Source organism: Dromiciops gliroides, chromosome 3, assembly GCF_019393635.1.
Source record: "Dromiciops gliroides isolate mDroGli1 chromosome 3, mDroGli1.pri, whole genome shotgun sequence".
Taxonomy (NCBI): domain Eukaryota; kingdom Metazoa; phylum Chordata; class Mammalia; order Microbiotheria; family Microbiotheriidae; genus Dromiciops; species Dromiciops gliroides.
The window spans coordinates 546937223-547009311 of NC_057863.1; the positions used below are offsets into that span (position 1 = coordinate 546937223).

Consider the following 72089-nt stretch of genomic DNA (forward strand, 5'->3'; position numbering starts at 1 on the left):
AATTTTCCAAGACTGTTCTCAAAAAAGCCAGGAGTCATTCAGGTAGATTTCCTATGTTGCTCCATGGGCAGGTTCTACTCAAGAGGTGAGAATACACCAACCCTCTGACCAAGATTCTCCTTCAGATGACACTTCTATTCACCAGGCACTAGAATGTCTCAATGGCAAGCTCCTTTGGATCCACTCTTGAGTTATCAGGCTCTGACTGGCTTTGCCCAGTGTTGGGAATGTATTCCCCACCTCCCTGCTTCCTTCAAAGCTGGAGCATCACCTCTCTCATGAAGCCAATTCCCTTCCCTTTCTCCCAGATATGAGCCCCTCCCACCCCCCAACCCCCGAAAGGATTTGGCTATTGATTTTTTGTTACTCATGTTTCTGGATATTAAACTCTAACTTCCTGTGAAGAACTTTGGAAACCTTAAAGGGCTTTATAAATATTTGCTGCTGCTGCTGCTGCTGCTACTACTATAATGATTTCTGCTACAGTATCTAATGGCACAGTGATCGAGTGCTAGCCCTGGAGTCAGAAAGACCTAAATTCAAATTCAACCTTTGCTTGCCTGTTTCCTCAACTGTAAAATGGGAATAATTATAGCACCTACCTCTCAGGGTTGTTGTAAGGATAAAATGAGAAAATATTTGTAAAGAGTCTTGAAAACTTTCAAGTGTTCTATAAATCCTAGTTATTGACATTTTAAAAAATTGTTATTACTAGAAGCAGCTACATGGCACAGTGGATAGAATACTGGACCTGGAGTCAGGAAGACCTGAGTTCAAATCTTCCCTTAGACTAGTTAGTACAAGTTATTAGTACTAGCTATATGAAACTGGATAAGTCACTTATAGTCTTTCTACCTCAGTTTCCTCTTCTGTAAAATGAGGATAATAATGAAATTAACCTTCCAAGGTTATTGTGAGGATAAAATGAGAAAATAATTGTAAAGCACTTTGAAAACCTTAAGGCACTATATTGTTACTTTGAATAGGCTAGATTTGGCTCCAATCAATGCTGCCACTCCAGAGATATTTGCCAGGCCTAAACATACCAGAAGCTTGATCTCCATCTTCTCACTATGCTTGAGACTTCCCTAGGGGATTCTATGGAAGGCAACTCAATGGTCTAGAAAATAGAGTGCTAGTCCTGGAGATAGAAAGATCTAAGTTCAAATCAGGCCTCAGACACTTAGTAGTTGTGTGACCCTGGGCAAATCATTTTTCCTCTGTCTCAGTTTCCTCAACTAGAAAATGGGGATGACATAGCACTCATCTCCCAGGTTGTTATGAGAATCAAATGGAGATAACATTTGTAAAGCTCTTAGCAAGGTGTTTGGCACATAGTGAGCACTTTATAAATGCCTATTGCATTCCACCATCCATTGTATAAAACAAGTATGTCTATCCCTTCTCAGTTGATCTGTAGAGACCCAGCTTCAACATAGCTCATACAAGCATATGCTGCTAAAGACAATCGACAAATAGGTATTAGGCACCTACTATGTGCTGGGCACTGGGATGTAAGTACAAAGAATGAAACAACCCCTAATTTCAAAGAGTTTCTTCCAATGGGGGAGACAATAAGTATTCATATAAATGTATGTAGGATAACTATAAAGGGCATACACATACAAATGCACGCAAAGTAGTGAAATACAAGGTACCATGCTAAGAGGGCACTGGCAGTTGGTGGGGAGGGAAGGTGGTACTTGAACTGCTTCCTAAAGGAAGAGAAGGCTTCTATGAGAGAGTAGTGAGAAGGACAGTTTTTCATTCCTTGCGGGAAGGTCAGTGAAAATTCAAAGAGATAGGAGATGGACAGCTGTGTGTGAGAAACAGAGAGAAAGCCAATTGGGTTGGATTGCAGAGTATCATAGGAGAATGGTGTCTAATGAGACTGGAAAGATTGGAGTTGAGTCATTTAAGGAGTTTATTGTAGAGGATAAATAATGGCAGCTGTCACTATAGTGGATAGGGAACTGGGCATGAAATCAGAAAGACCTGAGTTCAAATCCAGCTTCAGATATTTACTAGCTGAGTGACTCTGGACAAATCATTTAGCCTCTGTTTGCCTCTGTTTCCTCTCCTGTAAAATGGGGATGATAATAGCACCTACCTTCCAGGGTTGTTATGAAAATCAAATGAGATTACAATTGCAAGGTGCTTAGTAAAATGCCTAGCACATAGTAATCGTCATCACAACAATTATTAAATGCAATAGGAAGCCAAAGGATTTGTTTAGGGGACAAAGATTTGTAGTCATATCTGCCTTTAAGGAAAATTTCTTTGGCAGCCTGTGTAGGACAGTCAGGAAATGGGCAGATATTTGAGGCAGGGATTACAATTAGGAGGCGATTGCAGTGATCTAAGTAAAAGGTGATGAACACTTGAACTAAGGTGGTAACAATGAGTGCAGAGGGGACTGCAGTTGTGAGAGACAGTGGGAGGTAGAAACAGCAATATTTGGCAAGCCATTGGGTATGTGGAAGGAGAGAGGGTGAGGATCTGGGATAGGGCTGAATTTACCAATCTGGGAGACTGAAATGATGGAAGTGCCTTCAACAGGAATAAGTAAATTTGGGAGAGGGGAGGGTTTAGGGCATGGTCAGGCTGGTAAATGGTTAACAACACTGGGGCTGGATGCATATGCATGTTGCACTTTTAAATTGAATCTGTTGGGGGCACTTAGGTGGTGCAGTGGATATTTATATAGCACTGGCCCTGGAGTTCAAATCTGGCCTCAGACATTTGACACTTCTTAGCCGTGTGACCCCATGCAAGTCACATATCCCGATTGCCTCATGGGGGTGAAAGGAAGAAAAATGGATTTGTGTGGTTAGCATTTTCTCCATCACTTTTTAAAGTTTAGATAACCAACAAAACAATAAATCAATAAATCAAGCACTGGTTTGTAGCATTTGCTGATTTCTGAGGTGCAAATGAATGCTCACCCTGAAAAATGAACCACCTTCTGTCTCCTAACATCCCCCAGCATGCCCCTAGTTTATAGGGAAAGATGTTGAGTTTTATATGTCTCTGGTATATAGAATTTGACATGTCTAAGAGGCATCTGGTGATATAGGACTGAATCTGAGAGAGACAAGCTGGGCATATGGATCTGAGTCATCTACATAGAGATGATAGTTAAAGTCACAGGAGCTGCTGAAGCTACCTAGATGGTGTAGAAGAAGAAAGTCTAGGATAGAACCTTGTGGAACAGTCACAGAGAGGGGGTTTGATTTGGATGGCGAATCAGTAAAGACTGAGAGTGATCAGGCACTTTGTGCAGAGCTAGAACAGATATAAGAAGGATCCAGGAAGAGATGTCAGACCCAATTTTTGAACACAGTGTCAGTTCCAGAAGATGGGTTGAAAGAAAAGAGGATTGAGAAAAGGTCACCAGATTGAGATCTCTGGTAACTTTGGAGAGACAAGTTTCAGTTGAGTGATGAGGTCAGAAGCCAGATTGCAAAGGGCTGAGAAATGAGTGAAAGGAGAAGAAGTGAAGCAGCAAGTGTAGACATAGAGAAACTTTCAAATATGAAAAACTGACAGGTATTTGGGAAAGGCATGGGTCCAGGGGGGAAAAAAAGAATTTATTTTGGTGGGTGAGAGAATGTTTTCTAGTCTTTCAAATTTCAGCTAAGAAAGTGAGGAGAGATATATGATAGTCTGAGGGAATGGTAGGATCTACCAAGAGTTTTTTAAGGGTGGGAAGACTTGGGCATGTTTGAAGATGACCAATCAACCCACATGATTTTATTGTGTCTATTGTGTCAGGTACAAAGAAAAAAACCAATGAAACCCAGAGCAAGGATTATTAAAGATGCCATCTAGGGGCAGCTAGGTGGTGCAGTGGATAAAGCACCGGCCCTGGATTCAGGAGTACCTGAGTTCAAATCCGGCCTCAGACACTTGACACTTACTAGCTGTGTGACCCTGGGCAAGTCACTTAACCCCCATTTCCCCGCAAAAAAAAAAAAAAAGATGCCATCTGCTAGAAAAGACTGGAGGGCTTGGAATCAAGTGCACTAGGAGTTGGCTTTGACAATGAGAAGGGCAGTTTCTTCATCATAGCCTGGGGGAAAAGAAGAAAGAGTGGGAGATGAAGAGAATGGGAGAAAAGGGAGTTTGTTACATGACCTCAATATTCACAGTAAAGTAAGAGGCAAACTCCTCACCTGGGGCAGGAATGAGTGGGAGGAGTGAGGTGCTTGAGGAGAGAAGAGAAAGTTGGAATAATTTCTATGAGAACTAAAACTGGGAATGAATTAGAAAAGAATAAAAGGACCACCTAGGGGAAGTGAGGGCCCTGTTAAGATTGGCTAACATTATTTTATTATGTATACAGTGAACCAGTTGGAAGATTTCTTCTAGTTTCTTTCAGTGACTCGTAAGTATGAGCAGAAGAGGCAGATGTTGCTAGCAATTCAGGGCTGAGGTTTGATAAAGAATGATCTGGGACTAGCCAAGGCAGCAAGTCTTTGGGTGCCAAGTTGAAATGGCTCCCTATGGGATTGAGATAGGAGAGGGAGGAAAGTGAGAAAAACAGAAAAATAGAGAGACCTCTAATCTCTCTACTTAGAAGTCTCCATGAAGGGGAAGAAGAAGGGGTTTAAGAGAGATGAGACATAGAGAGAAGTAGAATGATACAAGATTATAGTCATATGTCAGAGTTTCTGTTTAGGGAAGTGGAACACTTATGGGAAATGGTGAGATCTGAATGGTCACTTGGGATCTTTTATCCAGTAAGAAAGGCTATATCTTATTTCCTCAATGTCACTGCTTCATAAGATCTCATACATCTAATGGAAAGGATCCAGGAAAGGTTGGTGAGGCATAATTTAAGGTCATAGAAGACCTGAGGCAAGCCCCATCCCTGATCCCATCTGAGAGGGGTTGCTCATGTCAGCACAGTGGACTTCAGCTCCTGACATACTAATCCTGGATCTATCCCTTGAGTGCCTACAGTATGCATGTACTCTTCTTGATTACAATTGTAGGAAAGTAAAGCTCAACTTCTCTGGCCATTTTCTTCTATCAATTTCCCTAAATTAGACCACCAAGCCCTTTGGTCCTTACCTCCTTTGCCCTCAGGAGGGGTAATTTTGCTCACCTACCCATCTTCCAGCAGTGTTGGCCCAAGCTTCTGAATGAGACTGGTCAAATTCTTCTGGTATTTGTGGCAGAGTACAACAACATCCAGGGCAGCACAGCTGGGTCTAAAGCACTAAGTATTCCCTGGACATGGCAGGGGCAGAGCCAAGATGGTGGAGAAAAGCTAGGAACTTGCCTGTGCTCTTCCATATTTCCCCCCAAAACAACATTAAATCAAGCTTCTAAACAGATTCTGGAACTACAAAACCTACAAAAAGAGAGACACAATCCTGCTACTTGAGATACTTCAGAAGACTTCAGGAAAGGTCTGTCTCACCTGGGTGAAAGGGGAGGGTGGCTCAACACTACTCATGTCAACTGGCAGCTCACCTAAGCAAAGCTTGGCTCAGTGGGCAACTTGACACTGGTACAACTTGACACAGCTGAGAGTGGGGAAGCTGAGAGCAGTAAGAAGCTTGCAACAGTGAACCCTGTGTCCTAGGAGCAGACCTCAACTTTATAAATTTAAAAATAGCCTATAACATGAGCAAGAAACAAAAAAAGACCCTTACCATCAACAACTTCTATGGTGAAAGGGAAGACCAAAACTCAAATTCAGATGAGTTGGTCAAAATGCCTACAAGTGAAGACTCAAGTGGGAAGATGATCTTGTCTCAAGACCAAAAAGCCTTCTTTGAAGAGCAAAAAAGGCTTTTAAAAACCAAATAAGAGAGGTAGAAGAAAAAAATGGAAAAAGAAATGAGAGAAATGAGAGTTACACTGCAAAAAGAAGCACAAAAATTGACTGAGGAAAACAATTGCTTAAAAAATACAATTGGCCAAATGGAAAAAGAAATGCAAAAGCTTACTGTGGAAAATAAGGCCTTAAAAATTAAAATTGAGCAGATGGAAGCTGATAACTCCATGAGACAACAAGAATCTGCTGAGCAGAATCAAAAGACTGAAAAAATTGAAGAAAATGTGAAATACCTCATTGGAAAAACAACTGACCTGGAAAATAGATCCAGGAGAGATAATCTGAGAATTATTGGACTACCTGAAAGCCATCAAGAAAAGAGCTTAGACACCATATTCCAGGAAATTATTAAGGAGAACTGCCCTGAAATTGTAGAATCAGAGGGAAAAATCATCATTGAAATCATCATTGAAAGAATCCGCTGATCACCTCCTGAAAGATACCCCAAAAGGAACACTTCAAGGAATATTGTAGCCAAACTCCAGAAATATCAGGTTAAGGAGAAAATGTTCCAAGCAGCCAGAAAGAAACCATTTAAATATCATGGAGCCACAGCCAGGTTTGCACAAAACCTGGCAGCTTCAACATTAAAGGATTGCAGGGCTTGGAATATGATATTCAGGAAAGCAAAGGAGGTTGGATTACAACCCATGATCAACTACCCAGAAAAACTGTTATTCTCTTTCAGAGGAAAAGATGGACATTCAATGAATTAGGGGACTTCAAAAGCTTCCTGAGAAAAAGACCAGAACTGAACAGAAAATTTGATCTCCAAATACAAGACTCTAGAGAAATATAAAGAGGTAAACAAGGGGCGGGGGAGAGGTTGTTTAATGATGTTAAACTGCTTGCATACCTATGAGGGAGGATAATACTTTTAACTCTTGGGATCTGTATCTCTGTTAAGGTATTGTTATTAAATCAACTTTGATGTGATGATATAAAGTAACTTAAGGGGCAGAATAAAAGACTAGGGGGAAGAAAAGAAGGGGGAGGTGGAATGGGGTTAATTATGTCATATGAAGAGGCACAAAAAGAACCCATTACAATAGAGGGAAAGAAGGGAGGGGTGGGCATTGTTGCAACCTTACTCTCATCAGATTTGGTTCAGGGAGAGAATAAAATACACTCCCATTTGTATAAATAAACTTAGCTTACTCTTTAAGGAAACAAAAGGGGAAGGGGGAAAAGGGTGGTATTGATAGAAGGGAGGACACAAGTGGGGGAAAAAGGAGGCAAGAAAAAAAAGGGCAGCTGATAAAAGGGAGGACAGTTTGAGGGAGACAGTAGTCAGAAGCAAAATACTGGTCAAGTGGAATAGGGAGAAAGAAGGTAAAAAAAGTATAAACAAAGGGGAAAAGAAGATGGAGGGAAATAAACAGTTAATAATTTTAACTGTGAATGTGAATGGGATGAACTCTCCCATAAAACAGAAGTGAATAGCAGAGTGGATTAAAAATCAGAATCCTACAATATGTTGTTTACAAGAAACACATTTGAAGCAGAGAGATACACACAAAATAAAGGTAAAAGGTTGGAGCAAAATATATTATGCTTCAGCTGACATAAAAAAAGCAGGGGTAGCAATTCTTATCTCAGACAAAGCAAAAGCAAAAATAGATCTAATTAAAAGAGATGAAGGAAACTACATCTTGCTAAACATACTATAGATAATGAAACAATATCAATACTAAACATGTATGCACCAAGTGGTATAGCATCCAAATTCTTAGGGGAGAAGTTAAATGAGTTACGAGAGGAAATAGACAGCAAAACTATACTAGTGGGGGATCTGAATCTTCCCCTCTCAAAATTAGATAAATCTAACTGCAAAATACATGAGAAAGAAGTTAAAGAGGTGAATAGAATATTAGAAAAGCTGGATATGATAGACATCTGGAGAAAACCGAATGGGGATAGAAAGGAATATACCTTCTCAGCAGTACATGGCACATACTCAAAAACTGACCATGTATTAGGGCACAAAAACCTCATAGTCAAATGTAGAAAGGCAGAAATAGTAAATGCATCCTTATCTGATCATGATACAATAAAAATTACATGTAATAAAGAGCCATGGAAAGGTAGACTGAAAATTAATTGGAAACTAAAAAACCTCATCCTAAAGAATGAGTGGGTCAAACAACAAATCATAGAAACAATCACTTCATCCAAGAGAATGACAATAATGAGATAACATACCAAAATCTATGGGATGCAGCCAAAGCAATGGTCAGGGGAAATTTTATATCTCTAAATGCTTACATCAACAAAAAAGAGAAAGAGGAGATCGATGAATTGAGCATACAACTAAAAAAGCTAGAAAAAGAACAAATTAAAAATCTCCAACTAAATACTAAGTTAGAAATCCTGAAAATCAAAGGAGAAATTAATAAAATTGAAAGCAAGAAAACTATAGAACTAGTCAATAAAACTAAGATTTGGTTCTATGAAAAAACCAATAAAGTAGATAAGCCTTTGGTTAATTTGATTTAAAAAAAGAAAGAAGAAAACCAAATTACCAGTATCAAAAATGAAAGGGGTTATTTCACCACCAATGAAGTGGAAATTAAAGCAATAATTATGAGCTATTTTGCCCAACTGTATGCCAATAAATTTGACAATGTAAATGAAATGGATGAATATTTACAAAAATACAAATTGCCCAAGTTAACTGAAGAGGAAATAAAATCCTTAAATAGGCCCATTTCAGAAAAAGAAATTGAACAAGTCAGTAATGAACTCCCTAAGAAAAAAATCTCCAGGGCCAGATGGATTTACAAATGAATTCTACAAAACATTTAAAGAACAATTAATTCTAATACTATACAAGCTATTTGGAAAAATAGATGAAGGAGTTCTACCAAACTCCTTTTATGACACAAATATGGTGTTGATACCTAAACCAGGCAGAGTCAAAACAGAGAAAGAAAATTACAGACCAATTTCCCTAATGAATATCGATGCAAAAATCATAAATAAAATTTTAGCAAGGAGATTGCAGGAGGTGATCACCAGGATAATACACTATGACCAGGTGGGATTTATACCAGGAATGCAAGGCTGGTTCAACATTAGAAAAACTATTAATATAATCAATGACATCAATAACAAAACTAACCCAAATAATATGATTATCTCAATAGATGCAGAGAAAGCATTTGACAAAAGTTTTCCCTGGACATGGATGTAACCAGGATTGCTTTTCCCAGAAGCCCCCAAAGAAGGTGTAAGGCCAGAAAAACTTCTGACTCCCAGGACAGGTAGAGAGCTGGGGCTCAACAGTCCATGGAGCAGTGAGAGTCTCCCAGATGACCAGTGGGGTAAAGATGGTGAAGAAAAAGACAGAACTACAACTCCCAGCAGGCTCAGGGAAAAGGATAATTCATCAAAATGTAGAAAGACAATGAAATGAAACATTGATTTAACCCAGAAATCTATATAGAAAGCAATAAATAAAAATCTGGAAATCTAGCTACATAAGATGGAAATTGATTGTGAAAATGAGAAATTCATCAAGAAAGCTTCCAATCAGCTAGGAAGGTAGAAGCCACCAGAAAGTTACAAATGTATCTCAGCCCTCCATCACTTACATCCAATTCAGTGCAAGTCATGACATCACCTCAATCTCATGGTCCTCTTCAAGAATGAAGGAACAACAACAACAAATATATCTAGGAAGCAACAAATGGAAAACACCTGAGGAGCTGTCCTGGTGCCTTGTAGTACTGATTTTTTTTTTTACTTTTAATATCTCAATAAATCAATATTTATTAAATTTTCTACTATGTGCCATGCACTGTCTATCTCTGTTCATCGTCTTTATCTCTATTTTCCAGACCAGGTATAAATCCAAGTAACTGGGGATTTTTCTTGCTGCCCACTCATTGAGACATATAACCAAATCCTAGGTCACTTGGGTCTGTCTAACATTGTCCATCCGCACCATAGATATTGTCCCTTTTGTGAATAGCCTCTAAAACAGCTTCTTTGAGCAAAACACAAAGTCAGAAGCCTTTCTCCCTCCTGTTATTGGATATTGGAAGATTTGGAAGAGAGCCAGGCACAGAAGAAAATGGCCTCTGCTGTCAACTACCGTTTGTTAAGATGCATAATGAGAAGAAGTAACCAGATGAACTTGGAATATCCATCTAATCAGTGCCATCAATGAATATTTGGAAATGTGCTCTTTTTGTTTTTCTATGAAAAAGTTGTCATCTTGAACATTTCCATAATAACTAATGACCTAACTGTTCTCTCTGAGTGATGCTTTTTTCCTTTTGTGTTGCTATACTATGTGATGTCAGAGTCACCAAACTGACAATTCATCATCCATCCATCTGCAAACTTTATGCTCAGCAAATCTAGCTACTTGATGATCCTTAAACTTGGCATACAGTCTCCCCATTCCATGCCTTTACCCAAGGTACCTTTCCCAAAGTTCCCTCTCTTCTTACCTTCAACTCCCAGTTTCCTCTCTGACTCAATTTAGGGGCTGTGTCTTTCCCTGATCCCCCTGGGTGCTGGTGCTCCATCCACCCTCAAAATTATCTTGTATTTACTTATATGTGTACTGTTGTATCCTTCTGGATAGATTCCAGGGACTCTATAAATTTGGATGAGAAAAAAAATTACATTTATTTTCACTAACCTTTGGCTTCCTTTGTAATCCTATGTATTTTGTTTCATGTAGATAAATAGATGAAATATATAAATATATTGACATGAGTATGTGGGGGTGGGGAGCCCTGTGATGTACTGACCATATGGGTACTTGTGTCCATGTCAGTCTGGCTAGATGTGATTCAAAGGGAGGCAAGAATAGATCCCATCGTTTTCCAAGGGAGACTTTCATTCCTGCCAGAAAGGGAAGCAGGAAGTTGGGGCTACAGGCTGACCATTCTGCTCTCCTCAGAGAAAGGGGATACCAGACTAAAATTAGAATTATCTGATCTCTTCAATGTTGTAAGTCTGTGGGAAGTAATTTTTAGGTTCAAGCTGTTCTACTGATCAGTATCCCTTAATGAGGAAGGAGTTGCTCAAGCCATGTATACACAAGGCTTGACTCCCTTCCTAACAAATGCCAGTTCTACAATGAATACAAATGGTAAATAATGTAATGAGTAATGTAATTTATTCAAGTTGATAGAAAAATGGAAATTAGAAGTAAATGTAGAATATATGCCAGGCAATACAGAATAGATGGTGTTTCCCACTGGCAGCTAAGTGATAGGGTGGATGGAGTTCTGGGACTGGAGTCAGGAAGACCTGAGTTTTACTGAAATTTACTAGCTGTGTGACCCTGGACACTTGACCCTGTTGGCCTCAGTTTCCTCATCTGTAAAATGAGTTGGAGAAGGAAATAGCAAATCACTCTAGTATCTTTGCCAAGAAGATACCAAATGGGGTCACAGAGAGTTGGAAATGACTGAACAACAACAATGATAAATTGCGAGTAAGATAACTCAACTCAACCCAGAGTCTTAAATCTCACCTAATGGGATATTTCCTGAAATCTCCAGTGCAGCAATCTGGGAATAGGAACAGGACTGAAGTGCTGGCTCCTCTACATGTCAATGACTTACCAGAATCTTTCTCTCCCTTCAAGAGACCTGAAGTGAGGTTGGTACCAAACATCTTCTTTCTCAAAGCTGAAAGCCAGAAGATCAATATCCCTTTTCTCCATCTCTCATAAATTCTACCCCTTATAAGGCATGGAATATTTTACTTAAATCAATCTCTACCAGTGAAGGACATCTTATGCAATTGGCTTTTTTATCTAAAGGATGTGTGTATGTGTGTGTATACACACATATTCTTGTTCTATAGTTAGATATAGACATAGAGATAGAGAGATAGAGATGGAGATAGAGATAGAGGTATATAATTCTGAGAAAGGGTCTACAAGCTTCACTAGATTGCCAAAGAGATCCATGGCACAGAAAAGTTGAGAATTTCTGTTCTAATGGAATATAAGTTCCTTAAAGACTAGAACATTTTATCTCTGTATCCCTAGCACCCAACACACAATAAGGGCTTAATAATGCTTGTTGGATTGGATTAAATTGAACTGATGATACTGAAGAAGTGGAATTTGAAGGGATTGAATTAGAGCAAAAGAATGGGACTAAAGAGGTGGAGTATTCAGTTTAAGGGACAGATACTAAGGAGGTAGGGTATGGGGACAAGAAGATTGGGGGTGTTAGTTCACCTCTTATCACCTTCTGCCTGGATTACTGTGTTGGGGCTTCCTAATTGATCTCTCTGCCTCTTCTTGGCACTGGAGTAGTTTGCCATTTCCTTTTCTAGGTTGTTTTACCGATGTGGAAACTCGGGGCAGCTAGGTGGCACAGTGGATAAAGCACCAGACCTGGATTCAGGAGAACCTGAGTTCAAATCCAGCCTCAGACACTTGACACTTACTAGCTGTGTGACCCTGGGCAAGTCACTTAACCCCCATTGCCCCACCAAAAGAAAAAAAAAGAAAGAGAGAGAGAGAGAGAGAGAGAGAGAGAGGTACAAATGAGGAAACTGAGGCAAACAGGGTTAAAGTGACTTACCCAGGGTCACACAACTAGTAAGTGTCTGAAGCCAGATTTGAATCCAGGAAGTCGAATCTTCCTGCCTCCAAGTCCTGCACTCTATTCACTGTGTGACTTAGCTGTGCACTATTGTGATAACCTCCTAAATAGTTTTCCTGTCTTTTCTCTCTATCCCAATAAACTGTTGCCAGAGCAGTCTTGTTTTATATTTTTAAATTTTCTCAATTGCATGTCAAAACCATTTTTAACATTCATTTAAAAAAAATTCTGAGTCCCAAATTCTCTCCCTTCCTCCCTTCCCTCCTCCTTTGCTGAGACAGTAAGTAATTTGATATAGGTTATACACCTCCTATCACACAAAACCTATCACCTTCCTGATATCATTGGTCTTCTTTGAGAACAAAAGACAACAACCATTTCCACAGTAGTTATGTTGTGAAAGAAAGCACAGAACAATAACAACAAAAAACAAAAGAAAAAGAAAAAGGAAGAAGAAAAAAAGTGAAAATTAGTATGTTTTGATCTGCATTCAGTTCTTTCTCTGGAGATGGGTATAGCATTTTTCATCATGAGTCCTTTGAAATTGTCTTGGATCATTGTATTGCTGAGAATAGCACAATTGATCATCCTACAATATTGCTGTTATCATGTACAATGTTCTTCTGGTTCTGCTCACTTCACTTTGCATCAGTTTATGTAAGTCTTTCTAGGTCTGAGAAAATAATTATTAATAATGGATTTCTTGGGGGGACCCAGAAATCAGTTTCATTCCTTTCTCTCCCCACTTCCCCCCCACCAGAGTCCAGTTCTTTTTTTTTTTTTTTAGTGAGGCAATTGGGGTTAAGTGACTTGCCCAGGGTCACACAGCTAGTTAGTGTTAAGTGTCTGAGGCCAGATTTGAACTCAGGTACTCCTGACTCCAGGGCCGGTGCTCTATCCACTGTGCCACCTAGCTGCCCCCAGAGTCCAGTTCTCGAGGAACTTCAGAAAATCTTGTCTGGGAGAAACCCAAGGGAACAAAAGAAATGGAGATAGATTCTTTTGTCTAGCTCAGTGGACTGAAGGGATCAAACCACACTGGGATAATCGACTTTGCCTTAAAGGAACTTGAGTCTTCTCCTCAGATATCAACTGTAGAGTTTATTTTAATTTAAACCATGTCAACCAATGGAATTGAATGATGCTAACCAAGTAGCTTTGATCAATGCATAATAACTCGCCTCTATCAAAAGAGGATAAAACCCTTGGCCAGGGTCGGGTCGGGGGCTTGTCTCTTGGTGTTTCCTCTTCCTCTTAGGACAATGCTGGTTTTGTAGGTCTTCGGAACTCTTCTTGAGTTCATGTGCATCTCTCTGAGAAACAGTATGGTTTCGTCTGGGGCTTTTCTCCTGCTCATGTTAACTGCCACTCAGTCAATTCTTTACTGATTTTAAACACACACACACACACACACACACACACACACACACACACACACACATATATAGTATATGTATATGTATGTATTTGTGTATGTGTATATGGCATTAAGCATTTATTGTTAATATATTCAATTCTTTATTGCTATGTATATGTATGTATATATATATCAGTGTGTGTGTATATATACATATATATACACATATATACACCAGTAAAGAATTGAATATATAATATTAATTAATGATAAATGCTTACTGCCAAAACTGGTGCAATAGCAATTTAATTTATAAAACATAGCCATAGCAAATAATAGCAATTTAATTTAATTTTTTTTTTTTGGTGAGGCAATTGGGGTTAAGTGACTTGCCCAGGGTCACACAGCTAGTGAGTCTCAAGTGTCTGAGGTCAGATTTGAACTCAGGTCCTCCTGACTCCAGGGCCAGTGCTCTATCCACGCACCACCTAGCTACCCCAATTTAATTTTAAAAATACAGTAGTAGCCTAATAATTTTTAAAATAGGTTTTCTGAAGTGATTCTGCTCATCATTTCTTATAGCACAATAGTATTCCATTACAATCACATACCACAACTTGTTTTGTTCCCGAATTGATGGTTATCCCCTCAATTTCCAGTTCTTTGCCACCACAAAAGGAGCTGTTATAAATATTTTTGTACAAATAGCCCCCCCCCCTTTAAAATATCTTTGGGATACCGACCTAGTAGTGGTATTGTCAGATCAAAGGATGATGTGTGGTTTTCTAGCCCTTTGGGTATAATTGCAAATTGCTCCAAATACTTCCAGAATGGTTGGCTCTGTTACAACTCCACCAACAGTGCATTAGTATTCCAATTCTCCCACATCCCCTCCAACATTTATCATTTTCCTTTTCTGTCATATTAGCCAAACTGATAGTGGTGAGGTGGTATTTCAGAGTTGTTTTAATTTGCATCTCTCTAATCAGTGGTGATTTAGAGTCATATGTGCTGTGTGTGTGTGTGTGTGTGTGTGAGTGTATTACTATAGATAGCTTTGATTTCTTTGTCTGAAAATTGCCTGTTCATATCCTTTTGACCATTTATCAATTGGGGAATCAGAGCAGCCTTTCTAATACACTGCTATTATCGAAATACTTGTCTACAAAAAAAAAAAAGCAGCGGATCCCCGTTGCTGTCTGGAAAAAGTATAAATTCTTATAGTAGGCAGTCAAGGACGCCCATGGTCTAGCATCACTTTTCACTTTTCTTTTTCCGACCAGTTGGCTCTCAAACACACTGTTTTGAAGCTCACTTGCCGCGTGACCTCAGGTAAATCACTGCCCTTCTCTGAGTCTCTTACAAACAACCTTTGAATGCTCAGGGAGGTCTTTTCACCTCCTTCCCTTGGTTTGAGTGACAACTGAAAGCAGCATGGGGGGGAGGGCGGGGCGGAGCAGGAGCGCAGCCCAAAGCAAAGGTTGACCAGCTCAGCCCCTGGGAAAGCCAAAGTCCCGCCCCCAAGAATGAGCTCCTGGCAGGGCGAGGCCAAATTGTGGGAGTCTTCCAGCCTCGGAGGCTGCTCCCGGAGTGCCGCGTCCCGGTCAGACAACCCAAGGGAGCCCCCGCGTAACCCCTTCCCCCGGGACCGCTGGCTGAGACAGCCAGGTCGCTGGAGCCACGATGATTTCCTTCGCGCCTCTCTCGGTGCCGCTGCAGCGGCGGCTGCAGACTCTAGCGGCGGTTCAGTGGATTTTCAGTTTCCTGGTTCTGGGTAAGGAATGAAGGTAGTCCTGGATGTGACTGTCCTTCCTTGGGAGTCTTCCAAGCTCCCCTTGTCCTTTCCGTTTTCTGGGCCCCTCGGGAGAAGAAAGGGAACGGAGAGAAAGGAGGAGGAGCAAAGAAGGGACCAAACAATCTGAGGGGCCTTCAGCCTAGTGCCCCTCTCCCCCGACCCCTCCTCCCCCAGGGTCCTGGTGATGGATGGGAAGGGAGGGAGAGGAAGAAAGCCCGAGGTGGCGAAAGGCGCAATTCGGAGGTGGAGGATTTGGGTTCTAATTCTAGCGCTGTCATTGACTACCTATGTGATCTTGGGGAAAGCCCATATCCCTCTGGGCTTCCGTTTCTTCATCTGTAAAATCCAGCAGTTATACTAGGAAAGACGATCTGGAAATGGGAGGGAGTTGGAGGGGAAAGGGGTTTGTAGGTTGATCATGGAAGAGATGTGGGAAGGACAGTCTAGGCAGGCAGCCTGGGAAATTTTCAGCCTCATCTGCTTTTCCACGAGGTGTGGTGGGGATAAAGGGGAGGGGGATGGAAAGGAAAGTAGAGGATAAAAGAAAAATCCATCCAGTACAGTGCTGGGGCGGGGTGGGGGTGGGGGTGTTGTTCTTTACCCCGCCGTGGGGTTCACCATTTTTCTCCATGCCTTGGATAGAGGCAATGGTGGCGTGCTTGTCCACTGTCTTGGGCAGAAAGCTAGAAGATAACGCGTTGGCTGGCCGCATCTAAGAGAGTGGCTTGAATCTTTTAAATGTCCCTTCCACTGCTTACTTGCCAGGAAACGGTCAAGTTTTGCAAGCTTCAGTTTCCTCCTGCAAAAATAGAACAGATACAGGGTTGCCTAAAAGTCATCGGGCCGTTTTAAGATTTGTGAACTTCAAAAAGGGGTACTGAGACTTTGGGGACGTCTTGTATTTCCCCAGTGTTCTGCATAGCCATGTTCTACACTTTGTAGGCTCAATCCATACCCTCAAAGTGAAAAATATTCAACAAACATGTACTAAGCACCGACTGTGTACGGAGCACTCTTACTCAACCAAGTAAGATTTACCAGCTACTCCGAACCAAAGCATTACATCATACCTTCTCCGTAATGTAACCTTAGAGTTGACTTCCAGAGTGGGTATAACATCCACACACGGGTGAGCCATATGTAAAGTAGAGGTGTCAGCTGAGGCTATATCCAAAGAAATAATTCAAGGAAAAGTTGAAAAAGGAGGAAGCGCTTTGTATGGGAGGGATCTGAGGGTTTGTCTAAATAAGCCTGAGCGTTTACCTTCTGCCTAGCCATAAAGGAAAAGTTCTGAGTACCCAGGAGGGGGCAGGGAGCATTGGGGATGCCTGGGCCTCAGTAAGCCTACTTCGGACAGGAAAGGATTGCATGATCTGGCATTGCTCAGGCAACTAGTAGATTCCATTAAATTCCACTACCATTTATTATGTGTCTAATTAATATGGTATTAATATTTATTATGTTATTAATATATAATTAATAACCTAGCAGTATGCTAGTGGTGGGGACACAAAGTGAAAAACTGTTAATGTCCCCTTAGAGATTTTATTCTACTCAGGGAGACACATGAGTAAACAACTAAATAAATGCACAGTAATTTCTAGGGGGAGAGAGCTCTGACTACTCAGGGACTCAGCACTGGTTTGCTGGTAGGTGTGCCACATAAGCTGTGTCCGGAAGGAAACTAGAGATCTTAACAAATGGAAGTGAATAGGAAAGGCATTTGAGCAATGGGGGAGGGGGCGGGACCACCTGAGCCAAGCCAAGATGGAATGTTGATTTCAGAGCTGTCATTCAAATGTATGTCACCTGACTCCACATCTCTTGTTCTTTCCTCTCAGTCCATACTAGAAGAGTAGGGCTATAGGTTTAGGTTAGAGATTTAGAGCTATGAGCCTATTGTACCAATCTGAAAGGTCATTGAGTCCAACCCCCTAAGAAACAGGCATGGATTTAAGTTAAGTGACTTTCTAAGATACACCTTTAATCAAAGTCCTGAAATAGTGGTGTTCAACTCAGAAACACAAGCTACATAAGGATACCTGCTAGCCACATATTGACTTAGTCCAATATGCTGTGTTTTTGAACACCTCTGCTCTAGAATTAAAATCAAGCAAAATGTTTCCTGTGCTAGAAATGTTCCAAGATCCTCTGGGGGGCCCGGAGGACTTAGATATTAGACTGCCTGGTATCGAGGACAGAGGATTTAGAATCTGAAGACTTGGTTCAAATCTTGGTTCTGCTATTGATTACCTGTGTGATTTTGGAAAATAAATTAAACTCTTGGACAATGCATTAAACAAATAAGAGCCTTCTGCGTCTAACCGTGAGTTGGAGTGTCTGTAAGTTGAAGAGCGAATGGATGGAAGTGGAAACCTTGAGGGTGAGCTCTTTTTTTTGGAGCTTCTCCGTGAGAGGAAGGATAAGAGATGAGAGTTTACAGGGATGGCAAGGTTAAAGGAAGTCTTGATCAAGGACAGGGAGAACCCCAACATATTTATAGGCATGGAGAAGAAACCAGTAGATAGGGAGAGATTGAAGATTAGAGAGAAGGGATTGTGGAAGTAAATAGAAAGGTTAGCCTTAGCACAGAGAAGGACTATCTGATCCTCTGAGCCTGGAGTAGAGGAGGGGATAGTTAAAGAAGTCCAGAGCTTTTGAGATGTGGAGAAGATGAAATGAGGGATCTCATAACAGGCAGGAAGGAAGGAAAGAAAGAAGAAAGGAAGCAAGGAAAGAAGGAAAGATGGATGGAAGGAAGGGAAGGAATTTTACATCATCATAGTTTTCCACAGTATCCTTTCCTCTCCCCTTCTCAAAGAGCCATCCAATCTGACATATAGCATTTTTTAAGCATTTATTAAGCACATACTATATGCCAGTTCTTTACGAATACCATCTCATTTGATCCTGGCAGCCCTGGGAGGAGGTGCTATTATTATCTCCCTTTTGAAGATGAGAAAACTGAGGCAGAATTTTGTTCTGAGTAAAATAGGAATGGTAAAATACTGAATGAGGTGGGAAGATCAAGGGAGGAAAGCAGTGGGGGTTTCAAAAGAGAGGAGATTTTGCACAGATTTTGTGGGGGAGTTGATAAGGAAGCAATCATTGATGGATAAAAGTGTAGAAATGAGAGCTTAGTTGAAGTTAGAGAACATGAATGTGCAAAGACTTAGCCACATGATTTCAACAAGTATCATTCAAAGGCTCCTGACCAGGAATGGAAAAGACAGATGCTAGAGGGACCCAGTTTGTGGATTGGTGAGAAGAATCAAGTCTATCACAGTTGATCAATACATAATATTGATGATACTGTGTACAATGTTCTTCTGGTTCTGCTCATCTCACTCATCATCAGTTCATGCAAGTCCTTCCAGGTTTCTCTGAAATCTGCCTGCTCATTGTTTCTTACAGCACAATAGAATTCCATTACATTCATATACCACAACTTGTTCAGCCATTCCCCAATTGATGGGTAGCCCCTCAATTTCCAATTCCTTGCCACCACAAACAGAGCAGCTATAAATATTGTACATGTGGGTCCTTTTCCCTTTTTTTTTTTTGTGAGGCAATTGGGGTTAAGTGACTTGCCCAGGGTCACACAGCTAGTAAGTGGTAAGTGTCTGAGGCCAGATTTGAACTCAGGTTCTCCTGACTCCAGGGCTGGTGCTCTATCCACTGCACCACCTAGCTGCCCCCCCCCCTTTTTTTTTCAGCAACAAACATTTTATTTTCCATTTACATGTAAGGGTAGTTTTCAACATTCATTTTCATAAGATTTAGAGTTCCAAATTTTTCTCCCTCCCTCCCTCCCTTTTCTCCCCCCTCCACAAGATCGAAATCAGGTTATATATGTACAATCCACAAGTGTTCTTTTTATCAGTTTTTTCTATAGAGGTGCATAGTAAACTTCCTCATTAGTTCCTTGGGATTGTCTTGGATCATTGCACTGCTGAGAGTAATTAAGTCATTCACAATTGCTCATTGAACAATACAGGAAGGCATGGAATATGATATTCCAAAGGGCAAAGGAAATGGGATTATAACCAAGAATCACCTGCCCAGCAAAACTCAGCATTATCTTTTCAGAGGAAAAAAATGGGACTTTAGTGAAAAAGAAGACTTTCAGATATTTGTGATGAAAAGACCTGAACTGAATGGCAAATTTGACTTTCAAATACAAGACCCTAGAGAACCATAAAAAACTGGAGCTGGGGGACATACCTGGGGTCATACAGTGGGCAACTGTCTTGTGTCTGAGGCCGGGTTTTGGCTGGGATCCCCCTGGGTCCAGGGGTGATGATTTGTCCACTGTGTCACTTAGCTAGATGATAACATCTTTAGGGTTAAACTGAGGGGTGAAGGGAATTCATGGGGGGGGGGGAAGGGCAGAAGTGAAATCTTACATGAAAGTAACAGGAAAAGGCTTATGGAGTTGGGAAAGAGATGGGAGAGGAGCAGGGCAGTAAATGAATTTTACACTCATCAGAAAAGGCTCAAAGACCTTAAACTCATCAGAGCTGCTTCAAGGAGGGACTAACAGACACACCCAACTGGGTGGAGTAATCTATTTAATCTGGGCAGTAATGAGCCTAACACATCAAAATTGGCTCAAAGACCTCAATCTCATTAGAATTGGCTCAAGGAGGGAATAATGTACACACTCAATTGGGTGGAGTAATGTCTCTAACCCTGCAGGAAAATAGGAGGGGAAGGGGATAAAGAGAGAGGGGCAAAAGAAGGAAGGGCAGAGTGGGGGGAGGGGACAGACAGAAGCAAATCCCTTTTGAAGAGTGATAGGATGAAAGAAGATGGATAATAGAATAAATATCATGGGGAAGGGAATAGGATGGAAGGGAAACAGTTAACAATAGTAATCATGAAAAAGAGAAAAGGGGGGAAAATTGTACAAAAAATATTTATAGCAACTCTTGGTGGAGGCTAAGAATTGAGAACCAAGGGAATGTCCATCAATTGAGGAATGATGGAAAAAGGTGTGTTATATGATTGTAGTGGAATGGTCTTGTGCTACAGGAAATGACAAACAGGATGATCCCTGAAAAACCTTTTCCCTTTTTTAATGATCTCTTTGGGAAAAAGTCCTAATAGTGGTATTGCTGGGTCAAAGGGTATGCACAGATTTATAGCCCTTTGGGTATAATTCCAAATTGCTCTCCAGAATGGTTGGATCAGTTCACAGCTCCACCAACAATGCATTAGTGTTCCAATTTTTCCACAGCTTCTCCAACATTTATCATTTTCCTTTTTTGCCATATTAGTTAGTCTGATAGGTGTCAGGTGGTACCTCAGAATTGTTTTAATTTGCATTTCTCTAATCAATAGTGATTTAGAGCATTTTTTCATGTGGCAATAGATAGCTTTGATTTCTTCATCAGAAAATTGCCTGTTCATATCCTTTGACCATTTCTCAGTTGGGGAATAAAAATGTTTTAAAATAAAATTGTATTGATGTCTTTTCCTTTTACATCATCATAATTTTCCCCAGTATCCCTCCCTCTTCCCTTTTCAAAGAGCCATCTCAGCTGACAAATAGCATTTTTTAAAGACAATATATTTTTTAAAAAAGTAAAAGAGAACAAATTCAGCACAACTGACCAAGACAATGGGAAAAAAATTGAAAAAATGCAATGGGCAACATTTGTGGGTCTTCTACCTCCAGCAAACTCATCCCAAACATCTTCTCATTCTTCATTCAGGTCATGCTTGATCTTCAAAATTTTGCAACATTCACTTATACTTTCTTTGTGGCTGGTCTTTCTATTTACCTTGTTGTAGTCATTGTGTACACTATTTTCTTGGCCCTGCTGACTTCACTTTGTGTGAGTTCATGTAGCTCTCTCTTTCCATGCTTCTCTGTATTCATCACATTTAGCATTTCTTAGAGCACAATTAAAAAAAAAATTAATGAGCATCTATTTTAGAGATTATAAGCTGGAGATAGGGAGGGAGTGACTTTCTGGCTTTGGGGAAGACCAATGTCAGGGACAGGAGGAGAAAGTCAAGTTTGGCTGATCTCAAAGGAGTTGCGTCCACTAATTAGATATTGTGTCCACTATTAGGATAGATCAGGACCAGGTTGTGCAGGGCTTCAAAAACCAAAAAGAAGAGTTTCTAGTTTATCTTAGAGGCAGCAGGAAGCCACTGGGGTTAATTGAATAGGGAAATCACAGTCATGTCTGCCCTTAAATACGATATCTTTTACAGCTGTGTATAGGATAGACAGGAGAGAGGAGTGACTTGAGGAAGAAAAAGTAATAAGGAAGCTGTAGATAGAATTTAGGTGAGAGGTAAAAAGGGCCTGAACTGGGAGTTGTATGAGCAAAGAAATTGAGTCAGATGAGAGAGATGTTGTAAAGGTAGAAGTGTGGCAACTTATTGAGTATGTGGGGTGAGAGGAATCCAAGATAATGCTGAGGTTACTAACCTGGGAGGCAGGCAGTATGGTGGTGTCTTCAGGAGAAGTAGGGAGGTTTGAAAGAAGGGAATGTTTTGGGGAAGAGTCAATGAGTTCAGTTTTGGACAGGTTGGGTTTGAGATGTTGTCAGGACACCTAATTTGATATGACCAATAGGTAATTGATGATGTGAGAATGAAGACTGAGACTGAATATACACAAACACAAACATGCATATGCATGTACATATATCTGTATATGCATACAGACATAGACATATATAGTATATCTATATATATCATATCTTTATATATATATATATAAAATATACAATCTATAAAGATATGATATTTTAACTCATAGGAACTAATGAGGTTACCAAGATAGAGAACATAGAAGGAGAAGAGAAGGGGACTTAGGAGAGAACCTTGGGTAACAGTCACAATTAGGAGGCATGTTCTGGATAATGAGGCAGAAAAGCTACTGGGAAAGGGTGGCCAGACTTGACGATTGAACAAGGAGAGAGTAGTTTCACAAAGGCTCAGAGAGGAAAGGAGTGTCTAGGAGGAGGAGAGGGAAGTCAGTGTCAAATGTAGCAGGATTAGGACTAAGGAAAAAAAAACCCATAAAATTTGGCAATTAAGAGACAAGGGATAACTTTGAAAGAGCAATTTTAACTGAGTGATGAAGTCAAAAGGTAGATTGCAAAGAGCTGAAGAGTGAGTGAGAGAACAAATGAAGAGGATGCATGTCTACAACTTTTCCTAGAAGTTGGGCTGAAAAAGAGAGGAAAGATAGAGAATGATAGCTTGAGGGGATGGTAGAATCTAGTGAAGGTTTGGGTTTTTGTTTTTCTTTTTTAAGATGGAGGCAACTTGGGACATATTTGTTGGCAGTAGGGAAGGAACCTGTTGATAAGGAGAGGTTGAAGGCCCATGAGATGGAGGTGGAATGATTAAAGATTCATTGTATTAGAGAAGATGGGAGGGGATAGAATCAAGTGCACATGTAGGGAAGTTGGCCTTGGCAAGGAGAAAAGCCACCTCTTTGTCAGAAATTGGAAGAAATAAGGAGAGGAAGAGATGGTGTCAAAGACTTTTGAGATGAGGAGAGTGAAAAAGGAGGGAGCTCATAATGTCAAATGGCCTCAAATGGAGAAAATATGAGAGGGGGATGGTAAGTCAAAGGAAAGAGTCAAGTATGACAAATTTGGATGACTGGAAGGAAGGTAGTGCCTTTGAAAGGAACAAGGAAGTTCAAAAGAGGAGAGAGTCTGTGGGAAAGATAATTAGTTCTGTTTTGTATGTATTGAGTTTGAAATGCCTGTGGGATGTCAGTTCAAACTTTCCAATTTTCAATAGGGGACTGTAGACAAGAAACTTTCAGACAAAGGCTGGGTATATAGGTTTGGGAGTCACTGGAAAGAGATGATAATTGAATCCATGGTTGCTGAAGAGATCACAAAATAAAGAAAAGAGAGCATCAAGGAAAACTCACTTACGGCATGAGGTATGGATGAAAAGCTAGCAGAGGAGACTAAGGAGGAGTAGTCAGCCAAGTTAGGATGAAAACCAAGAGAGAAGTGCCATGAAAATCCAGATTGGAGAGGGTATTCAAGAGGAAAAGGAAAGGGGCTAGAAGTATTGAATGCAGAAAGGTTAAGAAGACTGAGGCCAGAGAAAACACAATTAGATTTGACAGCTAAAAGGTCACTGATAGCTTTGGGGAAATCTAACTTAGTTGGGTAATGAGGTAAGGAACCAGACTGCAAAAAACTGAGAAGTGAGTAAAAGTAAAGGAGTGGAGACTGTGAGGGTAGATAGCAGTTTGGCTGAGAAGGGGAAGTTACATATAGGATGTTAGTTTGAGGGGATGATAGGACCTAGTAAAGGGTTTACTTTTTTTTAGGTAGGGAGACTTGGGTCTATTTGTGCACAGCTAGGAAACAGTAAATAGGGATCAATTGAAGATTATAGGCAAGGGTGGGATTACAGTGGGGAAAGATGTTAGAAGATATATGAGGGGCAGCTAGATGGCGCAGTAGTTAAAGCACCGGTCCTGGATTCAGGAGTACCTGAGTTCAAATGCGGCCTCAGACACTTGACACTTACTAGCTGTGTAACCATGGGCAAGTCACTTAACCCCCATTGCCTAAAAAAAAAAAAAAAAAAAAAAAAAAAAAAAAGATATATGAGAGGATCAAACTATTATTATTATTAATATCATCATTATTTCATCCTACTTTTTTTTGGTGGGGTAATGAGAGTTAAGCAATTTGCCCAGGGTCACACAGCTAGTAAGTGTTAAGTGTCTGAGACCGGATTTGAACTCAGGTCCTTCTGAATCCAGGGCTGGTGCTTTACCCACTGTGTCACCTAGATGCCCCCATTTCATCCTACTTTTAAAATACTTGAAACATAACTTAACCTTTCCTAGGTTCTCTGCCTAATTAGACTTCTGTGACCCTGGTTCTGAGGGGACACATGTATCACCACCCTATATCAGAATGTAAACAGTTTATGTTTTCATTCTTTATTATTGTTTATTCCGCGTTTACCTTTTTATGTTTTTCTTGACTCCTGTGTTTATATTTCAAAGTTTTCTCATTTTTTTCCTAGCACTGATTTCATTTATTGAATCATTTTAACTCTTTTAAAAAAAGACAGACTTCTTGTGTCATCTCTTCCAGGAATTCTAGTTGAACTTAGGCCCAAACTGTGTTTTTTCTTTGAGGCTTTGTTTGTAGATGTTTTGAAGTTTTCTCCAAAAATCCTTCTGGGTTTGTGTCTTTGGAACCATTGTCACCATAATAGCTCTTTATGGTGGGATTCTGTTTTGTTTGTTTGTTCATTCATTCCTGACTTTGAACATTATGTTAGGACCAGGCTCTGCACACTTCTGGAGAGAATGTCTAAACCATGCTTCTGTTCTCTTGAGACCTGCTATTACATTCTTAGGGATATTGATTGTTGTATTATTATTTTTTTTTTTTTGGTGAGGCAATTGGGGTTAAGTGACTTGCCCAGGGTCACACAGCTAGTAAGTGTTAAGTGTCTGAGGCTGGATTTGAACTCAGGTACTCCTGAATCCAGGGCCAGTGCTTTATCCACTGTGCCACCTAGCTGCCCCGATTGTTGTATTATTAAAGGATCTAAGGCTAAGGGCCAAAAAGTTTTCAGTGCTCCCAAATTTGTCTGGTCCAGGCCACTTCCCTCCTGGTCTGAGTTCTGCAAGTTCCTAATAGGTTGGGATTGAGCAATATACCTGTGGGCATGTCACTGGTTGGATGTTCCAGTAGACTGCTGCTAGACTCAGCCACTGTAAGCCAGCTGGAATACTCTCTGAGCTCAGAGTTGGGAAAACTTCAGGCTTCCCTTCCTTGCCTTGGTTCTTCCACTGCAGTATTCAGATTGGACAGGAGGCTGGGAATTAGACACTGATCTGCTTCTGGGATCAGAGTTATACAGCTGCTACTTGTTTCTGGATTTGCACCTTGCTCAACACACAACCTGGGGCCTCCTTTTACTTTTCACCCTGGAATGTCATCCCTAGGCAGAGGTGACCTAAGTTTGTACTTGATCTGTGACCTGGAATTGGGTAGTAAATGAGTGAGCTGCCAATTGGTGCCTATTCCTGCAGCATGTACATTTTGTAGAAGCTCCATGCTAGATCTGGAACCACATCTGACTCTAGGGCACATCCTTAGTCCTTTTTCAGTTGCTGAACTGGAATGTTCCATGTGGTTTTCTTGGCTATAGCCCATCCCCATTGTCTGTAGACTTCTCTGTCTCTATGCTAACCTGGGTTGGAAAAAATGATTCACTGTGACTTTTTTCCCCTTGGATTTCTCAATCAGGATCCAGGTTAGTGTGTGTTCTAGATCTATAGGGAGGAATTGTGGGTCTGAACTTAGAGGTACTCTTTTCTGCTACTCTAAAATCTCAGCTCCACCTATACACTGATCTCTTAATTGCAAAGTCTATTGGTCTTTGCTTTTTTTAAATTTAAATTTAAATTAAAATTTTTTTTTTTTTAGTGAGGCAATTGGAGTTAAGTGACTTGCCCAGGGTCACATAGCTAGTAAGTGTTAAGTGTCTGAGGCCGGATTTGAACTCAGGTACTCCTGACTCCAGGGCCGGTGCTCTATCCACTGCGCCACCTAGCTGCCCCTATTGGTCTTTTCTTAATCCTCATCCTTTTGAAGCCCTCTGTATCTATTTGATGTTGTTAATCACTCTTTCCTCCTTGACATTCTCTCTTATCTAGATTTTCATGATGCTGCTCTCTCCTGCTCTCTCCTGGCTCTCTGTCTGTCTGACTCCTCTTTTTCAATTTCATTTGCTGATCTTCTTCCAAGTCATGCCCACTGTTTTTTGGTTGATATTGTTTGTTTGTTTTTTTGCGGGGCAATGGGGGTTAAGTGACTTGCCCAGGGTCACACAGCTAGTAAGTGTCAAGTGTCTGAGGCCGGATTTGAACTCAGGTACTCCTGAATCCACTGTGCCACCTAGCTGCCCCTATGCCCACTGTTTTTTAAGGAGTTATTTTTTCAGTATTTTTGTTCCTTTTATTAACCAAGCCATTAACTGTCTTTTTATAATTTTCTTGCATCACTCTCATTTCTTTCCCCAAATTTTCCTCTACCACTCTTATTCGATTTCTTTTCTTCTTATTTGATTTTTAAAATATTTTTTCATCTCTTCCAGGAATTCTCATTGAGCTTATGTCAAATTCACATTTTTTTTTTTCCTTTGTGGCTTTGCTGGTAGCTGTTTGACATCATTGTCTTCTGAATTTGTGTCGATCTTCCCTATCACCATAGTAGCTTTTTGTGGTTGGGTTGTTGTTGTTATTTGATCACTTTTCTGGCCTATTTCTTGACTTTGAGCTTTATGTTAAAGTTGGGCTTTGTTCTCAGAGTGAGGATGGGGGACCAGGCCCTTCACAAGCATCAGGTATTTTTGCAATGCTGTTTTCAGAGCTAGTTTTAGGGGGTTGGAAGTTTTTAGTGTTTCCAAGGTGGTGTGATCTGGAGAGAGGTATGGGCACTCCTCCCTTGCAACCAGAAGTGATACCATTCCTCAGGGCCTCTGTTCCCTTACCACTACAAGCACTCCTCTCCACCCTGGAACTGTGACCTGGAAGTGAGTGTAGGCAATAGAGTTGTCAAATAGCACCTTGTCCTGAACCTAGTACTGGCTTGGGGGTCCCCTGTAATCTCTTTCTAACCAGTTGCCTGATCCCCTTACCATCCATCTCTTCAGAGATCCTGAAGCTGCTGCTGCTGTTGTTATTGCCACCTTGAAGGCCCATTGCTGGTGTTACTGCCAAATGAGCTCCAGGCCAGTCCCTTCCCCAGTGTCACAGACCTCTCCTTCCAACCTCCTAAGTTGTCTTGGGCTGGTAAAATATCTCACACCAATCTTGTGTTGGCTCTCCTGCTCCAGAATTTGATTTGAAACATTATTTTAAAGTTGCTTGGAGAGGAATATTGGGAGAGTTCAAGTGCTTCCTCTACTCTGCCATCTTGGCTCTGCTCCCAAAAGTCCCCATACCCACTTACTGTTGATGAAAGCCAAGGCTCTCAAGTCCTGGGCCCTCATCTTTTCTTACTCTCTACTATCTTGCTTCCTGATCTCATCAGCTCCTGTGGATTCAACAATCATCTCTATGCAGATTTCCACATCTATATATCTCACCCTAGCATCTCTCCTGAGCTCCAGTCCCACATGTTGAAATAGATTTAGTACATCTTGAATGTGTTGTTCAGTAGGCATTTGTAACTCAAACTGTCCAAAGCAGAATTCATTCTCTTTCCCTCTAAACTCTCCCCTCATACAAGCCTCCCTATTACTATCAAAGACATTACAATGCTCCCAGTCACCCAGGCTTACAACCTGGGTGCCAGCTCCTCACTTACACTCATCTCACTTATTCAATCTCCTGCTAAATCTTGTTGTTTCTACCCTCACAACATCTCTAGTATACAACCTGGTTTCTCTGACCCATTCAGATACCACCCTGTTGTAGGCCATTTTGCATGGACTATTTCAATAACTTGCCCAAGGCCACACCACTAACAAGTGGCTGAGCTAGAGAATGGAATCAGGGTCTTCAGACTCTGAGCCCAGTGTTCTATCCACCTCATTATACTGCTTCAGGATAACCTTAGATCACAGAACATGGGATGTCAATGACCTTAGAACATAGAATATGGACTATCCAAACTGAAAGGAACCTTAGCACATTGACTATCAGGGTTTATGGCCTCATTTATTCTAGTGTCCCTTCCAATGTAATGCAGGAGTCTTTTCTAACCTTCCTGATAGAGTCATCCAATCTCTGCTTAAAGACCTCCTGTGACAGGGAGCTCTTCACCCAAAAAGAGCCTAATTCATGGTTGGATGCTTATGTTAAGCTGGGCATTTGGACCTGAGCCGCCTGCTGACCACAATGGCATGTCTTCTTCTCCCAGGCTTTGTCTGCACAGCCGTCTTCATTGGGCTCTTCTTCACCCGCTTTTGGTTCCTCAGCATGCTATACTCAGCCTGGTGGTACCTGGACAGAGACACTCCAAGGAAAGGTGGGAGGCAGATCCAGACCATGAAGCGATGGCGTGTTTGGAAGTACCTGGCAGACTACTTTCCTGTCACAGTAAGTAGGCTCAATGGGGAGTTGAGTTATTGCCTTGGGATGATGGAAAGAACTTAGAATTCAAGGCAAAAGAAAGGACCATTGAACATCAGCTTGTAGTCCAAACTAAGAGAGGAGAGGAAATGCTGCTATACCCAGCTAGTAAACGTTTATTAAGCACCTACTATGTACCAGGCACAAAAAGAGGCAAGAGACAGTCCCTGCCCTCAAGGAACTCACGTTCAAATGTGGGATACAGTAAGCAAACCAATATATACAAACAAGCTATATACTGAATAAATAGGAAGTGAATAAGACAGGGGAGGAACTAGAATTATGAGGGGTTGGGAAAGGCTTCCTGTAGCAGATGGGATTGTGGTTTGGACAAAGAAAGCCAGGAGGCAGAGATGAGGAGGCAAAACATTCCCGGCCTTGGAGACAACCAGAGAAAAAGCCCAGAAGGGAGAGATGGAGTATCTTGTTCATAGTGTGAAATAAGGTGTAAAAAGACTAGAAAGTCAGGGGGAAGATTATAAAGGGCTCTGAATGCCAAATAGAGGATTTTATATTTGATCCTGGAGGCAATAGGGAGTCATTGGAGTTTATTGAGTTGGGGAGGGGCATGTAGTTGGACTTGTGTTTTAAGAAAATCACTTTGGTGGCCAAACAGGGGATAGATTGGAGTAGAGAAAGACTCGTGACCTGCAGACCCACCAGCAGGCTATCGCAATAGTCCAGGTGTGAGGTGATAAGGGCCTGTACCAGAATGGTGGCAGTGTCAGAGGAGAGAGGGGGTGTATTTGATAGATGTAGATAATAGATTTGATAGATGTTGCAGAGCTGAATTCGACAGGCCATGGCCATGGCAACAGCTTGGATGGGTGGGGGTAGGGTAGGGGTGGAGGAAGACGTGTGTGAGAGATAGTGAGGAGTCCAGGATGACTCCTAGGTTTCAAGCCTCAGGGACTGGAGGAAGGTGTTACCCTCTACAGTAAAAGAAAAGGTAGGGGATGGTGAGGATCTAGGGAGCCAGATAAAGAGTTCCATTTTAAACGTAGTGAATTTAAGACGTCTTCTGGACATCCAGTTTGAAATGTCTGAAAGGCAGATGGAGATGCAAAATTGGAAGTGAGCAGAGACACTGGGTTACGATAGGTAGATTTGAGAATCATCAGCATAGAGATGGTAATGGAATCCATGGTTGCTGATGAGATTAACAATTAATTAACAAATAATAGAGTGGGAGAAGAGAAGAGGGCCTAGGACAAAACACTGTAGGATACCTATGGTTAGAGGGTATGCTCTGGGTGAGAATCCAGCAAAGAAGACAGAGAAGGAGTAATCAGATAGGTAGGAGGGGAACCAGGAAAGAGTGTGGCATCCTGAAAACCTCAAGAAAGGAGAGTATGGAAGAGGAGAGGGTGATCATCAGTGTCAAGGGCTGCAGAGAGGTCTGGGAGAATGAGGATTGAGAAAAGGCCATTGGGTTTGACAACTAAGAGATCACTGATAAGTTTGGAGAGAGCAGCTTCAGTGGAATAATGAGGTCAGAAGCCAGATTGTAAGGAATTAAGAAGAGGGTGAGAGGAGAGAAAGTGGAGGCACCTATTGTAGACAGCCTTTTCAAGTTTACCAACAAAGGGCAGAAGAGATATAGGATGATAGTGTTCAAGGACAGAAAGATCAAGTGAGGGGTTTTTTGAGAATAAGGGAGGTATGGACATGTTTGTATGCAGTAGGGAACCAGCTAAGTGACCAAGTGGGAATGATGGACGGAGATCTGTTGGGAGACAGAATGAAATGGGATCAATTAAACAGGTAGAGGAGTTAGCTGTGGTAAGTAGTGAGGCCACTTCCTCATGTGAAAGAAGGGTGAAGGAAGAGATAGCTGTCAAAAGTATCTGAGTGATGAGATGGAAAAGAGAGGAGGAGAAAGCTCATGGTAAATGCCCTCAATTTTTTTCCTGTAAAATGAGACAAGGTCTTCAGCTGATAGAGTTGGGGAATAGGGAGCCATGGGAGGTTTGAGAAGGGATGAAAAGGTTTGGAAGAGCCACTGTGGAGAGTGGGAGAGTGAACTGATGAAGGAGGTAGAATGAGATTGTCTAGCAGCAGTGAGGGCCCACTTGATATTGTGTAATCTCAGTTTTCCTTCCTGAATGCATTCAATAAAACATTCAGCTCATTTAACATACTTTTTTCCCCTGTTCTTCCTCTGTGCTCTTCCATTGTCCCATCTGATTATTCCTTATCCCTCCCTCGACTCCACCTGCTTCCCCACAATGTCCTTGAAGATCTTGAATGTCAGGACTGACTGGCAGAGGTCCATGACACAGGCGCCTATCACCGTGGAGTCCACTGGAGCAATTAAAGAGAAACATGGCAGGGGCAAAGGGCTATCTGGGGGGAGATGGTAGGAGGGGGAGGAAAGAGGAGCACTGGGGGTGAACAGAGTTGGAAAGGGTGAGGACTGAACAGGGATGGGAGAGAACAAGCCTGGGGAGGAGTGAGTATGACTGGAGTGGTGCAGAGAGGGCTAGGAGTGAGCAGAGCTGGAAGAATCGGGAGGACTAGAAGTGATAAGGCCTGATGGAGGATGTAGAAAGAGGGTAAGAAGAGGTAAGGCGGGGCAATGGAGGGGATGGGAGTACTTAGGGCTGGGGAGAAGAAAGGAGGCAAGGAGTAAATAGGGTTGAAGGTGGGACAGAAGGGACTAGAACTCAGCAAAGCTGGGGAAACCCAGTGGACTGGGAATATACAGGACTTGTGGGTCAAAGAGAGCAGATTCTCTCTCCAAGTCACTCACCCAGATTCAGTTCCTAGTCTGATAAGGAAAATTGCTGGGGAATTGATTAGTCCTTCAGCCCTGCCTTCAAGGTCAGTGGAACTATGTGTCTCTATCACTGCCTCTGAAGAACCTCTGGGAAAAGTCTTTGGGCTTTTCTTGGCAGGGCAGGCGCTGCCCATCTCTAACTCTCAGAAACCCTTCAGAGACTTTCATCCCAGACCCTCTGACCCCATCCTGAGCTTCTTTCTGTGGCTTCTTTCTCTCCCTCTCTTAGGTTCCTCAGCTTAGATTTGTTCCCCAGGTCCTTCTGTCTAGTTCCCAAGAAGGCCCCTGGTTCTAGTATCTAGAATCAAGAAAGGAATATAAGCCAGACTGTTGAAGGCTGAAGCTGATCTCTGAATCAGCCATTCAGTCAGTCAGTCAGTCAACAAACATTTATCAAACACTTATTGCCTTTGAAGCCCTGTGACAGCTCTGGGAGAGATGGGAAGTATGATGAAAACTCACAACGCTGTAGGAATTTAAGGATTACAAAGGGCTTTCCCTACAACCACCTTATGGGGTAGAGGTAGAGGGTGCAAGTATTCTACACATCAGGAAACTGAAGCACAGTTTAAGTAATATACCTAAGGTCACAGAGTACTAATTATTGAAGTGTGTAGAGGCAGCTAGGTGGAGCAGTAGATAGATCTCTGGGCCCAGACTCAAGAAGACCTGAGTTCAAATCCAGCTTCAGACACTAGCTGTGTGATACTGGGCACATAGCTGGTTTGCCTCAGTTTCCTCAACTGTAAAATGAGGTTAATATCAGCACTCATTTCCCAGAGTGGTTGTGAGGATCAAATGAGATAATATTTGCCAAGTACTTAGCACAATGCTTGAGATGTGGTGGGTAATATATAAATGCTTATTTCCTCCTCTCCCCTCCCCTTCCTTCTAGGGCAGATAGGCACAATGGATAGAGTACCAGTCCTAGAGTCAGGAAGACTCATTTTCATGAGTTCAAATCTGGCCTCAGACACTTAACTAGCTCTATAACCTTGGGCGAGTCACTGAAGCTTGTTTACCTCAGTTTCCTCATCTATAAAATGAGTGTAGAAGGAAATGGCAAACTGCTCCAGTATCTTTTTTTTTTCTTTTCTTTTTTTTTTTTTTAAGTGAGGCAATTGGGGTCAAGTGACTTGCCTAAGGTCACACAGCTAGTAAGTTTTAAGTGTCTGAGGCCGGATTTGAACTCAGGTACTCCTGACTCCAGGGCCGGTGCTCTATCCACTGCGCCACCTAGCTGCCCCCCTCCAGTATCTTTTCAGGATTAGTACTCTGCAATATGCCACAGCTGCACCTTAGGGAGCTTACACTGTAGAAGGGGGAAAAGATAATGCTAATATGCAGGATTGCATGATAAGCATATTTGAGAGGTTCAAAGTACCTAGTTATGCATTATCAGGCAAGGTCATTATCAACATAATGAGGGGTGAAGTAGGGAGCGGGGATCAGGGAAGGCTTGCTAGAAGAGGTGTCATTGGAGGTAGTTTTTAAAGGACAGGAAGGAATTAGGAGGTGAAGAGAGGGAGGAAGGACAGTCTAGCAAGGGAACTGCTTGAGTATGAAAAGCACAGGTTACATTTGCATGACAGAGAACAGTCTAAATTTTGCTGAAGTATTGAAACTCATGGGGAAGAGTAATAAGTGATACATCTGGAAAGACAAGGTACGGCCAGGTTATAATAAAAGACCTAAGCTAAGGTAGAGTCACACACTCAAGGACTGAAAGGGAACTCAAAGGGCACCTAGTCAAACTGATAACTGAACAAGAATCCTCTCTACAGGGGCAGCTAGGTGGCGCAGTGGATAGAGCACCGGCCCTGGGGTCAGGAGTACCTGAATTCAAATCTGGCCTCAGACACTTAACACTTACTAGCTGTGTGACCCTGGGCAAGTCACTTAACCCCAATTGCCTCACTAAAAAAAACAAAAAAAAGAATCCTCTCTACAACGTACCCATAAGTTGTCAGGTCATTCAGCTTTTGCTTGAACTCTTCAGTGAGAAGGAACCTGTTACTTCTCCACATGACCAGTTTGATTTGGGGGCACGTTCTAATTTTTAGGAAGTCATTTTTGACCTCAAGTCTATATCTGTCTCTTTACAACTTCAATGCTTGGCTTCTAGTTCTGCCCTCTGGGGTCAAGCAGGATAAGTCTAATCATTCTTCCACAGGCAATGATAAAAATTTACATCTGACTGTGGACTTGAAGAATCACAGGATCTCAGAATTGAAAAGGACTTCAGAGAGCATCTAGTATAATAACAACAATAACAACAACAATAGCATTTATATGGTACTTCAAGATTTGCAAACACTTTACAAGCATTGAACAACCTTTAAATACTGAAGCTATCCAGTCTAAACCTCCTGAGTTGTTTCCCCTCAATGCTAAATGTCAATGCAATTCACTTGAATTTAAGAAACATAAGCTCTTACTATATGCCAGGCATTGCACTAAGCTCTAGGCAGTGGGGGGCAGTACTACAGAATGACCAGCAGAGGGTGGGCATATACTGCATTTGCCTTTGCCTGGGACTCCAGTCTCTGGGAGAGCCCTTCAGAGCCTGGTATTGGGGTGCATGTAGGTGCACAAAATCCGGGATTCTCCAGGGGGTCCTTCACAGAGGGGGCCCTGACTCTGGCTTTTTTTGTGTGATCCTTTTCAGTGGAGATCTTCAGATCCTGGGTGCCAATTTGTTATAGGGATGTTGTAATTAGGTCTCCTCTGCACTTATAGTTTGGTATCTTTTGAGGTTTCTTTCAACTTTTTCCAACCATTCCAGGCTTCAGTTTCCCATGCAAAATGAGGGTATTGGTCTTGTTTCTTTGCAGGGTTGGGGGAACTATGGGTATGAAACTCTGTATATAATGTCAGACTTTTCAATATGTGGTTTAGTTTTTTTATGTTTGTGTTTGTTTGTTTTTTTGTGGGGCAATGGGGGTTAAGTGACTTGCCCCAGGTCACACAGCTAGTAAGTGTCAAGTGTCTGAGACCGGATTTGAACTCAGGTCCTCCTGAATCCAGGGTGGGTGTTTTATCCACTGTGCCACCTAGCTGCCTCCTGGTTTAGTTTTTTTAAATTGGTAATTTTTTTTCCTCCTCTTTTAAGGGATTTCTCTCTAGTAGAGGGAGAGGGGATACATTGTAAAATGTAGGTATTTTAAAAATAAAAGATATCAATATTTTAAAAAAATGATTGGGTAACCAGATGGCCTCTGGGGCCCCTTATAATTCTAGATTTATAAACCTTGGACTTGCTAAGATTAAATGCTCACATTGTGGTAAAAAGTTTTAACAGTCGGTTAGATAATGGAGAGACGCCAGTTTTTTTTAGGACCACCCTTTTGGGGAGGAGACCAACAGCATGGGCCACGCACACCAGTCCTTCCGGGGTGCGAGCTTAAAAGGCAAGGAGAGAATGGAAGTGGGGCCTTTTTTTCCTGCTCCACTGGTCTCCTGGCTGCGCTGCACAGACAGATGCGGACTGGAGTTTGACTCGGCCCGGCTCTCGGTTAACAGCATGCGCTTGACTCGGTCTCTCGCCCCAAAGGTGGCCTTCCGCTTTTGGTGAGTTTTATACGGAATATAGACTAAGCCTAGACTTAAGACAATTTGTATTGTATTTCTACTTTCCTATCCTTCTAATCAACATCACCTTGTGACTACCATACAATAAAAGCTCTATCTAGAAAACCAGAAGCTTCTTCCATTTACTAGTCTGGGAGATAAATTAAGGGAAAGGTTAAGTAGGGTAGATTTATGATCTAATATCCCATTTTAATCTCACAACATACTATGATAGACCAGAGGGAGTTGTTGGGAACAGATGCCTTGTGGGGTACCACAGATTTCACTGAAGTTAAAACCACCAAAAGTCCAGCTAAGGAATTTCCTTTTCCCTTTCTTATGCAAACTCTGAAGGATTTTGAACTCTTCTGTGTAAACAAAAGTCCAAAGTTTCTGGCTCAGGGAAGGTAGATTAGATGGAAGAAATGATCTTTGGCCTCAGGAATGATTACTGAGAATCAGGGTCCTGCTCTCACCCCCAGGGTTGGCCGTGAAGCTCCCCCAAACCTGCCACCTTTGTTCAGGTTTCCAAGGGGGAAGCACTTTGATATGATAGGGAAAAGGCACTATGTTAGGAGTCAGAAGACCTGGGCTTTAATCATCCCTGCCCTATTTACTACCTTCATGACAATAAGTAAATATCTCATCACTCTGGGCCCCATATGTAAAAAAGAGTTGAACTAAATGATCCCTAAGGTCCTTCCATCTCTCTGTGTTCCTATTTCTGTGGGCCATTGCCATAGTCCATAAAACTGTCCTCACGGAGAAAGACAGGGGTTAGGCTCCTGAACATCTTTTGGGATACTTTAAGGATTTAGGCTTGAACCTTTCTTTTCCCAGAACTGAGAGATGCTAATTAATTGCATCCTCCTACATTTATGAAACAATAGATGGCTTATACCATCTAGTTTTCCATGGATGATTTGTTTTTAAAAAAAAAAAAGATGAAAGAGAATTTATGTGGCAACAAAGATGGAATCAGTGTCCATGAGACAGAATCTGATTGGTTCTCTTGATTCCCACATCAAACCAACTCCATTTTGTAACTGGCCTTCACATTCTATCCCATGGAAATCAATGTCTAGTTGGAGAGAAGGAGACATACAAAAATGGACTATCAGAAAAAGGTGATTTCCTTCTCACTGAGGTTTTTAAGCAGAGGCTAGATGACTGACCACCTCTGGCACATGTTGGAATGGAGATGGAATGTAAGCTCCTTCAGGTCAGGTAGCTGAGTACACAGTCGGTATTTAATAAATGCTTGTTAACTAGTTTATATCCATTGAAATACATTCTGATTCTGAAATTCTGTGACTGTGTATCTACCTATCTGGTAAAGCTTAAAGTCCAGGCTTGAGGATGGACTGTATTTGGTCATCCAAGGACAATTCTGGGCAAGGGCAGAGAGGCTCATCCCTAGAGGGGTGGCCAGCAGGACTATAATTTGGGGGGGGGGTTGGAGGGAGGGATTGTTATTGTTTTGTCACAGGAGCTCATGAAGACCCATCTTTTAATTCCATTTACATCAACAAACTTTTTTGTTTGGTTGGTTTTGGTTTTTTTGTGGGGCTATGGGGGTTAAGTGACTTGCCCAGGGTCACACAGTTAGTAAATGTCTGAGGCTAGATTTGAACTCAGGTACTCCTGAATCCAGGGCCAGTGCTTTATCCACTGTGCCACTTAGCTGCCCCCCATCAACAAACTTTTAATAAGTCCCTGCTAGTTTCCAGGCCCCACACTAAGGCATGGGTAGCTACAATCTACATCTGTGGAGAAAAGACCAATCCTATTGAGATCACAGACAGCTGAAGCATAATATATATAATGTTTGAAAGTTGCTAAAGGTGGTGCAGTGGATAGAATGCCAGGCGAAGAATCAGAAAGACATCTTCCTGAGTTCAAATATGGCCTCAGATAATTAGTAGCTGTGTGACCCTGGGCAAGTCACTTCACCCTGTTTGCCACCTGTGAAATGAGCTGAAGAGGAAATGGCAAACCACCTCAGTATCTTTGTCAAGAAAACCCCAAATGTGGTCACGGAGAATCAGATATGACTGAAAAACAACAGAGGATTTTGCATATATTATCTCATTTGATATAAGTACATGTGTGATATTAGACAAGTCACTTCACTGTCCTGGTCCTCAGTTTCCTCATTTGTAAAGTAAGAGGTTGAACTAGATGATCCCTGAGGGCCCTTCCAGCTCTAGCTAAGTGATTTCATCTTGTTATCTTTCCTCTGACTTTCCTCCACACCTAGAATGCTCTTTCCTCACCTCTTAGCTTTCCTGGATTCCTTTAAGACTCAGTTGGAATCCTTCAAGAAGCCTTTCCCAGTACCCCTAGTTCATACTGCCTTCTCTCAGATTATCTTCAATCTACTCTGTATAGATCTTATACATATCTTGATATTTATATATTGTCTTCCCCATTAGACTGTCAACTTCTTTCAAGCAGGGACTATTTTCTGCCTCTCTTTGCATCCCCAATGCTTAGCACAATGGCTGGCACATAAAAAAACAAACAAACAAACAAAACCCCTAGTTAATAAATGCTTGTTAGGGCAGCTAGGTGGCACAGTGGATAGAGCACCGGCCCTGGAGTCAGGAGTACCTGAGTTCAAATCTGGCCTCAGACACTTAACACTTACTAGCTGTGTGACCCTGGGCAAGTCACTTAACCCCAATTGCCTCACTAAAAAAAAAAAATAAAATAAATGCTTGTTAAATGACTGATACAATATACAGTAACAAGAAAAGGTATATGATAAGGCATTATCCTCAGACTCCAAGAATTTGAGTTGGAAAAGGCTTCAACTCAAAAGGCATCTAGCTCTGGGGGCAGCTAGGTGACGCAGCGGATAAAGCACCAGTCCTGGAGTCAGGAGGACCTGAGTTCAAATCCGGCCTCAGACACTTAACACTTACTAGCTGTGTGACCCTGGGCAAGTCACTTAACCCCAATTGCCTCGCTAAAAACAAAACAAAACAAAAGAAAAAAGACAAACATTAGCAATACCAATGGCTACATGTACATGTCTAGATGGTCTAAGGACTGCATAATTCTTAGTCTCATCTACAATTCTGTTTGAAATGGGGATATTGTATATACTGTTAGACATAGGCAATTTGTTGCTAAATTTTGCTGAATTATTTTTTCTTTCTTTTGATCCCTGGGGGGATAGGTGGGGGTTGAGTATGTAGGTATGTGGGGTGGAGGACAGAGATTCAGAAATGAAACCAAAAATTTTTTTTAAAAAAAGGAATGTTGGGGGCAGCTAGGTGGCACAGTGAATAGAGCACCAGCCCTGGAGTCAGGAGTACCTGAGTTCAAATCTGGCCTCAGACACTTAACACTTACTAGCTGTGTGACCCTGGGCAAGTCACTTAACCCCAATTACCTCACTAAAAAAAAAAAAAAAGGAATGTTCCAGTAACACAACAACTTGTTGATCATTGAAAAAGAGTAAAACACTTATAGAATCAATATCTAAATTTCTATTTGGAGGTCATCTAAAAACTGCATCCTTATTCGTGCTGGCAGTTCTGTCTTCTTAATCTATTTCATGTATCATAGTGGCCAAAATATTTTTCACCATATGGTCAGCTTTCCAGGGATGAGGCTGACTGCAATCAGCTGGGCTGGCCCTTAAGGGGCAGGTACAGATTGTCACGGTGGACCTTCCCAAAGTCTTTCAAGCTTGGAAGAGCCCATCACTACTTAGAGTCTGCAAGCACAATTGACTCAACGTGTCCAAAATCAAAATGCATTTGAAAAATATCATTTATTGTGACCTTAAGCATCAATAAACACAAACATCTCAATATACAAAGACAAACAAGAAAGAGAAGTATAGAATAGACTATGGACTCCCATATGGACAGTTTTGTTTTTTAATAAGTATATATTAACTCTGATAAGTTAATTGCAAAATTGTCATATTTGTGTGTCCTTCTGCTTTTTTTGCTTTCTTATTTGCAAATTAAAAATTATTGTTGATTTTTTAAATTCCCTAACCCAACATCTCCCCCCCAAGTAAAAAGCCTCTTTTGTAACAATTTTATATCATCATGCATATCCCAATCTATACCTCTAACGAAAATAGAATTTTTTTTAAATTTTTTATTTATTTGATTTTTAATTTATTAAATAAAACAAGCATTCCCACTACATAGATTTTTTAAAAAAGATAATTATACGTGAAACTGCAAATCTATTACATACAACTTGCTATTCCTTTTTTTTTCTTTTTTCTTTGCGGAGCAATGAGGGTTAAGTGACTTGCCCAGGGTCACACAGCTAGTGTTAAGTGTCTGAGGTCGGATTTGAACTCAGGTCCTCCTGAATCCAGGGCTGATGCTTTATCCACTGTGCCACCTAGCTGCCCCCTTGCTATTCCTTTTCTTTTTTTTTTCTTTTTTTTTGGTGAGGCAATTGGGGTTAAGTGACTTGCCCAGGGTCACACAGCTAGTAAGTGTTAAGTGTCTGAGGCCAGATTTGAACTCAAGTACTCCTGACTCCAGGGCCGGTACTCTATCCACTGCGCCATCTAGCTGCCCCCTTGCTATTCCTTTTAAATACATAATACAGTTATCATGTAAATTTTTTCCCCTTTTTTTATTCCCTCCACACCCCTTGCCCTAAGGGTGTTTACCAAAATAAAATTCTTCATCTTTCCTTTTCCCCCTCTGTCAAACTTCCTAGGAGGGCATCCTTATACTTCAGTTCACCCCGATTCCCAATCTCTTATTTCTCTTTAACTCCCACTCCCCCATGACCAGTATTCATTCAAATGTGCCAGCTTACTGAATCTGCCTCCACAACGCCTCTGGCATTTACCCTTTTCTCTCCATTGCCACATGTACCATACTGATTCAGGGCCTCTTCACTTCTTACCTGGACTGTCTAACTATCCTCCCAAGGAGTCTCCCTGTCTTTAATCTCTCCCTTCTCAAATTCATCAATAAATGAAACATTTCGTTAGGAGGATATATTAAATATCTGCTATGTGTCAGGCCCTGTGCCCCAAACTGGTAATACCCAGCACTGGTAATATGAGGACAAAAATAAAACAATCCTTCAAGGTGTTTACATTCCATTGGGAAAGGCAATAGGTATCTATAGAATAAGCATATATAGAATAAAGGGATACAACTCAAATACAAAGTAATTAGGGAAGGGGAGGGTGCCACTAGTTGGAGGAGTTAGAAAAGGTATTGGTGCTTGAGCAGTGCTGTCCTCCACATGGCTGCCAAAGTGATACATTGAAACCATTGGTCTAATAGTCTCTCTCCCTGTAGTTAAAAATCTTCACTTTGCTCCCTATTGCCTAAAAGAAAAGTTACAAAGTCCTCAGTTTGGAATTGAAAACCCTTGGTGTTTTTTCTGCCTCCAGCCTACCTTTCTAGAATTATTTTACATTACTGCCTTCCATACATTCTGCATTCTAGCCAAACTGGCCCATTTGTTATCTCCCAATTTAGCATTCCATCTTCCATTTTCATCCTTTTTCATGGGCTGTTCTGTGTCTGGAATGCTCTCACTTCTTACCTCTGCTTCTGAGAATCCCTAGCTTCCTTCATGGCTCAGGTCATATATATATATATATATATATATATATATATATATATATATATATATATATATATATATATATATATATATACTGCCTCTTAGGTGGTTTCCCTGATTCCCCTAGTTATTGGTTCTCTCTCCCTCTGCAAATTCATATTGTGTTCATCTACTTAAATGTTGTATCCCTTCCTCCAGAAGTGTGTAAGGTCTCTGAGGGCAGGGACTGTATTAATTTCCATCTTTGTTTCCCCAGGATCCCCTAGCACAGTATCCCACACATATCAGGCATCTAATAGAAGCTTCCTGAACCAAACTGAAATAAGATGGGTGGAAGACCAGTAAACAAAATTGCCCTCAAGAACCCAAAGTCTCATCTACACCACTAGCACCTGAGTAGAGCTGTCATGAAAATATAAATGTACAAAAGTATGCCAACTTGGCACAGGACTCATTTTATAGACAGTCATCTCTTCACAGATGTTTTCCAAGTTCAAATGTTTGTATATGCCAGGTTTTCTTAAGGCAGGATTCACTAGCCATTCCTGGGGGATTCTATACTATAAGGTTTCTAAAGCCACTGGGATGGGGAAGGTGTTTATTGCTCCAATGGTTGCTGTCTCCTCAGCTCATCAAGACAGTGGAGTTGGACCCCACCCAGAACTACATTGCTGGCTTCCACCCTCATGGCGTTCTGGCTGCTGGAGCCTTCACCAACTTCTGTACTGAGGGCACTGATTTTTCTTCTGTGTTTCCTGGGATCCGTTCCCACCTGATGATGCTGACTTTGTGGTTCCGAATTCCCATCTTCAGGGATTATATCATGAGTGGAGGTATGTTTCTTCTCCCACCCATTTCTCCAATGCCAAATTCCTACCCATACCTAATTTGGGAAGGAAGCTGTCTCTACACAATGACAGGACTTGGTTCACAAAAATAGAAAGACTCATAAAAAGAGAACAGCCAATAGTACTTATCCCTCTACCAAGACAATGGCCTCTGATATGCAGTAAGAGAGATTGTGGTTACATGGGGGGAGTATTTCAGTAATAAGTGTTGGGAGACATGGAACTAGACTGCTAGAGTCAGCATTACTGCTCGCTGCATCATATGATGGAATTAGGGGACCCAGGTTCAAGTTCTGATTCGGCTATTAACTAATCACATTTTCCTAGGCAGGCCATTTAAGTCTAGTCTCAGTTTCCTCCTTAAAATAAAGGGTTTGGACTAGTTGCCCTTTGAAGTAATTTCCAGCTCTAAATCTATGAAACTAAAAGAGGTTTCATTTGTTAAGCATTTACTATGTTGTTGTTGTTGGATTTTTTGGTGAGGCAATTGGGGTTAAGTGACTTGCCTAGGGTCACACAGCTAGTAAGTGATAAGTGTCTGAGGCCAGATTTGAACTCAGGTACTCCTGACTCCAGGGCCGGTGCTCTATCCACTGTGCCACCTAGCTGCCCCAAGCATTTACTATGTTCCAGGAATTGTGCTAAATGCTTGGGATACAAAGAAAGGCAAAATAGTCCCTACCTTCAAGGCACTTACAATCTAAAAGGGGAGACAAGAAGCAAACAACTTTATATAGACCAGATATATTCTGGATAACTTAGAAGTAATTTCTAAGGAAAGGTGGGCCCAGGTGTGTGCTCATAAATATTCATCAAGCTTTTAGTCTGATTTGGCTCCAGCACACCCCTAAAAGGCACTTACATTAAGTAGATAGTAGGAAGTCAGGGAGGCTAGGAGGCCAAGTCAAGAAAGGGTAGCATTCCAGGCATGTGAGACAGCCACTGAAAATGCCTGGGGCCAGGATATGGAGTGTCTTGTGCAAAGAACAGCAAGGAACCCAGATTATGTGGAGGTGAGTAATGGTAGACAAAGACCAGGTTATAAAGAACTTTAAAAGTCAAACAGGATTTTCCATTTGATTCTGGAGGTATTAGGGAGCCAGGGAGAGTGGCCAGCTCTGAACTTTAGGAAGAGGAGTGGAAGATGGCCTGAAGTGGGGAGAGACTTGAAGCAGGGAGACAAACCAGCAGGCTACTGCAATAACCCAGGCATGAGGTAATGAGGGGCCTGCATGAAGGTGGTGGCACTTTCAGGGGAAGGAAGGGGACGTATATTAGAGAAGATGCAGAGGTGAGGGTGGCCAGACATGCCAGAGATTGGTTAAGGGGTTAGGAGGGAGAGTGAGAGGTCAAGGATGATACCTAGGATTCTAGCCTGGATGACTAGAAGGATGGTGGGGACCTTGACAGTTGTAAGGAAATTAGTAAGAGAGGAGAGTTTGAGGGGAAAGATAATGAATTCAGTTTTGGACAAGTTGAGTTTAAAATATCTATGGAACATCCAGCTTGAAATGTCCAATAGGGAGCTGAAAATTCAAGTCTAGACATGATGAAAGAGGCTAGGGATAGATAAGTAGATCTGAAAATTTTCTCCATAGAAATGATAATTGAATCCATGAGAGCTGATGAAATCAACAAGTGAAATTGTATAGAAAAAGAGAAAAGGGCCCAGGATAGAGCTAAAATGACTTTCAGAGATCATAGGACTTAAAGATAGAAGCTCCCATATCTATTTTTTTCCCCAGTTTTCAGATAAGAAAACTGAGGCTGATAGAAGGGTTTTGATTCATCTGTGGTTACACAGATATTGAGTAGCAGAGCAGGGATTCAAACCCACTTCTTCAGACTCCAAATTCAGTGGTGTTCCCATTACTGTGCAATGTCCCTTCCTGATCTGTACCTTCCTCCAGGGGACAAGGAGAGCCTTTGTGGGTGTGACTATCATATAAGACCTGGTGCCTTTGCCTCCCTCTCCAATCCCTAACCCCCACTTCCATCAGGTCTAGTCACATCAGAGAAGGAGTGTGTCTCATACTTGTTGAGCAAGAAGGAAGGTGGAAACTTGCTGGTGATCATTGTGGGAGGGGCCCAGGAGGCCCTGGATGCTCGGCCTGGAAGCTACACACTACTACTGAGGAACCGCAAAGGATTTATCAAACTTGCTTTGCTTCATGGGTAAGGTCTACTCTTAGTTTTTTAGTCACTCTAAGACCAATATATCTTATATTCTGGCATTGAGATGCCAAAAGAAATTATATTTTAATGAGAAGACTTTCGGTCCTATGCCAATAGAGTTTGTCCTTTCCATATTGCCGGATTTAAGAGTTTAGGTCCCCTCCCAACCCACCCCCTGATCTGGAAAATCCATGTAAGATTTTTTGGCCCTCCTTTCATACTAGAGAAGAAGTCTGGTTTTTTCTTTTTTTTTTTTTAAGCAATAAACATTTATTTTACTTTTTCTAGTTACACATCAGGGTAGTTTTCAACATTCATTTTCATAAAATTTAGAGTTCCAAATTTTTCTCCTTTCCTCCCCCCTCCACAAGATTGCAATCAGGTTATATATGTACAATCCACAAGTGTTCTTTTTATCAGTTCTTTCTATGGGGGTAGATAGTAAGCTTCCTCATTAGTTCCTTGGGATTGTCTTGGATCATTGCATTGCTGAAAGTAGTTAAGTCATTCACAATTGCTCACTGAACAATACTGCTGTCACTATGCACAATGTCCTCCTAGCTCTGCTCACTTCACTATACATCGATGTTCATTAGTCTTTCCAGGTTTTTCTGGGGTCATCTTGTTTGTCGTTTCCTATAGCACAAGACCATTCCACCACAATCATATAGCACAGCTTCTTCCATCATTCCTTAATTGATGGACATTCCCTTGATTCTCAATTCTTAGTCTCCACAAAGAGTTGCTATAAATATTTTTTGTACAGTTTTCTCCCCTTTTCTCTTTTTCATGATTACTATTGTTAACTGTTTCCCTTCCCCATGATATTTATTCTATTATCCCTCTTCTTTCATCCTATCACTCTTCAAAAGGGATTTGCTTCTGTCTGTTCCCTCCTTCTGCCCTTCCTTCTTTTGCCCCTCTCTCTTTATCCCCTTCCCCTCCTATTTTCCTGCAGGGTTAGAGAGATTACTCTACCCAATTGAGTGTGTACATTATTCCCTCCTTGAGCCAATTCTAATGAGATTGAGGTCTTTGAGCCAATTCTGACGTGTGTTAGGCTCATTTACTGCCCAGATTAAATAGATTACTCCACCCAGTTGGGTGTGTGTGTGTATTATAGTCCCTCCTTGAGGCAACTCTGATGAGTTTAAGGTCTTTGAGCCTTTTCTGATGAGTGTAAAATTCATTTACTGCCCTGCTCCTCTCCCATCTCTTCTTCCACTCCATAAACCTTTTCCTGTTTCTTTCATGTAGGATTTCACCTCTGCCCTTCCCCCTCCCCCAGTGCATTCCCCTCACACCTCAATTTAACCCTAAAGATGTCATCATGGGGCAGCTAGGTGACACAGTGGACAAAGCATCACCCCTGGACCCAGGGGGATCCCAGCCAAAACCCAGCCTCAAGACACAAGACAGTTACCCACTGTACGACCCCAGGCATATTCCCCCAACTCAAATTTTTTATAGTTCTCTAGAGTCTTGTATTTGAAAGTCAAATTTGCCATTCACTTCAGGTCTTTTCATCACAAATATCTGAAAGTCCTCTTTTTCATTAAGGTCCCATTTTTTCCTCTGAAAGGTTTTTCTGGGTAGGTGATTCTTGGTTGTAATCCCAATTCCTTTGCCCTCTGGAATATCATATTCCATGCCCTCCAGTCCTTTAATGTAGAAGCTGCTAGATCTTGTGTTACCCTGACTGGGGCTCCACAGTACTTGAATTCTTTCTTTTTGGCAGCTTGCAATATTTTCTCCTTGACCTGAGAGCTCTGGAATTTGGCTATAATATTCCTAGGAGTTTCCCTTTTGGGATCTCTTTCTGGAGGTGATCAGTGGATTTTTTCAATTTCTATTTTAGCTTCTTCTTCTAGAATTTCAGGGCAATTTTCCCCAAGAATATCTTGGAAGATGATGTCTAAGATCCTTCCTTGGTCATGGTTTTCAGGCAGACAAATAATTTTCAAATTATCTCTCCTGGACCAGTTTTCCAGGTCAGCAGTTTTTCCCAGAAGATATTTCACATTGCCCTCTATTTTTTTTATTCATTTGGATTTGCTTTATTGTGTCTTGGTTTCTCATAAAGTCACTGGCTTCCATTTGTTCAATCCTAATTCTTAGGCAATTATTTTCATCAGAGAGCTTTTCCATTTGGCTTTTCAAGGTATTGACTTTTTTCTTATGTCTTTCCTGCATCACCCTCATTTCTCTTTCCATTTTTTCCTCTACCTCTCTAATTTTATCTTCAAAGTCCTTTTTGAGCACCTCTATGGCCTAAGACCAATTCATGTTTTTCTCTTGGAAGCTTTAGATGTAGGGGCTCTGATGTTAGCATCTTCCTCTGAGGGTGCAAGTTGGTCTTCCTTGTTACTGAAGAAACTTTCTATGGTCCTCACCTTTCTCTGTCTGCTAATCTTGCCTTTCTTTTACTTGACTTTTAGCTCCTTAAAGTGGGACACTGTTTCCAGGCTGCAGTATCCCAAGCTTCAGAAGTCTCAGGTGGTATGATTTAAGGAGGATCAGGATCTTCACTCCCCTGGCCTGTTCCCTGGTCCTTAGATGACCCCAGACTAATTTGCTAATCAACCAGTTTTGTGTGTTGTGGTTTTTAGCTCCAACAAGCCTGTGCCCCTCCCCTACCTGGGCCACTGCTACTCAAGCCTACCTCCTGGTAGGGGTGAAAAATCCAAGTTCTGCCTCAGCACCAGCATAGACTCCTGTAGTCTCCCTACTGCCCAGGGCTCAGCCCTCTCACCAGACTGTGAGCTTAGTTCCAGATGACAGTGGTGCTTCAGCTGATTCAGAGGCTCTGGGGGTCTCCTTCTCTGGTGAGGCCTTCCTGGGACTGGATCTGTGTCAGGGTGACTGTGGGGTTGGGCTCGACTCCTGTATCAGCACAGCAACTCCCTCCTTCTGACCTTCCAAGCTGTTCTTGGGTAGAAGATGATTTCAGCACATTCTTCTGTGAGTTTTTCTTTCTTTTCTTTTATGGAGCATTTAAAGTACTTTATTATAAAATTTGGGTTAAATAGTTGGTCAATACTATATATATTCTATTCTTTTCTGAGTTTCTAAACTTTTTCTTTATTATCTCTTAGTCTTCACATGTCATCAGTGACTTCCACAAAATTCCCCCAAAATTCCTGTTTAATTTCTTATGTCAACCTCTCATATATTGAAACCTTGATGGGGAAAATCACGACATGGAAGGGATAAATGTATCTTTTTTATTTTATGAGAAAAATGGGCAGCAGCCCTTTGGAGCTCAGTGCTCAATCCCCTTTGATGCAGTGCCCTGCCATGGGCCGGAAGGAGGAAGCACCAGAGGCTTTAGTGACATATCATATCATGAAGATCAAGTAATTGGTGCACCATTGAAAAGTCCTTCAGTACTGAGCACATGTCCCCAGCAGTGGCCAGAGGAGCTCCATGGGGTGTTCCACCCCCATGACATTTGTATTTACTTATCTGTAAACATGTTGTTTTTCCTCCCCACCTTCATGAGACTCTATGAGAATCAAAGCTCCTTGAGGGCAGGGACTATTTCATTATTATTATTTTTTATCCACAGTGCTCATTGTTATTGACTGATTCCTATTTAGGACCAGTGGCCTCTAAAGCATCTTCTTAATCTGAGATGCTGAGACGCTGTAGGTACGTGAGGGGGACTTTGAGGATCAGGGGCTGAGTCCTGCCCTGTGAGAACTATGGTCTCAGCTCTCCTCCCAGCACCCCTCGGTGGCCATTGACCAGAGCTCCTGGAGAAGAGGCCTTGGTGCTGAACCCAGGACCCTGTCCCACCTGCCCCTGACCCTCATCTCTGCCTCATCTCCTCTTTGTCTCTCTAGGGCAGCTCTGGTGCCTATATTCTCCTTTGGGGAGAATGAACTCTTTGACCAAGTTGAGAATCCCCAAGGATCCTGGTTACGCTGGATCCAGGAGAAACTGCAGAGGGTCATGAGCATTTCCTTCCCCCTCTTCCATGGCCGAGGGATCTTCCAGTACAACTTTGGCCTGCTCCCTTACCGGCGGCAAATCACTACTGTGGGTAAGTTACAGGGATGCCAAGGGATGTGGGACTGGCATGGGATGGGTCCCAAGGGTCCTGCTCTTCAAGCTCCATTCCGGCCTATGTCCCAGCATAGCCCCTGAATACTAGCTGCTCTCTAAGATCCCCTTCCATGGAAGCCAAAAGATGAAGAAGTTCTGTCCTAAGATCAGAGGACTTAAATCTGGTGGGAAACTTTGTCCAGCCTTTTTATTTTGCTGATGAGAAAACTGATGCCCAAAGAGCAAAAGTAACTCTTCCCAAATTCCAACAGGCAAACAGTAAACAGCAAAACCAGAATGCCCTTTTCATCTGTTTGGGTTGGAGCCAGGCACCAACAAGCAAGGACTTAGGGAACATCTAACTTAGAAGGAACCTTAGGATCATCCACCCCAATGTCTACTCAAAGCGTGACTCTCCAACAAATGGACATCCAGATTCCATTTGAGCACTTCCAGTGATGGGCAACTCACTACCTCTCTAGGCAGCCCATTTTACTTTGGAATGGTTCAGTTGTTAATCCTCTCTTCCTTAGAAGGAGCAGGAAATAAGTATCTGTAACTTAGATTTAGAGTGCGATAGTCTTATAGCTTGGAGACCTTAGAAATCATCTAGTCCAATCCCTTCATTTTACAGATGAGGAAACTGAGGCATAGGAAGGTCAAGTGGCAGGAAGTCAGTGGCAGAATTAGAGTTCAGACCAGGTCCACTGACAGTAGGCTTTCTATTAATCCTAAGTACTTCCTTCAGTATCCCTAGTTCTGCCCCAGGATGGGACATTTCTTCTTCTTCCATGAGAAAGCACTTTGTAAACCCTAGAGAGCTACATAATGTCAGTTATTGTTATAGTACCATAATATAATATCTTCAAATGTGAACTTTTGTTATTCTTGTTAGTATCAATAACAATAATAATTTCTAGTGTGTATATAGCACCTAATATGTGCCAGGAATAAGTACTCTAAAAATATTAACTCAGGGGGCAGCTAGACAGCACAGTGGATAAAAGTACCTGCCCTGAATTCAGGAGGACTTGAGTTCAAATCTGCCCTCAGACACTTGACACTTAGTAGCTGTGTGACCCTGGGCAAGTCACTTAACCCTCATTGCCCCACCACACACATACACACACACACACACACACACACACAAACAAACAAACAAAAACAAAAATATTAATTCATTTGATCCACTCTGGGAATTAGGGACTATTATTATCCCCATTTCATAGATGAGAAAACTGAGGCAGAGTAGAAGTGACCTGCCCAGGTTCACATAGCTAGTAAGTATCTGAGGCTGAGGCCTAGAGGCTTAGTGTCTAGAACAAAGGAGATGATAATCATACTGAACTAACTGATCAGACACATCTAGAATATTTTATCCAGTTCTGGGGCCACATTTTAAGGAGGCTCCAAAAACTGAAATACATCTAGAAAAGGATAAGAAAGATAGTGAGAGGATAGAAGATGAGAATGTATGAATGTATGAAAACTGACTGAAGGAGTTGAGGATGTGTTGCCAGGAGAAGAGAAGGTCTGAGGAGAAACATGAAGGATACCTTCAAGAATAAAGGGTTTATTTTGTGGGGAAAGGATAAGACCTTTTTTTCCTTGGCCCCCTAGCACTGAGGAAATGGGGAAAAGTTGCAGAAAAACACAGTTAGATTTGATATCAAAAAAAAGCTTCCTACCCAACAACTTCTTGAAGAAAGCTGAAAGCAAGGTAGTGAAGGGAGAGTTTGAAGGTACTTTTGAAGTCCAGAAAGTCAGGACCAGTAAGGGAGGGGAATGAAGGAAGGCCATCGCAGCCCCTTCACAAAGTGGGGTTCTAGGAGGACCTCTCCAATGGGAGCAGAGGGGTAAGCTTTGAGGAGGGATATTCCAGGGTGAACAGCTCTAAGAATGGGTGATGCTTAGGCCCCAGATTCCAGGGAAGTTCCAAGATGAGATAGCAGGAAGTATGATAGTCAAGTTCAGAAAATCAGAAATAGAGCTGGAAGACACCTTTGAGATCAACCACTCAAACCTCCTCTTTTCAGAGATAAGTCAAATGAGCCCTGGGCCATAATTAAGAAATCATCCAGCCAGAATTATTCTCCAAATCCTTTAACCTCCAATCCAGTGTTATTATATCACTCATGCTCATCAAGCATTGTCATCATTATATGCAAAGTAAGAGTAAATAGGCGCTGAGAGATGGCCTAAAGCACTCTCTAATGAGAAAAGGGCATGCATTTTAAATATATGGGCTTTATGACAGGTGTTTTAGTTGTTCAGAGGTTTTATTTGTTTCATACTTGGTTCTTAGCTGTTTTCTGATGAGGGAAGGTTGCTAGATAAAGGTGCTACTAGGTTAAATTACAGAGTAGTTTATTATCACTACAATGACTATTTTTATTATTGTAATTTAATACCTCAAAAATATCCATGTGGGTCTTCTCTGGACACATAAATATTATGACTCTTCCATATTTTGGTCAACTATTAATTTAATGAGTTGTGGCTGAAAATCTTGATCTCCTTAGTGATAAGGCCCTCCCCATTTCCCTGGACTGGTATTTAGTAGCACACCTATATTCAAAGTCTTTCTAGTTTAGTAGAATCTACCAGACTATTATCACCATGATCATTGTCACCATTATTAATACTTTTGGCTCCAGTATTTACTAGATAGACCTTGGGAAAGAGTCAGTCAACATCACTGAGCCTCAATTTCCTTATTTGTATAGTGGGCATAATTATATTTGTACTATCAACCTCATGCAGAGAGGAGGTGTGGAATTAGGTGGCACACAGGGGATAAAGTGGATAAGATTCTGGAACTAGAGTCACAAAGGCCTAAGTAAACATTTGGCTTCAGATACTTAATAGCTATGTGACCCTGGCCAAGTGATGATTTCTATCTCAATTATCCTCATATGTAAAATACATACAACAATAGCATCTACCTTCCAGAGTTGTTGTGAGGATAAAAATATATAACATTTATAAAATGCTTTGTAAACTTTAAAGTGTTATATAAACCCTAACTATTATTATCCCCATATATGAGTAAATGTGTGTATGTATATACATATATGGAGAGAGAGAGAGAGAGAAGAAGGGAGAGGGGAGAAGAGAGAGGTTAGGTAAATAGAGGACTGAACTTGGAGCTGGAGTCAGGAAGACCTGAGTTCAAATTTGGCCTCTGACACTTAATAACCATGTGACCCTGGGCAAGTGACAACCATTATCTATCTCAATTTCATATATAAAATGGGTATACCAATAGCATCTACCTTCCAATGCTGTTGGGAGCACAAAAGGATATAACACTTATGAAGTGCTTTGCAAACTTTAGAGAGGGATAGGGAAACAGACATAGAAACAGGGACAGAGATGAGGAGAACATTTATTAATTACTTCCTAAGCACTGTGCTAACACTGACGATACAAATACAAGCCAACAAGACGGCCCTTAACCTCAGGGAGCTTACATTCTAATGCAGGAAGACAATACATCTAGGAGAGCTAGAAAAGGGAGGATATTAGGCTGTATAGGGCAGCACATCTGGTGGGAGTTTCTTGCCCGGGGAAGAGGCCGGGGGAAGTTGCATGAGAGCCTGGGCCCTGGGGAGATGAGGCACAGAAGCTTACCTATAGGAGCTGGGGGAGCCAGGGGAAGTCTAAGTTTCTGGAAGGTTGGGAAAGGATGAAGAGCAAGGATCTGGTGGAGAAACTGGTGAATGGAGGAAAGTGCTTTGGAAATCTTAAAATGCTATAAAATCAGGGGCAACTAAGTGGCTCAGTGGATAAAGTACTGGCCCTGGATTCAGGAGGACCTGAGTTCAAATCTGGCCTCAGACACTTGACGCTTACTAGCTGTGTGACCCTGGGCAAGTCACTTAACCTTCATTGCCCCACCAAAAAAAAAATACTATAGAGTCATGATTTTAAATTATTGTTGTTTTGTTTTGGTTTTTGGTTTTTGGTTTTTTTTTTTTTGGTGGGGCAATGAAGGTTAAGTGACTTGCCCAGGGTCACACAGCTAGTAAGCGTCAAGTGTCTGAGACCAGATTTGAACTCAGGTCCTCCTGAATCCAGGGCCAGTGCTTTATCTACTGTGCCACCTAGCTGCCCCCTTGTTGTATTATTATTATCATCAAAACTGTCCCCAAAAAAGAGCAAGAGGGGAAACTGCCTTTCTAAGCCATAAAAAGAGCTAGTCTCCAGGGCTGTGGGAGGAAGGAACTGGAGGACAGAGTCAGTCCTGGTCCCTGAGACCTCAAGCCCATCCACACCTAGTGCCCCTCCCCCATACTCAAGTGGGGACCCATTAGGGGTTCAGGAAGAGCAAATATTTGAAAGGCTAATGAAACATGCCAGGGGAGGGAAAGGGTTAAAGGACAGTTTTATATAGCAAGGGTTGAGTCAGTAGCCTTCGACAGAGAGGAGCAGTAGTTAGGAACTTGGAGTCAGGAAGCCTTGGGTTCCAATCCAGCCTCAGATATTTTTGACCCTATGCAAATTACTTAACCTCTCTAGGCCTCAGTTTCCTTGTCTGTAAAATAAAGGCCTTGGACTCAATGACCTCTAAGATCCCTTCTAGCTTTAACTATATGATCCCATGATGCAAACCCTTCATTTCAACAGAAAAATTGCTCCATTGACTCTGAAGCTACGGGGTTAAATGGTGACAGTGGTGAATTCTCTTCTCTGGGTCTTCTCTCTATTGTTATTGTTGAGTTGTTTCAGTCATATCCAACTCTCTGTGACTACATTTGGGGTTTTCTTGGCAAAGATACTGGAGTGGTTTGCCATTTCCTTCTCTAGCTCATTTTTTTGTTTTGTTTTTGTTTTGTTGGGTTTTTTTGTGGGGCAATGAGGGTTAAGTGACTTTCCTAGGGTCACACAGCTAGTAAGTGCCAAGTGTCTCAGATCGGATTTGAACTTAGGTCCTCCTGAATCCAAGGGCCGGTGCTTTATCCACTATGCCACCTAGATGCCCCCTCCAGCTCATTTTACAGATGAGGAAATTGAGGTAAACAGGGCTTAGTGATTTGCCCAGGATCACACAGCTAGTAAATGTCTGGGGTTGGATTTGAACTCAGGAAGATGAGCCTTCCTGATTCCAAGCCCAGTGCTTTATTGCTGCCCTTTCTCTTTATTACTAATGCCCATTTAGTCCCTAGGCACCCAGTAGCTCTAACCTTGAGAGTCTGAACATCCATGGTGCTTAGAAATGCTTCAAAAACTTAGCATGTCACTGAATGAATCCTGTTTGGCAGGCAGAGAAACCAAGTCCTTGTGTACTATTAACCTAGGGTGTTGCATATATGTGATTGTTGGTGTGAGTGTCAGTTTAGGCCCCAGAATTTGCCTATTTAGACTTCTGTTTGTTGGGTGGGGGAAGTACAGAAGCCTTCTCACCTGTTTTGTGTCTCCTAGTGGGAAAACCCATCAAGGTGAAGCAAAATATCAACCCATCCCAAGAGGAAGTAGACCAGTTGCACCAGCTTTACATGACAGAACTGTGCAGCCTCTTTGAAGCCCACAAGACCAAATACAATGTGCCCCCAGAACAGCACCTGGAGTTCCGATGAGCCCACCACTTCCCATGCTCTCTCTTTGCCCTGTCCTTGGGTGACATCACAAAGCAATGGAGCCCTGACTAGCAACTGTGGTGCCTATAGCAAGCAAAAGAAATGATTCCTATCCATCTTATTCTTATTTAGAGGATCATATCTTTAGAGGATATAGAGTCCAACTCCCTTATTTTGCAAATGAGGCCCGGAGACATGAAAGTCACATGAAGTGACTTTCCCAAGGTCATACAATTTGTAAGTGTCAGACATAGGATGCAAACCCAATGTCTTCTTTACTCAAAGACAATCTGTATGCACTTACCTCCTTAACTGCTCTAAATTCATGATACAAAAAAAAATATATAAAAAGGAATTAAAGCTTCAATTGAGGGGTTATGGATAGGTAGGCACATGAATGTATTGTTGGGGAAGCTATGGATTTAGGACAATTGTTTTGGAAATAAAATTGAAATCATTCTGATGAAGGGGCTAAAATGTAGATGCCCTTTGATCTAGAGATTACTCTGATAGTCACATACCCCAAAGGAGGGCATTGATGAAGAAAAAGGCACCAGATACACCAAAATATTGATAGCACTTTTTTGGTAGCAAAGAACTAGAAACAAAATAGCTGCTCATTTAATAGGGAATGACTAAACAAACTGTGGTCCATGAATGTAATGGAATATTAACTATGCTGTAAGAATTATGTGTGATGAATACAGAGAAGCATGGAAAGATCTACATGAACCGATGCAGTTTGAAGTAAGCAGACCCAAGAAAACAATATTCACAGTAACTACAACAATGGAAATGGAAAGAATAACCACAAACCAATCAAAACTGAAAGTTGCAGAATTACAAAGAATAATCTTGACCCCAAAGAGCTATGAGAAGACTTCTCTCCCAACTCCTTTGCAGGAGAGGATGGTGGTGGGGAATGGGTGTGAAATATTGCATCTATTTGTCAGAGTTTAATTTTAAAGTATTGGTTTTTCTATTTTTTTTCCCTTTCCCTTTTTCTTTTTAAAGAAATCTTTTGTTCTGCGGGATAGCTCTCTGTGAAGTGGGAAGGGAGAAAAGAATTCAGGGGAAAATTCAAACAATATAAAGGAAAAAATATCAATAAAGATTTTATTTTTAAAAACTTTGGTTGAATGGGAATGAAAATAAAGGATTTAGTTACTAAATATAGGGTTGAGTCAGATGCTTGGGCCACACCCACAGTTTCATCACTACAAAAGGGGAATTGCTTCACTTACTATGAAGTTCCTGCATTGAATGAGGAAAGGTGAGTTCTGTATTATAGGGCCTTCTTCCTACTACCATTGGCTACTCTTCCTCTAGGTATCTGGGGGGCTGAAAGAGTAGTGTTGTTGTTGCTGTTGTTAATGAGTCATTCAGTCATGTCTGACTCTGGGACCCCATGGACAAGCGCATAAAGTCCTTCTATCATCCATTACCTCTTAAAGTCTCTCTAAGTTTATGTTCCCTGTTTCCAAGATACTATTTATCCATTTCATCCTCTGCCATCCCCTTTTCCTTTTGCCTCCCAACATCAGGGTCTTTTCCAATGAGTCCTGTCTTCTCATTATGTGGTCAAAATATTTAAGCTTCAGCTCCAGTGTCTGACCTTCCAGTGAATAGTCTGAATTAATTTCTTTAAATATGGAGTTATTTGATCTGTTTATTATCCAAGGGACTCTCAAAAGTCTTCTTAAGCACCATAATTCAAAAGCATCGATTCTGCAGCCTTTGGCTTAACTGTTCAGTCCAACTTTCACAGCCCCGTATTGCTGCTGGAAAAATCATAGCTTTGACTACATGTACCTTTGTTGGCAAGGTGATGTCTCTGCTTTTTAGTATGCTGCCCAAATTTGCTTTACTTCTAAGGAGCAAGAGTCTTAATTTCATGGCTGCAGTAACCATCTGCAGTGATCTCTGAGACCAAGAATAGAAAACCTGACGGTGCTTCCATTTCTTCTCCCTCTACTTGCCCGGAAGTGATGGGACCAGTTGCCAAGATCCTAGTCTTTCCAATGTTAAGCTTCAAGCCAACCTTTCCACTCCCCTCTTTCACCCTCCTCAAGAGAAGTCTTAATACTTCTTGACTTTCTGCCATCATAGTGGTAGGGTCTGCATCTCTGAGACTGTTACTATTTCCCCTAGCAACTTTAATTCTGGTTTTTGAGTCATCTAGCCTGCCATTTCACAGGATGGGGCATATTTATTCCTTCAAAATTTTGCTGCTCTGGGGCAAAGTCCCAGTTGCCCGGTCACTCAGCAAAGTAAGTAATGGGTTCCCAAAATGTTTTTAACTTTGATTCTTTTGAAAGGCAATATGGTGTATTTGACTTGGAATCCGTAAGACCTGGATTTAAATCCTAACTCAGACACTTATTAGTTGTATGTTTCTGGGCAACTCTCAGTTTCCTCGTGAAATGAAGAGCATGGATTCCATAGCCTTTAAGGTTTCTTCTAACTCTGTCTCTGTTCCTGCATTTCCCTGAGGCCTTTCCCCTTGAGCTTGTGATCCAGGATTATTCTTGTCAGAGATGGGGCAAAAGAGAAACTTGAGTACCCAGACCTGGGCTAAGGGAGTGGGAAGGGAAGATGAGCAAGCTGACCTTTCCCTGTTACTGCCACTCCCTTCCCCATGCTCCTTACTTCTTCACTGGGTTCTGGTCTACTCCCAGGGCTCAGAGCTGTAGCCCATGTCCAATGCAGTGGTGAAAACCTCTTGTGCCATCAGGGCCATGGGGTAGGTGATCACACTGAGCTTGAGCAGGGGCACAATAGGGCTGGGACCCCAGGACCAGGAAGATACCATAGCTGGTGAGGGGCCCAGCAGGTTAGGAGGCAAAAGAGATGGTTTGGGCCCCTCAACTTCTGAGCTGGTACAGGGGCTAGAGTAGTGCTGCCTCCCTGCACCCCAATCCCATTCCAGGAATAGCCTTTCTTGGCCAGCCTCCCCACATGGAAGTCCCTGGAGTGTTCCTGCAAGGTGGTAAAGGCCTGGCCAGCAGCCTCCACACTCGAAGGGGACCAAGGCACAGGGATAGTGGAGACTCAACAGGCCAGCACATCTGGTGGGAGCTTCTTGCCTGGCTATAGGACATGAATGGAGGTGAGAGCCCTGCAGGGGCCAAAGAAGATGCTAACAGCTGCCTGGAGGCTTTAGACTTTAAAATGCTTACTTTTCTTCTTCAGACATTCAGATATTAAATATTGTTAAACACACACACTTGCTTTGGGAGGAGCAGTTTAAGTTGAATGTTGAGCTAGATTGTAGAGTTAAGAGAGTGAGATGAAAGGTAGAGGCATGGGTTTTAGATAGACTTCTCAAGTTTAACCAAGAAAGAGACAAATATTGGATGATTTGGGTGGGGGAGGAGGTAGATCAAGTGAGGGTTTTTCTTTGGGTTTTCTTTGTTTTTTTCATTTGAAGGATATATGAGTGTGTAGGCAGTGGGGAACTAGCCACTAGAGAGGGAGAGATTTAAGATTAATAAGAGAGAAGGGATGATAAAGAAAGAAATATGCTATAGAAAACAGAATGAGATTATATCTAGAAAGGGGCTTGCATGGCAAAGAAAAGGACCACCTTTTCATGGGAGACTGGAGGAGATGATGTCAGGTGTCATCTGAGTGTCGTGAGATGAGGAAAGAAGAGGGAGCTCTGGGAGAATGACCTCAATTTTTTTTTTGTGGGGCAATGGGGGTTAAGTGACTTGCCCAGGGTCACACAGCTAGTAAGTGTCAAGTGTCTGAGGCCAGATTTGAACTCAGGAACTCCTGAATCCAGGGCCAGTGCTTTATCCACTGCGCCACCTAGCCGCACCCCCCCACCTCAATTTTTTCAGTGAAATATGAGGCAAGGTTCTCAACTCAGAAGGGGGAGGGGGAGACATGGCAGACTTATGGAGGGATGAAAAGATTTGTAAAAGCTGTTGTGGTGAGTGGCACAGTAAATCAATTACAAAGATATAAAAGGATTCCCAAGCCACAGTTGAGATTATGTAACGGATTTCTAGTTTGTGTTGTAGTTTGTCTCCTTTTTGTCAATGGGGGAACTAAGTGCCCCAGTGATTTAATAACATCCCCATTTAAGATTACTGAAGAATATTTTTTAGCTCTAATCTAAATTATGGATAACCTATTTTAGCTCTTTTAATTTTAGCTCTAATTTAGATTAATGGGGAATGTAGAGGAGGGGAGGACTTTCCAGTTCTCTCTCTGTCTCTCCCTCTGTCTCTCCCTGTCTCTCTTTCTGTCTCTCTCTATGTCTGTTTGTCTGTCTGTCTGTCTCCCTTTCTCTCTTTCTCCAGGTGACACTCTCCTTTGCATGTCTCTGACTCAATTGCCATTGGCACCAAAGTTGTTCTGCTCACCTATGCCCTACTGCATGGGTGCCCCAGGAGACAATGCCATTTGCCTTTCACTATCTCACAAGGCCCTGAACCAAAGGAAAGAAGGCAAAAATGGAATGCAGCTCCATTTTGGGCATAGGCTTGGATACCCTTGCTGCCCTTTCAAATGTACAGGGCTTTCATATGCCAGGGGCTCCCTGCACACATAACTTTTTTTTTTTCTTAGTGAGGCAATTGGGGTTAAGTGACTTGCCCAGGGTCACACAGCTAGTAAGTGTTAAATGTCTGAGGCCGGATTTGAACTCAGGTACTCCTGACTCCAGGGCTGGTGCTCTATCCACTGCACCACCTAGCTGCCCCACACATAACTTTCTAAAACTGGCTGGTTTTCCTTTAGAATTTTAGACTGCAATATCCTACCTACCCTTTCTCTGAACTCTGAAATTCACTCTCCCAAAATAAAGGATGAACATCTGACTAGCCTGCTTTACTCTCTTTTTCACTCTTTGTAAGGTTCCTAGAATTTCTATTTCAGCAACATCCTTATTGTTGAGATTGAAGCTCAGAAAAGAAGCTCCCTTTGTCATTCCCTCTTCCTTTGGAAAAATTAATATGTCATCAAGGTAAGTCATACTCAGCTGCTCTATTTGGGGCAAAGACACTATGCCAGGGGCAGCTAGATGGCGCAGTGGATAGAGCACTGGCCCTGGAGTCAGGAGTACCTGAGTTCAAATCCGGCCTCAGACACTTAACACTTACTGGCTGTGTGACCCTGGGCAAGTCACTTAACCCCAATTGCCTCACCCAAAAAAAAAAGACACTATCCCAGCTCCAGACTAGGATCCCCCTCTGCCTCCTCAAGAAATCAATTTCATAAGTCCAAGATGGTGGTGGCATGGTTAGACAACATTTGTCCAAGACATGGAGGGTGGGGTCAAATAGCTGTTTACTTTGAAGCCATGAACAATATAACAGTGGTGTGAGATCCTTAGATGACGACAGATTGCCAAAGGCCTTGAATGCTTAGTCAAGTTGTTAAAAGCTTGGGACAAGGGGAGAAACTGACAGTTGAACTGGAAATGTCTAAAATTCAAGCAGTAAAACTCAGCAGGGGTTGGACTCATTATATAGATAATTGTGGAAAACAAATTTGGCCAGATGAATATGAGATCTTTGACTATTGTCTGCTGTGCATGCTAAAAAACCAGACTTAGAGATCTAGAGCCTAGACAAATGTATTACTTTCAAATAGAAACTGCCCCTTGTTACCATGTCCATACAACCCAGATTTCTCAGAATCAAAGACCATGGCACCCTTAAGAACCACTCTTGTAAGAAATAATCACAGAAGAAAGAACTTTGAAAGAGAGAGAAAGAGAAAGAAAAGTTGAAGAGAGAGAGAGAGAGAGAGAGAGAGAGGTCAAGGAAGTAAGATTTTGGTAGCCCCCATAGGGGAGCCAATGCAGAAAGACAAGATTAAGGATCAGAAAGAGAGGTTCAAAAAACAAAAGAGGGGCTGGGTTGCCTTAGAGAAGGGCACTTTAAGAGAGTTCAGGAAACAGAGTGGGAGGAGGCCTTCAGCAAAAGGTAACTTCCTCCAGGTTATTAACAGCCTCTCCCTACCCCCATGAAGAACCAGCTTCCATGTGGAAGCCCACCATCACTCCTGGGCTGCCCCACAGCTGCCCACCCTTTATACCTGCCCAGCCAGCTGGAGCCACCACTGGCCAGTCTAAATATATCTGAAGTATGGAATTATTGGAGGAATTCAGGGCTTCATGGAAAAGACACCTAGTAAATGGTAATATGTTTAGGAACTGCCAAAGTAAGTTTTGTTAAAGGCATAATTGGATCAAAATGTTGGTCTTAAATGTAATCAATAAAGAATGCCAAAAGTGATCAAATGAATGGTTTTCTAGCAAAGATCATTTGGGAATGCATTCAACTGAATTGATGTCACACATGCTATTGTGTACATTATTGTTGTGTTTCTCAAAATGTTCTTATCTTGTGAATTTGGGGATACCATTGTGTATCCAAAATGGCATTAACCTGAAAAATGATACCCAGAAAGAACTTTCTATCTGGGCTGCTAAAGTAATGAAGTTTGAAAACAAGGACCACCCTGAGTTGTTGAAGTGGGGGAACTTACAAGTTCGCTTCTAGTAAAGATTGAATTTTATCTGAGATTATTTGAATAATTCCTTATGAAAATCATGAAAGTGTACCTGTTAATGAATAGTATGTATTGAAGTTATTTCTTTGAGCCAACTTAGTGACAATAGCCCTTATAGTCAAATATTTCATTTTTGGCTCAGGGATTAATATGCAATACACATTGGACATTTACTGTGGTCAATCAACATTTTTCTGGGGTTTTGAGTGAACTATCACATATTCAACAGCTAGGTGGCACAGTGGATAGAGCACCAGACCTGGAGTTAGGAACACATCTTCCTAAATTTATATCTGGCCTCAGACATTTACTAGCTGTGTGATACCAAGCAAGTCACTTAACCTAGTCTGCCTCAGTTTCCACATCTGTAATATGAGCTGGAAAATGAAATAGTAAACCACTGCAGTGTCTTTGCCAAGAAAACCCCAAATGGAGTTACAGAGTCAGACATGACTGAACAAACAATCATGTATTCACTGTGTGTGTGAAACTCCAGCACGTAATTATTCTTAATTTGTAAATGGAGGATAAATAGGGTGTCCTTATATGTGTTCATTGTTAACTGTTATTACAACATGAGAATAATAAAATTAATAAAATCCTAGCCCTGGGTGGGTGAATAGTGGAAAGTTTATTGTTGCAATACTAAATCTATTCATTAATCAATTAATACTAAAACATCTGAGTTATTAGAATAGGATACAGGCATAAAAGATCTTACTATTTTTTTTTTGTGAGGCAATTGGGGGTAAGTGACTTGCCCAAGGTCACACAGCTAATAAATATTAAGTGTCTGAGGTCAGGTTTTAACTCAGGTCCTCCAGAATCCAGGGCCAGTGCTCTATCCACTGCACCACCTAGCTGCCCCAGATCTTACTATTTTTAATATGAATTTGTGGTCAACTCCATATCCTAAATAATTAAGTTTAGGGGCCAAATTTAATATGGGGAGAGTTAATCGGATGGCTCGCTGCAATATTGGGGTTCAGAAAATAATGAGGGACCTCTAGGTCCAAAGTTTTCTCCCTTCCAGACTGCCTTTTTTTAGTTATTTCTCCCCGGCCAATAAGAAAGGAGATTAACAGCCTCTTTTCCACAAACAAATCAGATTTTATTAATACAAAGCAAAGGTGAAATTAATAAAGTCAAGGACAAGGGAATAGGGAAAAAGAAAGATGGATAATCTCCCTGGCTCTAGCAAAGACCAATACAATCCCCAAACTTGCTTCTAGCTCATAAGTAAATGTGTTCCTAGGCTTGCCATCTGCTTGCTAATAGTTATATATTCATGTATAAGCTTAAGTCCTTGAAATATCTCATTCTCTCAGGATTATTGAGGCTTAAATATATCCTCAAAAGAGAAGTTTCAGGTGAATTATGGCTTCTTAACTTGATGTTCTTCTTATAGCTCTGTTGTTAATAGGATTAGAGCTATAAAGTCTTATCAGGTGTTTGGCATGTGAACTAATTACCAGAAGGTCAATCTAATTAGATTTTGTCATGTTTTACTAAATTATACTAAGTCTTATTGCTAGCGGGTGTTAACAGCATTACCTAGAGAATCTCTGCAAGCAAAGTGGAACCAGGAGCTGGTCAAGGAAATACCCCCAAAATACATGCCCTGATCCATGCACAGATGTTTGAAAGATGCATAGGAGGTGCTTGCCAGACTCCTGAATATCATGGATGCTGCCAAAGGACTTGACACCCCTAAAGCCACAGCTATATTGGATTTCTTTATTCACTTTACTGTAATTTTGCTTATTTTATTCATTCTCTGTGTTATGGGCCTGTTACCTATTTTGTATGCTGCGTATCATTTCTGCTTGGACTGATACCAATTTGGGAACTGAGGCTCTTGTACTACAAGTTCACCAGTCATAGTTTGCCCACAGTGTTTATGAAGAGGCCCATCCTGTAGTCTCTAGATGCCTTTCTTATCAACAATTATGTACCTCTGATTCAACACGTCAGCCATGCCTTTAAATGGAGTAACTATAGTTATCCCTTCTGTCAAGATAACAGAATGTGATAGATGAGATTTGGCAGATACTCAGGAGCCCACCTGAGTGGATTACTGGTTGATTTGACTGGATTACTAGTTGACTAGATTATAAACACATCTGGCTGGTACTTGAGAGTACTTAAGAAAGCATGGTTCTCAGAATCTAAAAAAAACTTTGAACTTCCAGCCCAGTCAACCAACCAGCTTGAAGAACCTCCCATTTCCGGGAGGGGACAGGAAGGAGGAAGGAGGAAGGAGAGTCTTCGCAGAAAGTGCTGTCTTTTTGGGGTTCCTGACTTCACCATGGTGGTGGCAGAGGACTACACGGAGGAGTTGAGGAAAGATAGGATTACCAGGTTGTAGGAATTCTGTTCTCAATCTTTCTCTTCTTTTACTATCTTTCAATAAACCTTTAAAAACCTAAACTCATTTTATCAGTGATTTTAGTCAGTTTTCCCCAAAACTGGGGGAACAGATTAGGACCCACATTTAGAATTTTAAATTATACACTTCCACATGTCTACTTTCCCCATTGCAGTGTAGATATGTGGCAGGTCAGCATAAGAAATTAAATGGGGGAGAAATTAAATTTTGGGGGAGTTCTGCAGAAGCCAGAGACAACACATGAAGCTTTAAATGTGAATGTTTAGTAACTCAGAAATGCATAAAATATATAAATAGTATAGTATGATATCAACATATTTTATCTTTTAATAGCATAATAATTCAGATTTCTCTGGTATGAAAGAAGGGCCAAAAATATTACATGAATTTTCTACATCATGGGGGTGCTCACTCCTAACCTCTGAGACACGGAGGAGATAACTGTAGTTCCATCCTTGGGGGAAGGGATGCCCCTGGTAGGCATGGGGATGGATATCCAAGACTTATGTGATTATCTTTTGCAATAAATAGAGCAAATTTAAATACAGCATCAAATCATACTGCCATAAGCTAGAAAATTAACCTCCCACTCATTTGTTTTTGTTTTGTTTTGGTTTTGGGGGGGCAATGAGGGTTAAATGACTTGCCCAGGGTCACACAGCTAGTAAGTGTCAAGTGTCTGAGGCTGGATCTGAACTCAGGTCCTCCTAAATCCAGGCCCGTGCCTTATCCACTGCACCATCTAGCTGCCCTGTACTCATTCACTTTTCATTGGGAAAAGATCACTAATTTTTCACAATTCTTGGTCCCCTTTGACCTTGTGTCTCTGGTATTGTATTAGCAAATGGGATACAAAGTCAGGAAATAGGAGGTAATTATGCCTTATTCCTGAAATAAAATATGACTATTCAGGGTGGGATGAGCGGGGGGTGCCTTCTGAGAATTGATCTTAAACCAAGGGGCCTGCCACACAGTAGTAGATTTCTTTTTCTAGGATAGCCCCACAGAGATTGTATTTCCTATGTAATTAAAAAAAAAAAAAAGGCGTTTACCAGCTCCCCTTAGATTGGATAGGCAGGTGTGGGTTTGGGCGGGTGCTTTTGGCCTCCAGAACACACCTAATCTGCCTCCTAGCACACACTTTGGAAACAAGCCTGCAGCCATCCAAGTTTCTGCATTTGCTCCTTTAGTGAATAAAACTGAGCATACCTTTTCTATTGCGTCATTTGAAATTATATGGGGGTGCCTATTTCTCTCCCAAGTTTTAGGGTACTTATCCGGGGTTTCTAATATATTGTTACTTAGAAATTAGAGGCTATTGCATCAGTTTGCGGCATTAAGCATTTATTAAAGCATATTAAATGTTAGTAAGGAGAGAGCATGTGGCTCCAAAAGTTCAGAAGTCCTACATACCTAGGATAGAGAGTGAGAGAGAGGACAGTGTTGGGGGGAGGGGGGAGAGAGATCGAGATGGGGGGGGGAGAGATCGAGATCGAGAGGGAGAGAGGGAGAGAGGGAGAGAGGGAGAGAGGGAGAGAGGGAGAGAGGGAGAGAGGGAGAGAGAGAGAGAGAGAGAGAGAGAGAGAGAGAGAGAGAGAGAGAGAGAGAGAGAGAGAGAGAGAGACCCTCTCCAAGGGTTTTTATCCTCTCACAGATAGATGTGGGTCACTGATCCAAGCTAATTGGCCAGTAACATTCAAGTCCATTGACTGGCATGACTTGAATGAGTTAACTTCCTTTAGGTAGTCAGGAAAGTCAATCTACATTTCCTTTGTAATTCTCCTGACTCTGAGCTGGCCTTAAAAAAAAAGTCAGGCAAGGCTCCCTGGAGTGGGGAGCCCTCTGGTTTCCCCCCAAACCCATTATTTTCTCACACTATTACATTGCCTATGTATGGGATGCGACAGTCTTTTTTTTTTTTTTTTTTTTTGGTGAAGCAATTGGGGTTAAGTGACTTGCCTAGAGTCACACAGCTAGTAAGTGTTAAGTGTCTGAGGCCAAATTTGAACTCAGGTCCTCCTGACTCCAGGGCCGGTGCTTTATCCACTGCACCACCTAGCTGCCCTTTTTTTTCCTTTTTTTTTTTTTAATAAAAGTATTTTATTATTTTCCAGTTACATGTAGAAATAGTTTTCAACATTTGTTTATAAAAGATTTCAAGTTTCAAATTTTTCTCCCTCCCTCCTTCCCCTAGATAGCAGGCAATCTATCTGATGTAGGTTATATATACATAATAACATTAAACATATTTCTGCATTAGTCAAGTTATACGAGAAGAATCAGAGCACAAAGGAAAAACCTCAAATCAGAAAACCAACAGCACCAAAAACAAAAGAAATAGTATGGTCCAATCAGCATCCGTATTCCACAGTTCCTTTTTTTTTTTTTCTGGATTTGGAGAGCCTTTTCCATCATGAGTCCTTTGGAACTTTTTTGTTCCATTGGATTGGTGAGAAGAATCTAGTCTATCACAGTTGATCAACATTTGTATAATGTTCTTCTGATTCTGCTCATCTCACTCATCATCAGTTCATGCAAGTCCTTCCAGGTTTCTCTGAACTCCACGTGCTCGTCATTTCTTACAGCACGATAGAATTCCATCACATTCATATACCACAACTTGTTCAGCCATTCCCCAATTGATGGACATCCCCATAATTTCCAATTCCTTGCTACCACAAAAAGAACAGCTATAAATATTTTTGTACATGTGGGGTCTTTTCTCTTTTTTATGATCTCTTTGGGAAAAAGACCCAAAAGTGGTATTGCTGGGTCAAAGGGTATGCACAGCTTTATAGCCCTTTGGGCATAATTCCAAATTGCTCTCCAGAATGGTTGGATCAGTTCACAGCTCCACCAACAATGCATTAATCGACACAGTCTTGAATAACAGAACAAATTTTTGCAAGTTATTTGTTAATGCAACTGTAGGCACAGTGAAGGACCTTAATTCTGAGGGCTGGCTCTGGATTTCCTCTTGGCACAGAGGGGAGGGGTATGCACTTCTCTGAGGTCAGGAGTGCTGCTGCACCAGGCTTCCTGACAATTTCAGTTACATTCATACCCATATGGGCTTGATTTGGAAAGCTTGGAACAAGTTCCAGGAAGATGGGAAGGAATCCTGGCCCCCATGGGGGATGGATAAGCTCTTGGCTCCTCAATCCTTCATGGCCCGAACTATCTGTTTGGGGGTTTTCTCTTGCATGTCCTCAGAGGGATTGTGTGTTACTTGTGTTTACAGTGCCCTGCCTTGGTACAAAGAACCGACTCCCAGGGGGATTCCCAAAGTACAAGCAGAAGTGGAGGATAGAGGGGCAATATGGTGCTGCACCATGAGTATGCTTAGCACCAAAGGGAAGATTGTACAAAGTCAGCCACTTGTGCAGAATTCATCTGAGTGACCTTATGTTTAAACTTTGCTTAGACTTTGGGTGCACAAACAGCCATCCTGCAGGAGATACCTTTGTGCATGCACACTTAGACATGAGAGAGGGGATGAAATGCACTATCAATTGCTCTTGTCCTCATATGGAAATTGTTTACTCCATTCTATAAAAGCAGCACCCAATGGGGCCACACCCCATTGTGCTAATAAAATACATTTAACCTTTCTTTTCCTGAGTTTGCCTTATTGACCAGGGTGAGGCCAGAGCCAAGAGTTCTTTTCACATTATATGCCCCTTTGTCTTCTCATTTCTAGAGAACACGTTCAGCTTCTTCAATAGTAATTCGTATAGCATGGTCTCCAGTCCTTTTAGCATCCCGGATGGCCTCTGGGTTGTCCATGACCTTCCTAAGTGTATTCAGGACTGAACACAGTGCTCCAAATGCCATCTGCTCAGGAGCAGGCCTAACTTACTTTTCACACTACATCACCCAGACAGATATGAGGATATTAGGCTCTGGACCAATGTTTTCATGATCTGACATGAATTTGACATCAACTCAATAAACATTTAACAAGGGACTACTAATGTTAGTGTTGTCAGTCCAGAAGTAATTACAGAACTAACCCTACTCTCAGTAATATTCATAATAGTTCCTATTTCTATGACACCATACTCATATTCCCTACCTCATGGGGTTATGTGAAGAAAGTACCCTTGAGAGGGGCAACTAGGTGGCGAAGTGGATAAAGCACCAGCCCTGGATTCAGGAGGACCTGAGTTCAAATTTGACCTCAGACACTTGATACTAGCTGTGTGACCCTGGGCAAGTCACTTAACCTTCATTGCCCCACCAAAAAAAGTAACCTTGAGGTTCTATAGAGACACATTATAATTATTATAATGATCATTTTGTATATCCACATACTCTATACTCCAATTAAATTAGACTGGTTTCTCTTCCTCATGCAGGCCCCACCATACTCTCCTACTTCTGCCCTATGCCTGGGAATATCTTCTCTTTGCCTATTGAATGCATTATTATTGTTCTTTTTTTGTCAGTCATGTCTGACTTCATGATGTTATTTGGGGTTTTCTTGGCAAAGAGACTGGAATGGTTTACCATTTCCTTTTCCAGCTTATTTTACAAATGGGGAAACTGAGGCAAATTGGGTTAAGTGACTTGCTTAGGGTCACATAGCAAGTAAATGTCTATTGAATTGAATTCCCATGTGTCCTTAAATTGACTTGATTTGCCAGCCACTTCCTCCAAGATGCCTTCTCTGAACCTTGTGGCTGGAAATGACCTCTCCCCTGGTACCTCACATTACATTTAGTTTAGTAATTCTCATCATATATTAATTACATGATAGAATTGCTTATGCATGTATCACATTTCCCTACTAGACAGTGAGGGCAGAAATGTCTTATTTAAACTGTGTACTTTCCCAGCACCGAACAATGGGTGGTTAACAGATGTTTGTTGAATTAATCAAAGGCCTAACTCAATAAGTAAGTCAATAATAAGCATTTGTTAAGTGCCTTCTATGTGCCAAGCATTGCACTAAGTTCCAAGGATAAAAAGAAAGGCAAAAGACAGTCCCTGCCTTCAAGGAGCTCACAATATAATGGAGGGGAAAAACAAATACATATATGTAAACAAAATATAGCCAAGAAAAATTAGAGCTATTCAACAAAGGGAAGGCAGTAGAATTAGGGGGCATAAGGAAAAGTGTCCTGTAGACCAGGGCTTCTTAAATTTTTCCAACTTGCAACCACTTTTCACCCAAGAAATTTTTACTGGACCCTGAGCTATACAGTCATATAAAAAGGTATGCAAAATCTTTTATTGTTGCCAAATTTTTCATGACCCCTACATTCAGTTATGGGACCCTATATGGGGTTGTGACCCACAGTTTAAGAAATTAGGCTGTAGAAGATAGGATTTTAGATACAACTTGAAGGAAGCCAAGGAAGCCATATTGTGGAAATGAGGAGGGAGAGAATTCCAGGTTTGAGGGAGAGCCAGTGAAAAGGCCCACAGATGGGAAATAAAGTATCTTATTCTAGGAACTGCAAGGGAATCAAGTACAGCATTTTCCGTGAAGCCTTCTTTGCCTCCAGCTCACCTGTGTTCTCATTCATTCATTCTCTCTCTCTCTCTTTCTCTCTCCCTCCCCCCTTCTCTCTTCTCTCTCTTCTCTCCTCTCCCCTGTCTCCCTTTTTCTCTCATCAATGTATTTTTGTTTTTACATTACAAAATTTTTTTGGATTTTTAAAATTATTTTTCCCAATTACATGTAAACACAATTTTTAACATTCTTTAAAAAAAATTTTGAATTTCTAATCCTCTTCCTGTCTGAAGTGGAAAGCAATTTGATATAGGTTATTTTTGTTGCAATCGTGCAAAACATTACATATTAGTCATGTGGTACATCACAAACATTTATGGATTACTTCCTTTTTGGGAGAGGTCTCTTGTAACAAAGTAAAATGATAAAGTAAAACTTATAATACAATGACTTAATCTGAACCATGCAATATTTCATATCTGTAACACTATTGTAACGATTGGAATGATGCCACCTGCTGGAGACTTACTGTAGAAGAGTTCCGCCCATGAAGCAAAGGTCTTTGAGGGCAAGACCAGGAGTCTTTTCTTTGGCATCAGGAAGTGACACTGGCTAGTGGGAGGAAGAAGGAAGAGACTGGCGCTTGGTCTGGGGCTCTTTCCTGAGGACTCCAGCAGAGAAGGGAACTAGAAATGCACTCTCCCTTTAATAGATAGGAAGCTAGGCCTTTCTCTCACTCTTTACCAAATTCTTATTCTCCTTAATAAACGCTTAAAAGTCTAACTCTTGCTAAAGCTTATAATTTATTGGCGACCGCTCATTGGATATTTTAGACAGACTAGCTAGAATTTTAGCCCTTAACAATATCCAATTCTATTTTATTTTAAAATGTTTTGATGCTTTTTTCTATTTCTTTTTTCTGATTAAAAAAAAACATTTTAATGTAAACTTTTGAATTCCAAATTCTATCCCTTCCTTCTTCCCCACCCCTCTCCCTGAGACAGTTAACAATTAAATATAGCTTAGACATGTGCAATTATATAAAACATTTCCATACTAGTCATTTTGTACAAGAAGACTCAAATAAAAGGAAAAAAAAATCAAAGAAAGTGAAAAAAGCATGCTTCAGTCTGTAGTTAAACAATATCAATTCTTTCTCTAGAGCAAATAGTTTCCTCATCAGTAGAGATTGTCTTTGGATCATTGTATTGCTGAGAATAGCTGTCATTCACAATTCTTCATGGAACAATATTGCTGTTACCATGTACAACATTCGCCTGGATCTGTTCACTTCACTATGCATCAGTTTATGTAAGTCTTTTCAGGTTTTTATGAAATCCCAACTCTATATTTTAAAAAACTAACAAAAATTTATTTTCTTTTCTCTCCCATGATCTAACCTATTTTTAAAAAGTAGTCCTATGATTTGTTACTGTTTTAATTAGGACCAAATTTAACAATCAGACTAACTGCAGTATAGTGGATACAGTGATGGACTTGAAGTCACAAAGACCCAACCAAGTTCAAAATCCTGCCTGAGACATTTAGACATGTGACATTTTCTCATGATCTGACATGAATTTGACATCATCTCTAAATCAGAGATATCACCTATCTACCCTGTGATGGGTTGTGAAAATCAAATGAGAAAACATGTAAAATACTTTGCAAACCTTCAAGTTCTACAAAAATGCTAGCAATGATTACTCACTTGGTCTCATTCTATGTGTCAGGCACTATGTTAGCTGTTGGGAATCCAAAGGAAAAAAATTAAATAATCCTAAACCTCAAAGATTTTATATATTCTTTGTGGGGTGAGGTGGGACAATAAGCACAAAGATTAATATATACAAGATATATATATGTATGTATATATATGAATATACATGGTGGGTCAAAAGTCACGAATATTTAGTAACTGTTATTTTTTGTTTTTAATTTACAATACCATAGTATCATATACAGTATGTATAAGAAATGAATTTACATTACATGTGAAAAATCAAATCTCATCAATGGTGAAAAACAAAGAAAAATAATTTTCAAAAAGTTATTAAAACATCAGACCCCTTTGTGACTTTTGGCCCTCCCTGTACTAAGGACATTCCAAAGTAATGGGAGGGGGGCACTAAAAAGAGGCTAGATTAGGAAAGCTTCCTGCAGCAGGTAGCACCTGATTTGTATTTTGGAGTCAAATCTAAATTCAAGTCCAGTGTTTGAGCAATAACAAATCTTTCCTAAACTCCTATTACATACAAAACCTCATGCCCGGCATTGGGTATACAAAGCTGAAATGAGATTTAATCTAAGAATTCAATTGCTACCGCTGATTCTCAGAAGAGTAGGAAGTGAGGAAATCTGACTGGAGGGGAAGGGGGCCTGGTTGAGCCTAGGGTTGTGACAAGAGTAAAAAAGATTTGAAGCAGGCGAAGTTGGTACTGATGGACCCGGAGAATAGGGAGAGGTGGAGGAACTAAGGTGAAGGACAGTTTGAAGAGCTGAGGGTGCAAGAGAGTTTAAAAGGATGAGAGGTAGCGAATAGAGAGGAATTTTAGAGTTCAAGGTCCACCAGGTCCAGGTTATAAAAGTTATTGCAAAGGCTTAATTCCTCCGTGTCTCTGACCTCCATCCATTGCCATCCTTCGGATTCTCACTCCGTTTTTCATCCCTACCCCTCCCTCGGAATCTTCAGTATTTCCTTTCCGAGTGATGTCGTTGATTAAACTTCAATAGAGTTATTAGGTAAGTATGGCGTACCAGACCCCGTGCCAGACAAAACTGAGTAACAGTCATCGCCTTCTGAGAGCTTACGTTCTTCTGAGGACTACGATATTTACACATAAACAATTATGAGATAATTTAAGGAGTGAGTCAGCACGCCTCAAATTGCCAAACTGGGGATACCAGCTTTTTCTAAGAAGTGTTGGCACAGAAGCCTGCCAGGAACCTGAGGATTGTAAGATGCAGAAAGGAGAGGAGGGAGGGAGGAAGAAAATGTAGAACACAAAGTTGTTTTTTTTTTAAGTGAGGCAATTAGGGTTAAGTGACTTGCCCACGGTCACACAGCTAGTAAGTGTTAAGTGTCTGAGGCCAGATTTGAACTCAGGTACTCCTGACTCCAGGGAGTCTATCCACTCTATCCACTGCGCCACCTAGCTGCCCCCACAAAGTTTTAAAAAATCAGTGTGAAAAAAATTTTTTTTCTTTTTTTACATGTAACGGGGAAAATTCTAAATAAAAATTAAAATAAAAATTTTATAATAATAATAAGATGCAGAAACGAAGTTCTACATCTCAGGAATGTGAGACTGGCAATGCAAATGCACCAAAGGTTAAGAGCCGAAAGGCGAATTTTAGGGAAAAGCGGGGAGGCCAACCGGGTCGTAAATTAAAGTCTATACAGCATCCAAGATTTAGCCCTCAATTTGGCTTTTAAAGGCCTTCACGCTCTGCCCCAACCCCTTCTTTTTACACCTTCCCCTGAGCACGAATTCTCAGTCCCACCCATCTTGACTTCAAATTCACAGTCTTCCTTCCCCGACCCTTATACTACACCGTGCGTCCTAGCCCCAATCTCCCTCAGCCCGGCTCCCAAGGCTGCCCACGTGACTCAGCCCAAGGTGGGCTCCGCCCCGCCCGGCTTCCTTTCCTTCCTTCACCGCAGGAGGCTGAGCTTTAGCCTCAGCCCGAAGATGCTCTTTTCCCTTCTTAGGAGTCTCCGCCCTCGAGCTTCTGCCTTCACCCGCGGCGGAACGGCTTTCTGCAAACCAACCTCTGGGAGCCACCGCCCGGGACCCTTTCACTGATTACTTCCCCCATTTATTTGTTACGAAAGAGGGCTTTAATTTTTTTCTTTTTTTTGCGGGGGATGAAATAAATCTATGAGAGGAAGTAGGGGGTGGGGTTGTGACAGTGACACCAAAAAAAAAATCTATCTATGAAATATTAAAAAGCACAAAAGAGCAGAAGGAAGTGAAGAGGATAGACCGGTAGCGCCATTGTCGGAACAACTTTGCGAGATGCAATATATGCTTTAAAAAAAGAGACAAACTGCTAAATAGAAATTCATGGTATCATATACAATCCTCTTTTTCTGTGTTTTTCATAGGAAATATTTGTATGAATATTTGTAAAGTGCATAATAAAAAAAGGAATTTAGGGGGAAAAATCAAGCTAATGACATGTAATTGCTATATCACTCTGGTCAAGTCACTTAACCTCCCCCATGCCTCAGTTTCCTCATTTGTATAATGAAGCTGCACTCAGTGGCTTCTAAGGTCACTTCCAGATCCAAATCTTGACCCTACTATCCTTTGAGCCGAGTTTTTTCAGCTATCTGCTGGATGTCTCCACCCGGATATTCTGTTGGCAGCTCAAATCCAATATGTCCAGAAATGAATCTGGCATCCTCACTATAACTGTATCTATTGGTGGCTCAGAAATCTCTGGGTCTTAAATGACA

The 72089-nt window shown here is 41.4% G+C and overlaps 1 protein-coding gene across 1 annotated transcript; it reads left to right on the forward strand.

Annotated features, from left to right (window-relative positions):
• Positions 1–15297: 15297 nt before the first annotated feature.
• On the forward strand, positions 15298–54389 carry MOGAT2 (monoacylglycerol O-acyltransferase 2). The gene is made up of 6 exons (XM_043995644.1): positions 15298–15560; positions 28472–28650; positions 41232–41436; positions 43452–43626; positions 47472–47671; positions 53098–54389. The coding sequence occupies exons 1-6, from the start codon at positions 15470–15472 to the stop codon at positions 53250–53252; spliced, it is 1005 nt and encodes a 334-aa protein (XP_043851579.1). The 5' UTR covers positions 15298–15469; the 3' UTR covers positions 53253–54389.
• The last annotated feature ends 17700 nt before the right edge of the window (positions 54390–72089 follow it).

Bases quoted from the DNA above. Each gene is read 5' to 3' on its own strand.
- MOGAT2 (XM_043995644.1), top strand. From the start codon at position 15,470: ATGATTTCCTTCGCGCCTCTCTCGGTGCCGCTGCAGCGGCGGCTGCAG. The intron at 15,561-28,471 runs GTAAGGAATGAA...TTCTTCTCCCAG, and splicing joins TTTCAGTTTCCTGGTTCTGG to GCTTTGTCTGCACAGCCGTC. The intron at 28,651-41,231 runs GTAAGTAGGCTC...CTGTCTCCTCAG, and splicing joins CAGACTACTTTCCTGTCACA to CTCATCAAGACAGTGGAGTT.